This window comes from Esox lucius, chromosome 4 (genome assembly GCF_011004845.1).
Source record: "Esox lucius isolate fEsoLuc1 chromosome 4, fEsoLuc1.pri, whole genome shotgun sequence".
NCBI classification, from domain to species: domain Eukaryota; kingdom Metazoa; phylum Chordata; class Actinopteri; order Esociformes; family Esocidae; genus Esox; species Esox lucius.
In genome coordinates, this window is record NC_047572.1 from 22,498,075 (window position 1) to 22,567,981 (window position 69,907).

General features: G+C 42.6%; 4 protein-coding genes and 2 long non-coding RNA genes across 12 annotated transcripts in view; 4 read left to right on the top strand and 2 right to left on the bottom strand.

Annotated features, from left to right (window-relative positions):
• The first annotated feature begins 1,040 nt into the window (after positions 1–1,040).
• On the top strand, positions 1,041–5,103 carry LOC105025829 (ADP-ribosylation factor-like protein 3). Its single transcript, XM_010896814.3, has 6 exons — positions 1,041–1,362; positions 2,199–2,345; positions 3,645–3,761; positions 3,869–3,919; positions 4,186–4,371; positions 4,617–5,103. The coding sequence occupies exons 1-6, from the start codon at positions 1,345–1,347 to the stop codon at positions 4,662–4,664; spliced, it is 567 nt and encodes a 188-aa protein (XP_010895116.1). The 5' UTR covers positions 1,041–1,344; the 3' UTR covers positions 4,665–5,103.
• Positions 5,104–5,301: 198 nt separating this feature from the next.
• LOC105025830 (profilin-3) lies at positions 5,302–5,721 on the bottom strand. The gene has a single exon (XM_010896815.3). It carries the CDS (start codon positions 5,719–5,721, stop codon positions 5,302–5,304), a length of 420 nt encoding a protein of 139 aa, XP_010895117.2.
• A 1,516-nt stretch (positions 5,722–7,237) lies between these two features.
• On the top strand, positions 7,238–12,653 carry LOC109615733. Its single transcript, XR_002196713.2, has 4 exons — positions 7,238–7,341; positions 7,670–7,841; positions 12,085–12,205; positions 12,563–12,653. It is a non-coding gene; the product is annotated as an uncharacterized LOC109615733 (long non-coding RNA).
• A 4,103-nt stretch (positions 12,654–16,756) lies between these two features.
• Positions 16,757–24,472, top strand: LOC105025831 (myozenin-2-like). Of its 2 annotated transcripts, none has more exons than XM_010896818.3 (6): positions 16,757–17,240; positions 17,797–17,881; positions 20,498–20,655; positions 21,697–21,847; positions 22,110–22,281; positions 23,667–24,472. In XM_010896818.3, the coding sequence occupies exons 2-6, from the start codon at positions 17,803–17,805 to the stop codon at positions 23,851–23,853; spliced, it is 747 nt and encodes a 248-aa protein (XP_010895120.1). In that variant the 5' UTR covers positions 16,757–17,240; positions 17,797–17,802; the 3' UTR covers positions 23,854–24,472. The 2 variants fall into 2 exon arrangements, with proteins under 2 accessions (XP_010895120.1, XP_010895118.1); XM_010896816.3 differs by lacking the exon at positions 16,757–17,240 and adding an exon at positions 17,438–17,524.
• On the bottom strand, positions 24,387–32,417 carry rbm22 (RNA binding motif protein 22). The gene is made up of 11 exons (XM_010896819.2): positions 32,337–32,417; positions 29,100–29,153; positions 27,038–27,067; positions 26,805–26,937; positions 26,588–26,688; positions 26,332–26,504; positions 25,990–26,190; positions 25,682–25,846; positions 25,464–25,552; positions 25,244–25,372; positions 24,387–25,109 (listed from the first exon to the last, which is right to left on the bottom strand). The coding sequence occupies exons 1-11, from the start codon at positions 32,388–32,390 to the stop codon at positions 24,967–24,969; spliced, it is 1,272 nt and encodes a 423-aa protein (XP_010895121.1). The 5' UTR covers positions 32,391–32,417; the 3' UTR covers positions 24,387–24,966.
• A 2,483-nt stretch (positions 32,418–34,900) lies between these two features.
• LOC105025833 overlaps positions 34,901–69,907 on the top strand; it is a 38,393-nt gene continuing 3,386 nt past the window's right edge. The window contains exons 1-2 of one of the 6 annotated variants that reach the window (XR_004575706.1): positions 34,901–35,039; positions 52,692–52,814. This is a non-coding gene — a long non-coding RNA (uncharacterized LOC105025833). Of the gene's footprint in view, positions 35,040–35,759; positions 35,919–36,099; positions 36,153–48,967; positions 49,869–51,062; positions 51,197–52,377; positions 52,583–52,691; positions 52,815–69,907 lie in introns of those variants that run through there. The other 5 variants (XR_829158.5, XR_002196732.3, XR_829160.5 and 2 more) reach the window with 5 other exon arrangements.

Sequence of the window (69,907 nt, forward strand, 5' to 3'; positions counted from 1 at the left end):
GGCCCCTACGGGAGAGAGGCTAGAAAAAACTGCACATCATCCTGAGAACACCATCCCTACCATGAAGCATGGTGGTGGCAGCATCATGCTGTGGGGATGTCACTCAGTGACAAGGACTGGGTACTGGTCAGACTTGAGGGAAAGTTAAAGCAAAATACAGAGGTTCTTAAAGAAGTCTAGATTCAGAGCCCATAGGACCTCAGACTGGGGTGAAGATTGATCTTTCAGCACAACAACGACATTAAGAACACAGCTATTACACAACTACTGCTGGACACTGGTTTTGTACAAGTCTTTGAATGTCCTTGAGTGGACCAGTCAAAGCCCAAAACTCATTCCAACTGAGAAAATGTCAAAAGAATTGAACATTGCTGTTCCACAAACGACCCACTCCGCATGACAGTGAATTATCGGAAAAAACTGCTATGTCCAATTATGCAAAGCATGTAGAGAGATATTAGGTTTTCTTGTCCACACAATGATAGAAGCTTGTGTGTATGTGCTTCTGTAAATGTGTGACAGTGGAAGAACCTACTCTGGACAACTGGATGTAAACTGGTAATGGGCTCCTAGCACCCAGATTAACTACTACTGTGTTTTTGTTTAGTCAAGGAAAAGAACCAGGATATGCTGTAATCCACGTGTAGCTCTGGCCTGCATATTGTAACTCCACTGACTGCTCACTGGGACACACAGACGCAGCTCACCGCTAAATTCAGACTTCACTACTTTTACACACACTGATATATGAGTCACACCATCAAGTAATGCACAAGACCGCACCCCCTAAATTTCGGTTTGTGTTGTGTGTGTGTGTTAATGTATGAGAACCATTCTAAAAAAAAATATTTGGAGTACCATATGGTAATTGGAAGTGAGAGATTTTGATGTTGTTTGTGTGTGTGTGTGTGCGCATATGTTTGTTTTTAGATTGCCAACGGGGCTCTTTCTTGAGTTTCCTCACTAGCAGGTGGCTCAGAGATAATCCAGGTAAAGCTTCAAGTGGGGATGGACTAAGAGAGGGGGTTGGGGTGAGCACAGACAGAAGACATGGGCTAATTCTGGTTTCCTAATCCTAGTCGCAGCCCCCATCCCCCTCTTCCTCCTTTCCTCATCGCTATCCCAACAATGGAGTGCAAGTTAAGGTAGAGGAGCAGCTCGCTGACTGTCATATGTACACAGTGGTTTCGAAAAGGAAGAGAAGAGGTGGTGAAGGCAGGTGTCTTGTGTTTCACCCTGAGCAACAGGTGACATACTGGATAGTAGCTCGCCGTTGATTACCTGTTGGCTTTACCAGAGAATGTAGCTGCAGCCTTTCAGCTACGCCACACAACACACACCGCCATGGGAGAAGCTCAAAAGGTATGTGGCCTAATCTTGAGGCTTCTTCAGCTGGTTGTATATTCATGTGACTACAGTAATAAGGAAATTCTTGGTTTTCGTCTCTCACTGGTTGGGAGGGAGCTTCACCGCAGAGTTGTAAAGTAATCTTTTTTATTTATTTAAAGATGTATAGATAATCTCTTATCTGCCATTACAACTGAACAATGTGTGTTCTTTGTGTGTTCTTTGTTGTGTGTATGTGCCAAAAAAGATGAATATTACTATGAATTATTATCTCTCTATGTTTGAGTGGGTGTGTGTGCAGTATGTGTGTGTGTGTTGTGTGTGCGTTTGTGTGTGTGTCTTCTTTCCAGTAGTCAGCATGTTTGTTCAACACTGCTTTGATCTTATTAAATTAATCAGTAGGCCTTGGCATGAATGAGGCCAAAATAACAGCTTTTCCAGATGAAGTAGCTGATGAAAGTTTACTATGGTTCTGTATTGTATCTCACTGTGTTTTAATACAGATGGATGGACAAATACATGGATATATTTCATTCAGTACCTTGTAATTGCTATAGATATGCATTTACCATGCTTACAGCTTCACTAAGGTCAGCGGTTCACTTCTGAATCAACGAGTTAGCCAACCAACTTGACTGGATAACCTGGAATATAATTCTTCTGTTCATTTTACGGTTTATTGGATTGAGTTGTCCTACTTCTTTCCCTGGGTTCATTGTATTAAGTTGTACTATGTCTTCCTCAGGGTTTATTGTTCTGGGTTGTACTATGTCTTCCTCAGGGTTTATTGTTCTGGGTTGTACTATGTCTTCCTCAGGGTTTATTGTTCTGAGTTGTACTGTCTTCCTCAGGGCTTACTCTCGGTCCTCCAGAAATTGAAGGGGAGCAGTGGAATTGTTGAGTTAAGGATTGTACTACTGGGTCTGGATAATGCAGGCAAGACCACCCTACTGAAGAGCCTTGCCTCAGAAGACGTCAACACCATCACACCCACACAGGTCAGTGTCATCCTACAACCATCCAGACCTAACATCACATCACTGTCTGGGACAGGTTCATTAGCAGGGTTGACATCATTGAGAAAGTGAGATCATCTTGATTGGCTCAAAAAGTGTCAGGATTAAGCCAATCTAAACCATGTGTTCATGTTGTTACACAAGCTCTCATGGCTGAGTCAGAAAGAGGTGGTGTGAAAAATGATGTCCGAATAAACACCTTTTTTCAGACCACCCTGGTTGAGCAAAGATGTTGTTTTGGATGGATGTCCTTTGTTCATATGTCTAAATGGGTTGCCCCTCTGCAACCTGGTCATGTTGTTGCTAATGTTAATTCTACAGACATTGCAGCCATGTTAATGGTCAAAAGTTAACCTGCAGCTGATGAAAGTTTTACTGTCATGTCTAAATTACTGTAGAGGGTTTTGGAAATACAGTAACATTGCTTAACCTCCCAGATATTCTGTTGAAAACAATTTTGCCATTATCACTTAGTCATTACATTGATTTTAGACTGATGACTGACCAAGTTTTCATTTGGTAGCACAAATTTGGTGCAATTGCATCTGGTGGACTCCACAAACTTTAATTACAAAGTCTTGACCAGGACTAGACTACAACGCACATGTCAGACAGATCACATGAAACAATGATCGACCAAGACACAGGAAACCGGGGAAACTAAATAGGGAAGTGATGAGGGGCAAACAAGACACAAGTGGCGATACGGAACACAGCTGAAATCAATAAACATGAGAGCTTGGAGCAGAACATAGAGACACACTGACTAGACCTAAACTACACTGAACATAGAAATGTGACAGCTGGCACCGCGCAGGGTTGTGCATTGTTGTTACACTAGTTAATATTAATATGCATCTAAAATCAATCTAGTGACTTCAAACATACGAAAAGTGTTTGGCTTTTAGTTTCTTGCTTTCTTTAGTGGTGGTATACTTTTTTCAAGGCTCAGTAACGCACCTCAGAATCTTCCTCAGCGTCCATAGTGGACATAATGGGTTGAATACTCAGCTGTGCATCAGTCCTAATTTGAACGTACCAAAATATATTGTGACCAAACATCCGACCCACGGATGGGTTCTTATTCAAGTCTTTAGCATCGTTCCCTGTTGCTCCGACAGATTGTTCTGTTGAAGTCAGGGTGGTGAGTGGTGGGCTTCAATCCTTATATCTTCTATGTAGGTAGAAGGGCCTCAACAACATCTTCCTATTTAATATAAACAACAACAACAACCGACACACCGTATTAAATCTGTGGTTTGTGATTGTGTGTGACACCAGGGCTTTAACATAAAGAGCGTGGCCTCACATGGCATGAAGCTGAACGTATGGGACATTGGTGGACAAAGAAAGATCAGGCCCTTCTGGAAGAAATACCTTGAAAACACCGACCTGCTGGTAAGTCTCCGGTAGAGTTTCATGGGTTGAACAGTCTCAGCCTGGAGGACGATAACGCATAAATATGTATTTGCTAATTCCACTTTTTACTTTATTTCATCTTCCAGATATATGTCATAGACAGCGCAGACAAGAAGCGTTTTGAAGAGACGGGACTGGTAATATCTGAGATCTGCAATCAGTGTTTCTAATGGCTTATTACCAGATGTGCTTACCTTCACAGCCTTATTGATTGCAATAATACCCTCATCAAATTGTCTGGGTGATGTCTAATCACTGTCATTGTCTACTTTTGCTGATAGTTATCTGTGCGTCTCTCCTCCATTATTTTCTTGCTCTCTCATTCCTCAAGCCACTCATTTTGTCTGTCCTTTTCTCTCTCTCTCTCATTCTATTCTGACTTTTTTTTTTTTTTGCTGTATAGGAGCTGGAGGAGCTAATTGATGAAGAGAACCTGAAGGGTGTGCCAGTGCTCATCTTTGCCAATAAGCAGGACCTGGCCACAGCCTCGCCTGCCAGTGAGATTGCTGAGGGACTAAACCTGCACACGTACCGGGACCGCCAGTGGCAGATCCAGGCCTGCTCTGCTGTATCCGGGGAGGGAGTACAGGTCAGTTTTAGTCAAACCGTAAAAATGGAATCAGACCAACTGATTGAACGTTAGATTAAAGCACATTTAGGTACACAGCAAAAATAAGGACATGACTGGTTTAACACCAGGATGAGGACTATATAAGGTAGAATATCTCATATGCTTTTGATAATTTATCAAAACCTCCTGTTTGTTAAGATTTTAATAAGACTGCATTTCCTGTCTCTCTCTTTCTCCCTCACTCTTTCTTTGCATCAAAACAGGATGGCATGAATTGGATTTGCAACAACATTGTAAATAAGAAGATATGAACCACCAACACTACTGCACCAATCCTCCTTTTAACAATAGAGAAATACATCCATCTCTTTTATTTTTACAGAGGTTATTTTACTACTGCAAAGTGAATGTGATGTACCTTATTTATAACAATACTCAAGTTAAAGAAGAATATTGCCCCTATAAGTTTTACAAATTACTTTTTTATTATTTACAAAATATGTGAATATGCTTTCAAGAAGTTATCTCTTGACTTAAATTGGGTGTATTCTTTACATTTGACTTAAATGGGAATCATTGTTTTCCTATTTGTAATATAACACAATCAAAGCATATACATAGTCTTAGTGGTGGAGTCAGTCAGTCAGGTCCTTAAACACTAACCAAGGAACTGTACAGAACATATTTATAATTTGCGTTATGTAAAGTTAGACATTCTAGACATTAAAAGCACTAATTATTTGCTTCCCAGTCTGTTTGTTTTTTGGCCCTCTGTCCTACACCTGTGTGGAGTGGTTACAGTGTCAACATTATATAAAAATCACTCGTGCCACTGCTCAGCTTATGGAACACCTCAGACTTTTAATTGAGGATATTTTGAAAACATTTTGAAGAGTATCTGGTCCAATTCCCTGATATACTGGCCCAAAGTGTAATGGAAGGAGGTCCTCAAAGCCCCCTCTTGCGGAGATCCTTGGCCATATCACACACCTTCTTGTTGACTATCCCTCCATACACTCCTCGTTTTCCCATCACAAACACCAGAGCCTTGGTCGTCATGGCAGCCGTGACAGCTGAACTCTTGCTGCCTTTGGTCCTAAGATCGACAAATGGGATATCTGTCTCTGGGCCTGTCATGTGGTCTCGTATCACTGCAACCTTCCGGCCTCCAACGGTGATCCCCTCCAGCAGTAGGCTTCCTCTGTTTATGCCCACAAGAGCCTCCACTTCTGATGGGCAGATGGCTGCCAGGACACCCCCAGGCTTGGATGCCCACACAGCTTTGTTGTCGTAAAGGTCCACAATTGCTACGTCCTCCACAAATGTCTCCTTCAGGGTGGCTTTTATGTAGTCCCTCCACTCTTCCATTTTCCGTCAATATAGAAAGAAAGAAAGTCAGAAAGTCTTATAGTCTTATAGTATGTTGTTTTTTGACCAAGCTTTTGACTGCTTTTCTGTGATGTTGACAAGCTCCAAAGCATTTATTTTTCTTGCTAGCAAAATTCTAGCTCTGTGTAACCATAGCGATGTAATCTTTTGGTCAAGGAATTTCCATAGCAAAATGCATGCAACATGTATGCAAATTTGATTGGTTTATGGATTATAAAAGATGCCTTGTTATAACTATTCTTGCAGCATCATCATCCATGACTCCATGGAAAAGGAAACTGATGTTATATCCCTTTTAGATTACACAGATTAACGCCAATTGGAATTAATAATATTTCAGGCAATTTAAAAAAGTACAGCCCCAGATGCATCTCTACTGTCATAAAATGTTCAGCATTGTTTCCCTGACAACGTAAATGTTTCAGACTGATTTGTTATGCGTTGTTTTTACTCAATTGTTATGTGGAAGTGAAAATACTTTTTATTAGTCACTTTTTTAATGTGGTAATGTCTGTTTTTAGGAGTGAGTGCTCTGCACTCAGGCAGCAGACAGACAGATAGACATGCAGACAGACATGCAGTCTGGCAGAAAGCTGACAGATAGACAGGCAGACACACAGACAGGCAGGAAACTGACCGACAGACCAACAGACAGTTAGGCTGGCAGGAAACAGGCAGGCTGTGTGAATGCATCTTATGATTATTTGATTGACAGTTCTGGTTGACTAGTGATGGACGTTAATCCTTATTTAGCCACTGTATTTCTTTACAGACCAGGTAAATGCTTTTTAGTGGTAGTTCAAATCAATCAAGGTTTTATATCAAAATGTAAAAAGCTTTATTGTGACCTATCTAATAAAAAAATATACCTTTTTAAAGTGCTTTCGAGACTCCACAGATCACAAAATGATGTCATAATGAGGTTGAAGCTGACCTGTGTTGCCAACAGATGGCGGTATTGGACAGGCGAGTTAAACTATCACCACATGGGATTGGATTCTTGTGCAGCGAGACTGATGGGGACATCATCACAAGCTGAAACATCATGGTCACATCCTCTTTAATCACACAGGAGCCAAGGGTGACCTTGGTGGTGATGGCTGTGAGAGAGGAGTCAGGGCAATCAGAGAAAAACACCTGTTCTTACACAGTCCTCCTTAACCTAATCCCATATCTCCATTGAACAGCCCAATCAATACGCAAGTGGGTTTGATGAAATTGCAATAGAAATGGGTAGAACTTTCCTTTTAATCTGCCTTCTTATCTGGTTGCGTGCAGAAGCGAGACATCTGTCTTCCTTCTGTGATTCGAAGGCTTTAGCATACTGTTGCTGACTCTTGGCAATGGTCATCATGATTTTCTCCAACATGTGATTGAGTGGTGATGTCACACCTTTCAGAGAGAAAGGGTTGTCATGGTAACCTTTCCTTTCGCCCCCCCCCCCCCCCCCCCCCCCACTCCCACTCCTCCCCAACCACCACCGTCCTCTCATCTTCTATTTCGGTTATGCTCAACACATGAGCACAAAACAGTATTAGCCACCCATACAGAGACTGCAGTTCTCGACAGAAAGGCTTTTAAGTGAAGTGGACATTGCTGGTAAGAACAGAGGGAGTGAATGATAGTGAATGTGAGGGCGTTTGTGTATCTTTTTTGTTCTTTGTGAAAAGTTAATCCCTCTTAAAGGAGATGAACGGCATGATGGATTAGATATTTCAGAGATTCTTGTCAATTTCTACAATTCATCCAGATTTATTTAGCAGTAAAGCAGCATCATTTTCCAGTGTGATCTCTGTTGTTGATGGTGAATTGCATTTGAGACCTTCTTAAAATGGATAGCATGGATATTTATTCATTACAGTTATTAAAAGGCTGCGTGGCTCATCAGGCTGAAGGCAAGTAAAATGACAACCCCTCTCCCTCTCAGGTGACAGAAACATTTTCGTTGACACTGCAACTCTGAGAACCAACCATCAGCAATGACAACAGTCCACTACCTCACCTCCGGCGCTCCTCATTCACCTACTAAACTCATTTTAACCCAGGCCAGGCCCATGACCCAGACCCCTGACCCATGGTTGGAGGAGGAGAACATGCAGGTGCACACCATCCTCATCATCATCATCTTCTGCGTGGTCTGTTTCCTGCTTTTAGTGGCCTTCTTTTACGCTTTCTGCTTCCGCTGCAATCTGGAGCCTTCCCCCAAAGACTGCCGGTCCGACCGTGGCTGCAGTCTGGAGCGTGAGGATGCCACGTTCTGCCACAGCTCGTCCGACTGCCAGTCTGTTGGGAACGTGGTCTGACTGAAGGCGAGGACACGCCCACAGGACTCCCTAACATGACTAAATGAATATTTGTGCTACACATATTGCCTTCTTCCCCTAACTGTCCGTAAATTACAAATATATAATTCAAGTTTCATGTCATCTTCCAACATGTACTTTGGTGTTTTCTTTAAATTATTTACATTTTTCAACATGTATCTCGTCAACTGAAAGACAATTTGTGAGCAGGTTGGGTAAATGGGGCAATGCCACACGGGTGTCTTTGATTTTAAAAGGGGTTGATTGTGCTTGATACATACAGTTGGTTTATTATGCCAGTATTCTGCACTAGTTAGGAAATGCAGTCGTGTTAAGTTACATTATATGGTCAAAAGTATGCGGACACCCTACCATCACACCTATATGAGCTTGTTGGAGATCCCATTCCAAAACCATGGGCGTTGATATTGAGTTGGCCCCTCCCTTTGCAGCTATAACAGCTGGCACTCTTTTGGGAAGGCTTTCCACAAGATTTTCGAGTGTCTCTGTTTGAATTTGTGCCGATTTTGCCAAAAGAGCATTTGTGAGGTCAGGCACTGATGTTGGCCACTCAAGCAAACCTTATGGAACCATGTCCTTATGGACTCTGCTTTGTGCACAGGGACAGAGTCATGCTAGAACATGTAAGGGTCTTCTCCAAACTGTTGCCACAAAGTTGGAAGCACCCAATTGTCTCAAATGTCTTTGCCTCCTGACCCTTAGCTGGAACTAAGGGGCCTAGCCCAAACATAGAAAAACACCCCCAGACCATTATCCACCACATTTTCCAGTGGCTGCATGCTTTACGCCGCTCCTGCCGACTCTTGGCATTGCACATGTGAGGCTTGTGTACAGCTGCTCAGCAATGGAAACCCATTTTGTGAAACTCTCAACGCACAGTTCTGCTGATGTTGCTTCCAGAGGCTGTTTTGAACTCTGTGGTGAGTGATGCAACAGATGATAGCCGATTTTTACAAGCTACGCGTTTCAGCACTCGGGGGCCCCACTCTGTGAGTTGGCATGGTCTACCACTTCGTGGTTAGGCTGTTGTTGCTCCTAGAGGCTTCCACTTCACAACTGTAGCACTTACGGTTGAGCAGGGCAGCTTTAGTACAGCAGAAATTTCACAAACTGACTTGTGGCCAAGGTGGCATGCTATGACAATGCCACATTTAGAGTCCCTCAGCTCTTCAGTATGACCCATTGTACTGCCAATGTTTGTCTATCTATTTATGGCTATGTGCTGGATTTTATGCACCTGTGAACAATGGGTGTGGCTGAAATACCTGAACTTAATATTTAGTAGGGGTGACCACATACTTGTAGCCATATATTGCATGTCCAAATAATGTATTTTCTTCTCTAATGCTACCAAACATTTGTTGAACAGGGCCTTAACCTGTAGGACCACAAATTAATCTTGTCTGTGATTCTGCTGTAGTATTCACTGCTGTCAGCAATTCAATCAAACAGCTTAATTGAACAAGTTACATAACATTTTTATTAATACTGTTGTCTCCTATGAATAATCTGCCTACTGCACATTAGAAATTATTTCAGAACCCCAAAATTGGACTGGACCAGATCATAAATTTAACTAGAGTAGAAAGATCATTACCAATGATAATGTTTTTTTCTCCAAATATATTTTACATCATTTTCACCTGATCTTAAGAGATGCATTTCAGAAATGACTTCAGATCCTAATATGATTAAGTAAAATCTGTCTACATTTTCTTTTATGGATTGTCATAGCTCCAAAAAAATATATTTTCTGTTGAATACATCACCTCTTTAGCATTTTAGGGATACTGTATTTAGTATATACACACATATACAGAAACATATGTGTATTGTGGACCTCAAGTGACATCCCTGTTTGTGGTCTGTACTCTTAGTGACTGTGTTGTAACCCAAATGTTACTGTAGTATACAGTATGTGTCTGGGGTATGATAATGTAGCGTAAAGTATTTCTGGAGTATGTTAACGTAGTGGTCAGTATGCCTGGTGAATGAAAATGTAGTATTCAGTATGTCTGGAGTATGATAATGTAGTGTACAGCATGTTTGAAGTATGAAAATGTAGTGTACAGTTTGTTTCTGCAGTATATCATCAAAGCAAGTTGCTTTACTGTAGGACTGAAGGAAAATCATATGAAGTTTTTTATGGCCAGTCCTCACTTTAACAAGAAGCTTTAGAATCAGGCTTAGAAATATGGTTTTGTGTTGGCAATTAGGTTAAAGTTGGGCATAAATGTTGTGTTATTAAGGCTGTGGTTAGAGCTAGGATAGGGTTAGGGTTAAGGTTAGGGGTTAGGTGAAATAGTTATTTTTAAAGGTACAGAATTGCTGGTAAAGCCAACAGATGTGGGTACGCTTGTTAGTGCAGTGAACTCATGACTAATCTTTATATGGATACCAGTTAAACAAAAGCATGGCAAACTTTATTCATACAAATAATCATAACAGGAACATAAAGAAGGTAAAACAGTTTTCTGCAATAAAATAACTTTTAATGGTTAAATGCTTCACTGCTTTGAAACAAGTGGTACAAATCTATGAATAATAATTTTGAATAAAATTATTAAAGCATTCAAATTATAACTATCAGGTTCTTTCTAAGTGGCTATGGTTATAATTTTAGACCTATGCAGTTATAGGTCTAAAATTATCCATGATACGGAGCACATGTCATGAATTGTATTCTTCTGGACATTCTTCTCTGAGCAGTTGAAGTCACACACTTCCAACTCTGGAGAGTCCAGCTGTGACTGAGAGTCCTGTAGACCGTTGTCATGGCAAACGGATGAAAGAGAGAGAGTGAAGTAAGGGAAATGAAGACAAAAGAAGAGTGAGATGTGGGAGGTAGAGTGGAGGAGAGGAGAAAGAGAAAAACAGAGGGATGTAAAAAAGTGTGAGTGCCAAATTTTATGTCCATCCCGTATTCTAGATGAACCCCATAGGTATTGTAAATATCCACCGTCTCTTCACTCATTTCACCTTACACCTCTAGAGACCCAACTAGGAACTAATGAGATCTCCACCTGATTAAGTGAGAATACACTTCCCATCGTTTACATCCTCTCCTGCCAATGTCTGAAACACCTGTAACAAGGAGAGAGGGAGAGAAATGCCAGGTGAAAAGATAATTGATGTAGTTCTGGCAAGTAATTGAAGTAAAAGTTATGCTGAGCAATGTTCAGTTCAATTTCCAGTCCCGGAAAACTCTAGCCACAAAACTATTTTCTTACAGTTTTGATGAAGGCCTCGAAGGAAAATAGTATGATGTTGACTACCTGCAATTAAATGTTGTCATGTTTCATTAGATTTCTTAATAGCATAGCTGTTCCCATTTTAAATCCAGTTAATGCCCTGGTGGCATCTTCTTCCTCTGAGAAAGTATCATACCAGAGACAGGAGAGATCACCAGTCTGTACTGGTCTCCCTGAGCCAGGGGAGCTGAGATGGAGGCCTTTCTGATGGTCTGGATCTCAAACTGCAAGAGACAGAGAGAGAGCGAGAGAGACAGACAGGCAGAGACGATGAAGAGAGATGAATTACATTTACAAAGACAAGGACAAAAATAAAGGCATTCCTCATCTACTTGCATGTAGACACAAAGACACATGCACCCATAGACTGTACAGGTACTGATAGAAAAGTTTGGTTTTAATGTACAGCTGTGATATAGAACATTAACATTCTGGGAGCAGATGAGAGGTCGTCCTTTAACAAAGTACTCTTTGTGTTTTGATAAAAAAATATTTAATATTCATTGACTATAGCATTTCTTTTAATGTACATACCCAAATTCAGAACCAGGAATAACACGTGGACCTGCAAATTAACACAAAGATATGGCTTGTAAATAAATAAAAAATGTAAATGCGTGTGAAAAGTTGTTCTGTTATTCTCTGATTCTGACAGAATGCTTTGCAACTTACTGCAACTACAGCAGCATGGCGTATAATTATTGTGGTTACATGGACCGCAGTCAGGAAAATCCATGCTGACATCATGTATTCTTTGCTCACTGTAGTTACATGGTAATGTTGGTGACCCCTGACCTTGATGGTGCCTCTCCTTATGAAGATGAAATGGCTTCCCTTCAGGTCCTCATGGGTGGTGCTAATGAACTGAATGTGCATCTCCTGAACCAGGTGAGGCAACGAGAGAGAAACAGAGAGATCAGTAAGATTGGTAATATCACACACCTATCAGACTCAAACCCCTAACAGTTCATGACAGGTGCAACAGGATCAATAGGAGCTGTTATTAATGCATCTTTCTTTAATCTCCTCATCTCATCCTTCTTCCTTTTCCATCACTATGTTGTTTACTCTCTCCTATCTCTGTCTCCTCTGTCTCTATTATATTTTCAATTTATTTTCCGTTCAATGGGGCTTTTCAGAGGTGGGGAATATATAGTGTTTTGGACCAAACTTTATCTGTTTTCTCTATTTTCTCTCTGTTTTCAATCCTCCCTCTCTCTGTGTGCCTTGCCATTGTTCTCCAAGGCTGATACCGTGTGGACTGTGTCGCCATGGAGATCGTAGCATGGCATTCTGTGACCCACTAGCCCGACGACCATCACGCCTGTGGGCATCCCTGAATGACCCAGGTAACAGGTCAGACACACACACACACACACACACACACACACTGCCCTCCTCACTTACCCAGACTGACCTGTATGTCGTTTTCATTGGAAGTGTCTTTGAGGTGGTCTCTGAGAGCGTACCATATCCACAGCCATGCCAGAGAGACGGACGGAACGGGTGAGGTGATGGGAACCACCAGACAACACAGAACCACTACCGAAATACCCTGTATAGTGTAACAAAGTCATGATGTTATTAATGTAGCAGGGACACGTAGAAGTGCTGGTGGAACACACACTCCTTGCTCTTCACCTCATGGGTGTTCTCAGCAGACGTACTGCGTTGTCCACGGGCTCAGGGACCACCCTGGAGAGCAGATCATCCGTCTTCAACTCATAGTCCAGCATCTTCATACTTTCTTCTAGTTAACGAGACTTCTTCTGTTCCTGCACTTACCACAAGGTGGTTACCTAGATATGTTTCATCCCAAAGTGCATCCTATGACATCATATTCCCCACCACTACTAAACTAATCCACAGTATATGGAATAGTGTTACTACCTAGTTCACTATATTTTAGGGAATAGTGTGGACTATCTAGTCCACAATATAGGGAATAGAGTGGATTACTTATTCCAATAAATCTGCAATACGGTGTAACAGTCATCGGTCCACTCTATACATAACAGGGTTCCATTAGGCATGTATTCATACTTCAGGAACCTGTATGAGAGCTCTGTTGAGTTCTTCTGACTGCTTGGGTCCTGTCACTACCATGCCTCAGCTGGAGTCAGAAATACTAGCTTTACTAGCTTTAAACACGGCACTCAGACTCTCCGTCCTGTACAAATACACGCTAGAGCTAATACTTTGGCTTTACTTCTGTGTGATAACACTGTCTGGAGGAAAACATGACTCTTAATTTGTTCACCTGGTGGACACAGAAACACATTTGTAGAGTTTTGGCAGAGGAGATGCTCAGTCTGTTAAGGTCATTAGAGGAAGTAATGTTGTGACATGTAATCCACCATAGAAAAACACTAATTTGCCAATTAGTCTCAGTGAGCTGTACAAGGACCATATTAAAAGTGAATTAGCAGCTAAATATGTGCCTTTTGATGCGCTATCAGTGAAGTGCTAATTTTGAAGTTCTGCCAAGTTTGAAGTGCATCACAGCTATTTGATGTTATTTTTAAAATGGTATTGTGATTTTGTAATGCTATTCAAGAAAACAGGGCAAACCACGCATGAGATTATATTAGACTAAATGCACTATATCATTATATGTCTAATGTGTGTGTGTGTGTGTCTTACATCACTGTTCCCACTCAGGGAGGTAATTTTACCCGTTCCTTCAGCTTCAGACAGTGAAGCTGACCCCCAAATCTCCATGACATTAGCAATGTTACTATCTGAGAGGGAGGATGACAGCGTCAAACACATACACATCAAGCATTTAACACTTACACCCTGGCATGCACATACACAAAAACAGAGTAGTGGGGTCCATATTGGTGGAGCGTACACTATGAATCCCTGGAAACACTGTTCTGAACAACAGGGATGTTTGTAGTAATTCCTGATGATGAACTGGAAGGCCATGCGCACTGTGTCTATGTCAGTTGTATGGTTAGCATTCTCAGAGCCCAAATCTCAGGGAGACAGGGCCACATCATTGCTTTCCACCTTCTGAAAACCTAGCAGACGGTGAAGTTTCTGTTAGAAGGTTTAACAACAGTCATTCATTTCAAGTTGCCCCTTTAAATCATGTTTCTCTCTTCCCTGGCTCTTTGGACATGATCTCAAACTTGTGGTTGGGATGGGAGGTGATCGGAGTGTATTTGAAACAGACTCATGGAGCACAAAGAGAAAAATCTAATAAATATGGTACGTCTCTACATGCAGTAGATGCTCAAGGTCCCATCCATGGTCATTACTGTACTTCTCTACGAAGCCCAGGAGTTAAACCCAGCAGGAGTTAATAAGCCCATTGAATGGGGTTCCTGTCACTGTAGACCTGAAAACACATGGAGGCATTCATAGACAGAGGAACACTTCCACTTTAAATCATCAGACAGGAATACATACAGACATGGATTCCCCACTACAACAGGGGAGCTACAGAGGCTTTTCCTGTACACCTGCAGGGACACATGATGTCTTTGGAATCGAGATAAGAGCTGTAGACGGAGTGCTCCTCAACATTTCTAGATGGCTGATATGATAACCTACAGGAATATCAACAGTTATCGTTTAACTCATTCGATGCCAGCGTACAGGGGAGGAGCCAGGACTTTTTCACTGGGGTTGCTATGGCTTTACAAAATATGCCGGTGCTAGTAATTCTTCGTCTCAGGGGGTGGGGTTGTAGTTAGTCGCTGATTCTAGGCAGTTGCTTCGAAGATATTTTACTGCAATTAAAAAAGTCAATGAGCAGAAATGCCAATAAAAAAGAAAAACCAAAATGATGGTTATATTTTTCTTGGGTTGCTATGGGGTTGCTTGGCAAAGTTGCTTGCCTCCCCCCCCCCTGTCCTAGCAACACATCTGAACATTGCTGACTGTCATTTAAACAGTTCCATGCAAGCCGATCAAGCTCCCCTCTTCCCTCTGGAAAAAACGAATAAAATACGACAACCTCTTAAACCACAACACATTGAATGAGTATATTAATAACTGTTATTTTGTGAGTTGTTTTGTTTTTTGGGCAGGTGGGTGCCTCCATTGTAATAAATGAAGGCCTGGTGACACGAAACCCTGCTCTACTATTTTAATGATTCAGAGGTATACCCACAATAACCCCAGTTAATTATGTAATAGGTTATGTGTAATAACAAAATGGTAGATTGCTATGGTAGTGATTGGAAGGCACCGCTGGAAAGGCAAGAATCTCAGCTTTCAGCTGTTTACCCAGAGAGGGCCTACTGCTCACACATCAGACTGAATTGAATTAAGTAACAGATGCCCGCCAGATATGGGGTACTTACAAAAAGTCAGGTAATTTGGTTTATGTTCAATGATCCTATGAGACCATCCTACCAGCTTCATTCCTTTCTTCTCCCCGTAAAGCAACTGTTTCATCCGCAGAGCCTCTAGACAAGGAGGTTCAAAGGAACCTTCATTAGCCAAGCCTTGAGCTTCACTGGGCTGGTAATTTGAAGTTGTCACCTGTCACTACCCGGCGGCTCTGCAGCATGTTCCACGTGACAGCGACACACTGGAGAAGAGGGCCATTTCTCACTAGATGACACCAGTTAAAGAGTTGTATCCCTTTCCCCCTCACTGAGAAAAGAGTTTGCTAAGAAATCCCAGGCAGATTATATACATCTCCAGAAAAACATTTGGAAAGGAGAGAAAAAGGTGCAGTGGTCTCTTAATTCTTTCCAGAGCTGTATACTCAAAAATATACACTCAAATATTCTACATTTCCCAATGAGCAGGTACAGAGTAACTACTTCAATGTTGCACATTGTTATAAGCAGATGAAAACTCTAGATCATGTATGATTTATCAGAACATTTATCTTACATCTATAACTCAGATTGATTTGGCTGTTTTCTGGCAAGATAGAGGGACAATAGTACCTTTCTAACGGTGAGGAAATCAATAAGCAATCTCAGCTGTGATGGAAAAAATAATTCATATCAGAGAAGAATTCTGGCATTGATTTATGTTCAACATTAGCCTTTTGATTACAGAGATTAGAGCAAGAAGTAATGAGTAAAGAGGTTTACAATGACAACACATTTTATTGGCATCTAAAGTGGCGGTTACCAACTTGACTAGAGAAAATTACAAATGGTCGTGGCAAAACATTTGTAATTTTTTCTTAAAAGGATCAAAATAATACTTTAAAGTAAATCAATGTGAAAGCTCAATGTCTACAATGACTCATTGGTCTTCTATAATTGTGAAGTGAACCCAGGAAACAAAAGCAGGACTGAAAATGAGGTGTCAGGTAAAATCGAAGACATGTAAAAATAGATCTCTGACTGGCACTTTGACATTCAACCCCTGACCCTGCCCTTTACACCGAAATGACCTCATTACCTCGACTTTGGTCTATTATTGTGAAACACAGGCCCTCTTGCCGTCATCATGCATGTGTGTGTGTGTGTGTGTGTGTGTGTGTGTGTTGGAGGGGGTTCAGTGGGTCCTGTGCTCATCGGTTTGTCATGCCAAGGAGCTGCTGAATGTTTGGCCTCTGCTTCTGAGGCCTCAGTGCCAATGTCTGGACGGAGTAAACAGCTGTTCTCTCAGAACACACACACAGGGGATCAGATTTTTATTATCAGGGACACAGGAGGGCACGGACATAAACTCTTAGCCTTGTCCCCTCCTCCCTCCTCCCATTCAGCCACTCGCCTCACCCCCTAACCCTCTGGCTCTCCCCCCTTGCCTCTGCAAAAATAACCCGGTGAGGTAAGTGCCCAGAGCATCCAGGGATCACTGGTATACCAACGGTTTCCTCATAGATAATAAGCATCACAGAGGGATAGAGAAGCATCCACAGCTCCGAGAGCAGAAACCACACAGCGGGAAACACACATCACCTTCCCTGCTCAACCTGGAAGAGCACAGATAAACCAGACAGGTAAGTCTGACAAAGGATTAGCAGGATCTGGGGTTGAGCCATGAAACCATAAAAGGGGATTCTTCAGTTGAGCTGCTGACCAGCACAGTGCAGTGAGGAGATGACAGCCGACGATTGCGAAGATGGTCGAGTGTTAGTGGGGAGAATGGGGGTGTTTCTTTCTGTTGATTATCAATCTATATATCTACCCACCCATTAACTGAAGAGGGGCGGTCATTAAGTTGGGGTTCAGAGTACATTAAAAAATCTCAAAAGAATCTAATCACAGGGACTTTCTAATTAAGGTAGAGGGACTATATTAGACCTAAACACCATTTTGAGTTAAACTCCATTTACATGGAGATTATGTATTTTATGTACCTAAAAAAAATCGATGATGGATTCATTTGGATGTTATGCTGTTGTGTAAACTATAACTGTGCCTAATCTATGTTACCCAACTGTAATCTTCTAATATATATAATGTATATATAATATGTATTAATGTATCCAATTTCCAAAACTGTACTTAACTATATCTCTTAATCCATTCACTTCTCTAACTCTCTCCCACCAGAGGAAGATGATGCAATCAGGAAATGATGACCTGGCCAAGAAGAGGATACAACAGGCCAGAGCTCTGTGTACAGAGGCCCGGGGAGGTAGGACCACAGAGCTACCGTATTTTTCCTTACAACTCCATTTAATGCTATGACATTCAACTGACAATACTTCATTGATCAGCAGAATGTTAATATCTGTCTGATTATGCCTATGCTTGGTAGAGCCTTTTCAGATGTCGGGTTGATGGAAACTTTCCAGATAGAAAGGAGCCCCTCTGAAAAGGGACCCAAAAATTGGGGTTCCATTTTTAAAATGTTTCATAAACAAGTGTTGAGGTGGCAGCCAATCAAATTGGAGGTGTGCCTTATTGGAGGCGTGGCTTTCATACAATTATTTCTGGCACTCCATTAGAAGTCATTCTTATTTGTTATGTTAAGTTTGTACACTAAAAATGTAAATAGTCATTGAATATTTAGACAAAATTACATATTCTGTAATGTAATATTAATCACAAAATGTTTGTTTGATCTTGTTTGGTTACAGTATCATTTGAAACATTTATCATGTCATGTTGCTAACTAGCCCAAATTGAGATTGCAGCACTGGTAATCAATATAGCTGTACCACAAGTCTGTAATTAAAATAATATATATATTTACTGTTCTGATTGTGTTGATTACTTAGTTGGTTTATGGCCAATAGAACAGCTAAAGTGTGTATCCTGTGGTGTGTTGTGCTTGAAAACAGCCCTTAACCGTGATATATGGGCTATATAAGACTCTCCTCCTGCCGTGTTGCTTAATTATATGTTTATATATTCTGAACACTTATTTATAACAATATTCATTTATTACACAAAATAGCCACCTCCAAGTGTATTTGTTGGCACAGTACATCCAGCAGGGTTGGAACGTTTTATAAAACCAAGCAGTGTGTCAAAACTTCTTCATGCTGGTGATAGGCGCTCAATGTGTAGGAAATCCTGTCAGCTGCTGGTGAACTTTGTTTTAACATCAGCGATATCAGCTTCTCAGTGCCATTGCCCATTGTCAGTTTAGTGTGGATCCGAGACGGAGACCATCTGTCATGACTTCGTCTGTTCATAAACAGTCAGGCTCTTGTCAATAGTTTTTCATGGTACCAGATAGAGCAAGTGGTGAGATGTTTAGTCAGACCTCAGACAGATGAATCATGTAGCAGGCTGTGACAATGCACGCAATCTGTACCAGCCTCAAAAAGGTTGTCCACACAGCATCGACGAGAACATATCTCTCACTCACCAATAGCTTAGTGAAAGGAAGTGTCAGGCAGTTTGCAAATGGATGTTTGTTCTCAGTCAGCCTGGTAAAATACCTTGGCCGAATGAGTACAAACATCCATGGTAAAATAAAGGTGGAATAAAATGTTGAAAAGCACGTCAGCTTTTTCTCATAAATTTCTTCAAGATAACTGAATAATTTTCAGCTGACCATTTTATCTTGTGACATCTGCAGAAGACTCCCTTAAAGAATGTGCCTTGTAAATGTTGACTTGCAGTAGTGGGAAACAAAAGTGGAAACTGTTTTGCTAAAGTTATCTGCAGATTTAATCTTTAATTATGTGATATAATGGGTGTGTGAGCAAAGCATCTATCATGCTGTGGGAAGTCAGCTTCTTCAAGGTCACTGGAACTTGCTGGTTGCAGGAATGCCTGTCATTCACCATTTCAAGCATGTGTTTGAACACAGGTTATTACAAACTCATGTAAATGTGTAGTATAAGCTGTATTGGCTCCGTCATCACAGCTCCGGTCTTCATCCGTAATACAAGCATCAAAGCGTTCTGCTTGGCTAAGACCACATGAGGTCTAAACCCAAGAAGCTCTACAGTAGATCTCTCAGCAGGCATTTTGTGTGGTTCTGTTTGTTTTCCATTGGTCTCCACCAGCTACAGGCTTTGGCATCAGACCCATCAGACTCAGCATAATGCAAGCCGAACCACACCCCCACGCTGGTGGGTTTTATACCAGGAACGTCATAAGGCAACTCCAGACGATTCTCGCGACTGGGAAACATTTTGGAATTTACATACCTATTTTGTGATAGGGTGAGAGGAGAAGGGGGAAAAAGTGAGAGAAAGACAGACAGTTGGAATAAGAGCTACTTATTCCAAACATTCTATTTATGTACCCAGTTATCCACGGAACACCGCACCACAACACAAAATGGATACCCTTCTACTCTCAGGGCTATTCTAAAGCTGCAATAGATATAGTGGCACTGTAACACATTTGAGCCCATAGTAGTAAACTCAACACTAGGCTTTGTGGATTAGTTGAGTTTACGATTTCGGCTGGGTAAGTTGATTCTAAATCAATTATTTGGAGCTTGGAGAAACCAGAGACCTTAATCTCCCACATAAGTTCCAAAAAGGCACCCTTCAGGGAGAATGACTCATGAGGCAACCCCTGTTGCTGGGGGTTCTGTCTCTCTGCTAGAACATCCACTGGGTTTCTGACTGACAGGGGTCAGCAGGTAGAGGTGCTGTTACAAGTCTAAGATAAATCAGATTCTCTTCTCCGGTTCTTAGTATCACCTGTCTGTTTTTGTCGGTCAGTTCATGTCTTTCCATGCTTACCACTTCTGAAGTAAGTGACGTGCGTTACCCCCCTATAATAGAAAGCACTTTGAGAAAGCGCAATATAATCCTTTATTTGTTGTGTGTACGTGCGTAAGGAGGTCTTAACTTGGGGAAGAAGATCAGTGTGCCCAAGGATGTGATGATGGAGGAGTTGAACCTTCTGTCCAACCGCGGTTCCCGCATGTTCCAGGACAGACAGAAGAGGGTGGAGCGCTTCACCCTGGAGAATCAAGTCAGCGACTCATACAGCAATGTAGGAATGTGTGCGGAGACACATATACACCCACACCCACACGCGCAACACACACACACGCGCGCAACACACACACAAGTTTGTATAGCTATTCTCATGGGGACCAGAAAATAGAAATTGCATGCACCCTTGCCCTAATCTTAACCCTAAACCTAACCCTTACCCTTATCTAAACCTAACCCTACCCTTAACCTCAATAAAGTAAAATTTATGCCTAACCTTAACCCTAAACACCTGGACCTTAAAGAAACCGCAATTCTAATTCTAAAATGAATTGTATGTTTGACCCAAAACCTAAACCCTGAGCCGGAAATTTACTTTTGCATCTTGGGGACCAATTTTGAGTCCAATTTCTTCTGGTTTTACTAGACTTGGGGATATGTGGTCCAAAAACACACAGGTAACACTGCCTCATGATGTTACAGAGGCCATGAGTATAGTTAGATCTAAAACACACGCAGGTAACACTGACTCATGATGTTACAGAGGCCATGAGTATAGTTAGATCTAAAACACACACAGGTAACACTGACTCATGATGTTACAGAGGCCATGAGTATAGTTAGATCTAAAACACACACAGGTAACACTGACTCATAATGTCACAGAGGCCATGATATTTCTATTCAGAATACAATGTTCAATCAATGTTCTAAGAAAACCTCTTTCCAAGGCCTTACTGTATGTATATGTATCCACTGAGTTATCTACACTGTTGACCTACAGACCTGTATCCTCTCATGTGGGGTATTGCTCAAGCAGCTTGTTATCCTGTCTGATTTGCATTGTTTGAGCAGGCAGTGAAACCTTGGCTGTACTCTTGAGCACCAGAATTGGGAAAAGGCTTGTTAGAAGAAATTAGAGGACCACAGTTGTGTGTTGACATTGGTCAAATGGCCCATAGGCACAATGCATGCAGTGCATAATGGAGCACGTAGAATTGAGTGTCAACCCACATTATGTCATGTAAGAGCAAATATTAGACTAGAGATAAAGAGTTGACATTGATCTAACACAGAGCGTTACCGTGTCCCTTCTCAGGGCCTTACAGAGCCCATGTCTCACCAGGCCATTGAGGACTCCCAGTGGGGGAAGGAGAACCAGGCACACATGGTGTCTGGCAAACACAGCCTCATTACCAGTTTACAGAAGACTATCGCCAAGAAGGGCAGCCCTGACGTCATTGCCCCAGGTAACGGTATCCGGACACTCCGGAGGGGAGGGGCTGGCGTTGTAAACAGCCCTTGGTGTCCTGACCTGATGCTATATACTGTACTTTGAGATCTGAGTGACAAGCAGCTAACTAAGACTTGTTTATTGTTCTGGATTGACACCAAGTTTAGCACTTTGTTGTACGATGACCAACAAAAAATCTAACCGGCTTATCTTCTAAGCCCAAAGAGCGCACACTGCCTGATTTAGAGACCTATCTGCACTTTGACCTTTTACCTCAGGCTATGGAGGCCCCCTGAAGGAGATCCCCCGTGAAAAGTTTAACCTGACAACCAGGTCCTACTGTTCTCCCTGGAGGGAAGCCTTAGGAGACAGTGAAGAACCCACTTCCCTCCATTTCCAGCTCCCCCAACAGGCCACACTACAGCCCGCCAACTACAGATGTTTCAACAGGTGAGAGTTTACCTCACTCACTAACAGTGGGCCACAGCTAGCCTAGCCAACTACAGTGGTGACAATCTGATAACACATGCAACCTGGGCACATAGATGCCATTGCAATGCAAAATTCCCTGAAACATCACACGTGCAGCACTTTTGAGAATTGTACTTTCATTTTCATCCATCAGCTTCAAAAAGATGCACAACATTAAATGGCTCTGGCTTTACACGTATATAGCACAGGCTTGTTTAGCAACTGCCAATCCTCCCATCCTCAAATAGAACTACAGATGGCAAAAGGATGCTATCAAATTAATATCACAATTATCTCTTAAATTATCTTCTCTTGGCAACCATCCATGTTTCCACTCTGTTTGAAAAGTTACCCCACTTCTGGCACACACCTCCTCTCGATCAGCTATTTTAAGTCGGTCTTTGGAAAGATCCTCCAGGAGACTGCGTATCTTTCAGCCCCTTAAAGACTGATGGCGCACGAAGGGGCTCATCTTACCAAGTATGCCATCTCACAGATGAAGAAAGTCCCGGAACAAAGGCTTAACTTGGTCGGGGTGCTCTCCTGTCTACACAATTTAAATAGTCTACTGCCACCCGTGAGGTGCCCGCATTTATGGAGCACATATGCAGCTCCGGAAAAAACTAAGAAACCACTGCACCTTTGTCTTTCCTTTCCAAAAAAGTCAAAAAGGAAGGCTTTGAGTGAGAAACAGAAGCATTCAATTTGCAGTGGTCTCTTAATTTTAACCCTTCTGTTCCTCACTCAAAAGCTTCCTCTTCAACTTTTTTGGATAGGGAAGAAAAAGGTCCAGTGGTCTCTTAGCTGAGTATGCATTAGTTTGAAGGCAGATCTGCCCTAAAGGTTGATGTGAATGGAGGGGGCTGAGCTAACTGATATACCATTGATTCTTCAATGGTTAGTGTAGGAGTTAAGGCCAGGATTAGGTAAAGGCTCAGGTCAGCATTAGTTACGGGTTTAAGGTAGGGACAAACACTGACCTTGGTCAAATATCCACTTAGAAAATTGCATTTTAAAATAGCGGAGCACAAGCGCACTTAGGTGCTCTTGGAAATTCACCCTTGAAAGAACTGGAGAACACCAGCACATTTTGAACTACAGCCAGGGTCATCTGAGCATCACATAACATCTAAAAGCTCCTGCTTTTTTACCCCTTACAGTCATATGCAGTCAGAGTGGAACATACACTGCTGTGTGTTGAACAGATTGCATCCTATTTTTTTGTCAGGCCTCACTGTTGAGTGAGGAAGATCTGATACCTAGAGAATGTCTCTGAGGTTATGTAATCTAGGTTATACGGAGTCTTTCCCTTCCTCAAATGACATCAACTTGAAACACACTCTCTCTCTCTCTCTCTCTCTCAGAGCGGCCAGGCCTTTCGGAGGCCCGGGCCAACAAAGCAGAAGGGTGATCTCAGTGATAGGATTTGAGCAGTTGGACTCTCAGCACCTCCCTGGAACAACCCTGGATCGCATGTGCAAAAGGCCCAACTTCAACAGAGCCCCACGAGGATGGGCTCACAACTACTCCCCAGAATCGACAGAACTGTGATTGGCCCACTTTAAACTTCTGGTGACATCACAGGCTGAAAGACTGAAGCATTCATTTGCTCTTGCTACTCACCTCATGCCTCTAAATACTGATAGACATGGTAATGTATTTAACGGTTTAGACAATGTTATGATGTGTGGATAGAGGTAACTTCCCCCCTCAAGCAATCCATCTGTGGAGTCCCATAGAGAATATTTTACAATACAATGGTTTACTGATGAAAGCTCTGTGGCCAACTAAGGACTTCTGAATAATTCAACAGTTTCTTGTAGAAGCTGAGCCCTGGGGTGTATTCATACCACCAACAAACGTTTTCAGTTACAAAAAGGTACATATAGGACACATACAGGTAGGTCAATTTCCCCAAAATAATTCTCAGAATGAATACCTCCCAGGCCAATGAAGGCCAACTAAGGACAGATGTATTGCTTTTCCTCCTCTTTGGATCCCTCCATCACACTTCCCTCCCCATTTCTGGCTGCACCACTATTCATAAAGGATTGGTGTGATACTGATTGTAAATGTACTTTAAATGTAAATGCATCTTGTTTTAATGGCATAATTGGACAGAATTCACAAAACATTACAATAAACTGAGTTATTTTGTGGAAAATGAAAATTGTATCAAAACTCTAAACAATTACATAAGAATGAAAATCAACAGGTCTAAAAATGTCCTTTCAAGAGATTGACGACGCAGGCTTTGCACAGTTCAACAATTCCTCCACTCTGAAGTTGTAAGCATCACAGACCTATTATGCACCACCATACAAAATACAGAAGCCCTTACAACTCAAGAATCCTCCTACGACACTAAATTGAACTGACAGATATTATCTCAAATCTCAGTTGTATACCAATAACAAAGTTTCACTGCTGAAATATGATGGTTACACTGAGTGTGCAGGCATCCATTTTGTAGAACCATGGGACATAGTATGACATTGCCCTTGAAAGCCGATCTAGGGTCAGTTTTCAAAATGTCTCCCAATTGACTATAGCAATAATTTGGGGAGGTTAAGCTGATCCTAGATGTGTGCACGGACAACACCTGCACAGAGCAATTCTTTTTAGACCAGAGTTGCTTGGCATAACGAATAACCTCCACAGCATCTAGTCGCCATGACGCGCAGCATGGGCTCCCATACGCTGGGGGTCCTGGGAAGGGTAGTGGATGTGTCCTGGGGGTCTCATGCCCATTGGAGGGGGAGGAGGGGGACCCATCGAACCCATGTGGAACATAGGAGGACCAAAACCTAAAGAGAAGAACAAGCACAACAGACATGAAACCAGAAGTCAGCAGGGTCATCTAGCTCAGTGTTAAGACATTAAACCAGAACTCAGCAGGGTCAGCGTGATGCGACAGCTAACTCAGTGTCTGGACCGGTACCTGGAGGTAATGGGTTGATGCCAGGCGGAGGGGGTAGGGAGATGTTCATGACATTGGGAGAGGTGCCTGCCTCCAGGTTGAAGTAGTTAGCAGGAGTGTCCTCCTCCAAAGCAGGAGGTGGGGGGAGAGCTGGAGGAGAGGGATAAATAAAGTTACAACACACAGACAGACAGCCTCAAACCAACGCAGCTTCTAAAAAGCTCCCTGACATCAGACATACCTCCGGGCAGACCTGGTACGGGGTCCAGTCGGGTTCCCATCTCACTGACACCGTCCTTAATGGCCTCCTTCCCCCGGGCAGCCTGAGACCTGACCAGTCACCACACATCACAGATCAGCTTCATAAAGCATGTTCAGACAGCCCTTTTCTAAAGGGCAGTCCTCATCTGCCTAGACAATACCAAGTACTTCCTGTTCCTGTTCCCCACCACCTCTCACCTGCCCCACTTGACAGTGAGCCGGCGTCCGTTGATGATGAGCTTGTTGAAGGACTTCTCAGCAGCAAGCTCGGCAGCCTGTCGTGTGGCAAACTGGATGAAGGCACACTGCTGCCTCTGGACAATGGTGGTGGTACGGATCTCCCCAAACTGATAGAAGTGATTCCTGAAAAACAGACAAAAATAATACATCACAGACTTCCCAATTATGTGCTGATCTTCCAGAGCAACATCTTGAAGGGGCAACATTTTTTTTATTTACATGATCAATTTATCTAAACTCTTTCCCCTGTGATATAAGACCACTACCTGAGCTCTGCGTCTGAGATGGTATCTCCCAGCCCCCCTACGTAGAGAGTGGTGATGGTCTTGTCCTCAGGCGTGTCCAGTCTGGGCATGGTGGAGGCCCGTTTCAGCAGCTTGTCAGCCACTGGGTCATTGATACCATAGTAACGATCCTTAATGTTCTGGTCTGCCAAAGGATCGTCGGGGTCTGTGGGCTTCTCATGCCTGTGAGGAATAAAACAGTATAACTGGAGAGTCGTTGCCAGTCAATGACGGTTGACTTCTTGCTCAACAGCGCCCCCAAGTGTAATGTCTGATTCATTACATTCCCAAACCCAGTAGGCAGACGCACAGGGCTGTACTCACCTGTAGGGACACTCCTCTCCTCTCTTGCACTCTCCCTTCACCCAGAAGGAGCAGATATGAGGTCTGTTCCTCTTGTAGTAGGGCGTGGTGCGCGCCAGCTTCAGCAGCATTTCACTTGAGCTGGGAGCCTTACCCAGGATTCCCACTGGCCGCGTTCCGTCAGAGTTCCCGATCTGGGTACAGAGTCAGCGTGGATTAGGGGGCTGAATGACACGGGGCTGAATGACACGGTAGGTTTATACTCCTCCACACATACTTCTCTCTCCATGTTCTGTGTGTAATACTCCTTGTTCACGTCAGACTTGGGCACGTCATCCTTGATGTCCAGCCCGGTGTCTCTGACCTGGATTGGCAAACCTGGGGATCCCAGAAGAGTTCAAATCTAAAGGGCTTCTGGTTAAACGGCATCTCTGTTAAAGACAAGCAGGTGGTGGCTGTGTGGGCAAGGCATCTACAGCACAACCATGACATACCATACTCCAGGTCCAGCAGACAAGTCTGGCAGACGTTCTTCATTTTGCTGCAGGTCTGACACACCTCTGTCTTCTTGAAGCGCATCCTCGTTCCCGGACACCAACGGAACACAGTGAATGGACGAGCACAAATCTGAGGGATGACAGAAAGGCATTTTGATACAACAAAGACAGACGTCTTGGGAATGAGTCATTACACAGACAAGACAGACAGACTGATGGAAGTGTCTTACCTTGCATTCTTTGCCATACTTCTCTTTGGTCTGTCAAAGAAAACAGAAGCGTACATTAACATTTGGCTGACCCTCTTGTTCAAAGCAGTGCAAGCATAATGCACTACCAACTCAAACCACTTGAAACAGTCACTTGTTATAAAACCAAACAGTACCAGTAAAGTGAGGCACTTCTAACAGCTAATCAGGCTTAAGTAGCACATGCCAACTAGCACTGGCAGCAAAAATATATCAAACAAAGGTTACAGTGCCTCTCCGAAAGAATACAGACTGATATTTCATTTTTTATTTTTTTTTAAACAAATAGGCACAAATGTCTATAAAGGTTTTTCCCCCTTGTCATTATGGAGTAGTGTGTAGATGAATGGCAAAAAAAACATTACAATGAAGTGTGTAACAACACCATGTGGAGAACAGGAAGGGACTTGAATCCTATTCAAAGACACTGTGTACAGTATTTCACAAAAGTGAGTACACCCCTCACATTTTTGCTAATATTTGATTAAATATTTTCATGTGACAACACTGAAGAAATGACACTTTGCTACAATGTAAAGTAGTGAGTGTACAGCTTGTATAACAGTAAATTTGCTGTCCCCTCAAAATAACTCAACACAGCCATTAATGTCTAAACCGCTGGCAACAAAAGTGAGTACACCCCTAAGTGAAAATGTCCAAATTGGGCCCAGTTAGACATTTTCCCTCCCCGGAGTCATGTGACTTGTTATTGTTACAAGGTCTCAGGTGTAAATGGGGACCAGGTGTGTTAAATCTGATGTTATCGCTCTCACACTCCCTCATACTGGTCACTGGAAGTTCAACGTGGCACCACATGGCAAAGAACTCTCTGAGGATCTGACAAAAAGAATTGTTGCTCGACATAAAGATGGCCTAGGCTATAAGAAGATTGGCAAGACCATGAAACTGAGCTGCAGCACCGTGGCCAATAATATACAGCGGTTTAACAGGACAGGTTCCACTCAGAACAGGCCTTGCCATGGTCGACCAAAGAAGATAAGTGCACATGCCCAGCGTCATATCCAGAGGTTGTCTTTGGGAAATAGACGTATGAGTGCTGCCAGCATTGCTCCAGAGGTTGAAGGGGTGGGGAGGTCAGCCTGTCAGTGCTCAGACCATACGCTGCACACTATCAAATTGGTCTGCATGGCTGTCTTCCCAGAAGGAAGCCTCTTCTAAAGATGATGCACAAGAAAGCCCGCAAACAGGTTTACTGAAGACAAGCAGACTAAGGACATGGATTACTGGAACCATGTCCTGTGGTCTGATGAGACTTATTTGGTGTAAAGTGTGTGCGGCGGCAACCAGGTGCGGAGTATAAAGACAAGTGTCTTGCCTACAGTCAAGCATGGTGGTGGTAGTGTCATGGTCTGGGGCGGCATGAGGGCTGCCGGCTCTGGGGAGCTACAGTTCATTGAGGGAACCATGAATGCCAACATGTTACTGTGACATACTGAAGCAGAGCATGATCCCCTCCATTCAGAGACTGGGCCGCAGGGCAGTATTCCAACATGATAAAGACCCCAAACACACCTCCAAGACGACCACTGCCTTGCTAAAGAAGATGAGGGTAAAGGTGATGGACTGGCCAAGCATGTCTCCAGACCTAAACCCTATTGAGCATCTGTGGGGCATCCTCAAATGGAAGGTGGAAGAGTGCAAGGTCTCTAACATCTACAAGCTCCATGATGTCATCATGGAAGAGTGTAAAAGGACTCCAGTGGCAACCTGTGAAGCTCTGGTGAACTCCATGCCCAAGAGGGTTAAGGCAGTGCTGGAAAATAATGGTGGCCACACAAAATATTGACAATTTGGGCCCAATTTGGACATTTTCAATTAGGGGTGTACTCACTTTTGACATTTAGACATTAATGGCTGTGTGTTGTGTTATTGAGGGGACAGCAAATGTACACTGTTATACAAGCTGTACACTCAATCCTTTACATTGTAGCAACGTGTCATTTCTTCAGTGTTCACATGAAAAGATATACACAAATATTTACTAAAATGTGAGGGGCTGTTTATAAACGGTTTAACAACCTACCATGCGGATGTATGGGTTCTCTCCCAAACACGTCTGACACAGAATTGGGAAATCCTGGTGGAAGACAGACAGGTTGAATAATGCTATACTACACAACTTTTAAAATCATAACATCACTTAGCCTTGCAAATTAAACAGCCATTGGTTTGGTCTAGCCTCCATAGCAATGCACACTCTGGTCGTGAGGATTTACCACACAGCACTGCACTGCCTTGCAAAACCAATGCGATTATGGGGTTAATGAGCTGTGGCTCAAAGCAGCCTTAAACCTTTCAGTCAGACGTTCACACCACAGACATTCCGAATGGAGTAGCCCTGTCTCAGCGTTGTTACGGCAACACCACACCGGGGCTGCCGCCGAAGTGCATGATCATGGCACTGTCAACGTGGTTTCTGGGACGCTACACAGAAAACGGCTACAAATGCCAATTAAACAATAGCAGAGATTCTCGATTGTTTAACTTCTACAGAATTCACTTTTGTCACAAAAGCGATGAAGTAGGGCTGCCCCTAATTAAAGCTGTTAGGCAGTATACAATTTCAAATAACACAGTAACTACTCATTATGAGGCTTATCCAAAATAAATGTACTTAAGATATTTGTTAGGGGTATTGTAATAGCACAAGAAATCGCATACATAGTCTATATTATATTGCCTATATTAAAAAAGCCCTCATTCTGTAAATGCATGACAATATTCAGGTGAGCAAAGAAATGTTTTGTCTTCCAATATGTCTTCAATGAGTAATCATATTACAGCAACATATGCATTGACATTTCTCATCTTATGAGAAGCTTCACTCTGTGCAGGGTACATTTTAGAATTAGGTTTTATAATTAATGACAATGTTTATAATTTTATATTGGATTATAAATGATATTTTGGGGCATCTCATCTCAGCAATTCTGCCACGAGAAAGTTTGACTGAAGAATCAAATAAAACTGCTTCAAGGCAGCCTTACTTTGCAGACACTGTGCTTTTGCATGCCATATAACATGTCTTAACTGATCAAAGAGAGTTCTTAAACTCCAAATCATGTTTTTCATGTTAAGCCGTTACACTACAAGAGCATTGCAGAATATGCCGATAATCAAAAACTTTAGGAACAGACCTCAAATCTAGAACATTTTAGGATGTCTAAAAGTTGCAATCAGCTTAGATTAAACTATTGTCTCACACAAACTAGCTTTGACATCCAGGCATAAAACAAAACCAAAATTCTGAAATACGGGTGTCTCTATATTAACACACCGGTATTAATGATAACCGTGGTATTTCAAATATGAAATATTTATATCATGTTACTAATACACACGATAATATCGCATTCACTAGGCGAAACTGAAGTTGTATTTTCCCAATAACCCCTCTAGGTTTTTTCGATGCCTTATCTATGTCAGCTATAGACGCATGTGCTTAAACAGGGAGACTGGACCTATGCACTGGTGTTGTTCGCCCCACTAGAACCCCCAGGAGAGTCCCGCAAAGATGCTCAGTTTTGTAGCCAGTTCACATGGAAAAAAGGATGTTGAATTTTTCCCAAAACTCCTCTTAGTTTTTTCATGGACAAACAATGCATGTGCTTAAACTACGAGTCTGGATGTATACATTAGCGTTTGCATTAACGCCTTTTCGTAGCCTATTCAACTAGGTGAAAATGTTGTGTAACATTATATTTTAAGTCTAATGTCAACAGCAGACTCAGACTGTCTGATGGTGTTACAAACCGCAGCAGGATAATTTAACTAACATTTTTGTTGTTGATTCTTTTTCCATTCTCAATTCGACCAGACCTCTTATAAATGTCTCTGTCCAATAGCAGTTTATATTTATTGCTAAAAACAGCTGCAGTTGAAAACAGTCAAAAAGAAAATTAACTGTTGGTCAACTTGAGAACGGGGATAATATCAACTAAAAGGCTAATCAAAATACTTAGGTTTTGCTTTGCACTACAAAGCCATCCACAGCTGTCAGTCACCAGTACAACGGCATTATGGTCTGACCAGTCAATGCACACAGTTAGTGTGATGTATTCAGACAAGACTGGGCCATTACTGAAACTAAAGGCATGTTGAGAAAACGATGGAAAAAGAGGAACATCCTCATTAGGAAAATACTGTGTGCAACGTGACAATACTTCTCATCTTTAAGTGATTTAGCCCCTTTCATTCCGTCTCATTATTAGTTGTAAATTAACCCCTGAAAGACTGTACCTAACATCCTTCAACATCACACACTACCGTTTTGCATAGCCCACGCTATGTTTATAATATGGTTGTTGCCCACATGTACTGTAGTTATAACTTGTGTCCCATGTCTCTTTGTTAAAGGGGCACTGCGTAGAACCCTGCTTCGTTTATAAGACTGAATTGAAACAATAACACGAGTCAGGTCATGTCTCCCTACGCTCCCCATGTCGAACGAGATCGGAATAGCGTTAGCTTTTCAGGGTGGTTTAGAAAATATGCGAAACAAAATTTTAACATTAACGTCAGATCGCTACAATTTTGGTAATCTATTACCAGTAGTACAGAAAAAAAATCGAACTTACGGCACTTTAACGTGCCTGGCGGTGGGAACTGTTATATGTTTTATATGTACACTGACTAATGTATAGTACATAGAAGAATAGGGCTAAGATATTACAATGATGTGTCTTAATCAATAATAATTTGCAAAGTACATCCATCTTGAAAAGGAGTCTTTCATTTAAACGTGAAACGTGTGTAAAAACTAAAAGCTAAGTGGCAGCCATAAGCATTCTATAGTGCAAAGCCAGTTTGGCTAACAAGCTACAGACTTGCTAATCCAGCAGGCTAAACACAATAAGAGTAAACGTTAGTAATCTAGGTATATATATTATAATTGTTTTACTAAAAAGTAAAAACTATCAGTTAGTGACCAAAACTGTAACGTACTAGCTACTAATCTAATCACGGAGTAGGAGAATAATTAACACCACTGGGGTCACAACACGGTGTCACCACCATAAGCATAGCTAGCTAGCTAGCGTACTAGTGAGGAAGTAGCGACACAGCCAACGTACACCACGCTTGCGTTTGCTACTAGCAAATAGCTAAGTAGCAGCTAGTAGCTAGCAGTTGCTAACACATCTTCACATACATATCGATGTACTAGTTATACTGAAAATAATGACGCCATTTTGTATAGTTAATATTCTGTACTATTATTTTCTAGGTAACAACATATATTTAATTACGATTTAATACATACCGCGTCTTCCCAATTCTGTCGATTGTATGTGTTAGCGCCTAGAGACGTCGCCATTTTTTTCTTGAGTGCAAGTGGGGAAAAAAAGATAGTCCCATTGCGCATGCGCATAATTATAGAAAGGCGATTTCGTCGACATTTAAAGATGCAGTCCGGGATTTTTGCAATTAAAAACATTAGTTTTAACCTCCCATTTTGGGCTGGATGTGGAAAATTTGCGTAATCTGTCACAAAATTTCAGATTTGAAAGATCACATGGGGATAGTGGTTTCGATGACTTGGAACAATTTTCTGGGGAACATTTTTGCTTCAGCATCAGCACTTTTACAACCACTGCCCAAAAATCACGGAATACAACTAATTACTGAGCAAATCCTAACGATATCCTTAGTAGATTGACAAAAAGTCAATCTGCATTAGTTCTTCAGTAGTGTGTTATGTCCAGTGCTTGACTTGGTCACACCAACTTGTACCATCCGGCTTGTAAGCACTGTTCCAAAGCCAGCGTCCGTGATGGTCTGGGGGTGCCTCAGTGCACATGGCATGGGTGACATGCACATCTGTGAAGGCATCAGTAATGCTAAAAAGTATAGTTACATGTTTTGGAGCAGCATATGTTGCCATCCAGACAACATCTTTTTCAGGGAAGGCCTTGCTTATTTCAGCAAGACAATGCCATTCTGCACATATTACATCAGCATGGCTCCATAGTAAAAGGGTCCAGGTGCTAAACTGGCCTGCCTGCATTCCAGACCTGTCACCCATTGAAAAGATTTGTTGCATTATGAAACAAAACTTAAAAATATGACAAAGGAGATTCCAAACTGTTGAGCAGCTGAACACCTCTTAGCAAGAATGGGAAATACATTTAACTTTCCCAAATGCTTACAGAGTATTGTTAAACAAAGAGGTGATGCAACACAGTGGTAAACATGCCCCATTCCCATGGCATCAAATTCAAAATGGGCATGTATTTTTCCAAAAACAACACAATTTCTCTGTTTCAACACTTAATATGTTATCCTTGCACCATTTTTATTTAATTATAGGCATTAAATGATTTGCACATCATTGCATTCTGTTTTTGTTTGCATTTTACCCAGCTCCCCAACTTTTTGGGAAACAAGGGGGTATATTATATTGTGTTTTTGTAAATGTCACATAGTAAAACACTATCTGAGTTATATACTAAATGTACTAAAGTATCAAAAGTAAAAGTATAAATCATAACAAATTCCTAAAGCATACTGCACGGTTTTCTTTTTTATAGTCAGGGGCATACTCAGACATCATGACCAAGCATTTATGGTTAGTGGTTTGCTTCTAATAGCTGTGTGCATTTAATATTTTTTTCTTTTCTGCTAAGCATTTGCAATGGAACATTTAGGCTTACTTTTGGATATGTCCCTGAATGTAGTCAATTAAAAATAATGTGTGTCAAATAATGTGTAAATGTTAAGGTATAGTTCATACTATGCAAGTAGTACTTAAGTATATTCACTTAGTTACTTTGAACCACAGCTTGTGTGTGTTTATATACTCTATATATGTGTGTATTTAGTGCTCAGACCTCTTGCCTTACTAAGCATACCTGTGATGGTTAATTACTCTGCATGCTATTAGCAGCATACAAGGCCGTGTGTGCCTGGCTGTGGAAAACCCCAATTAGCACGTTGGAGGATGTTTCAGATTAGGGATCAACACTAATGGAGACATAAACCTGTAATGTTAATTTAAGGTCATGAAGGACGCTATTTTCTGAGAGAGCACAGACAGGGATTAGGATAGATCTAGAGGGCTTGAGGCTCGAGCTGTCCGCTTGGTAGTCCCACACTGATCTCCAGAGCACACACAGAGCAGGTTGGGTTGACACAAAGATGGGGGTCAAATTCATTTAAATCCCAGCCTGTCACTTCCGGAAATATGTTATTTGAAACTTGTGAAATGGTGGACTTCTGAATTCAGGATGCGTTAGGTTGAAGAACACCCGGTTCACCAAAACTCGGGATGTGATACAGACAATGCAGTCATTCACTCAGTGAATTTGCTCACCCAATACTGTTTTCACATGGCACAGGACTGTATCCCCATGTGAGTGAATAAATCTGTTCCTCCCCTCAGAACACATCAATATCCTTTTTAATTTTGTGTTCATCAGACTACACTAGTTTATTGATTGATTGATTAACCATATGGCGAGGCTGTGGCCAGGGCAGACGAGGTGAAATTCCTGATTATCCCTCATAGCTGCATTATATAGTTTTGACTGAGAACCGTGCCTGCTTCGTTTCGGCTTCTGGTCCGTTTTAACAAGGACAATAAAGTTAAGTCTCTGTGTTGGCTTTGTTTTAGAGTCTTGGACTCTACATGAAATGTGTGGTGTTCGTTAACTCCCCTGCCGCCTGTCATGTGATGTGAGACAGGCAAAGCTGTTTGAAGGACGGCTTTGTCCGGGGTTTAGCCCCTTCGTAATGAAATCACTGGTCGCTTGTGTGACAATGTCAAACGACAGACGTGTGTGGTGACATTATTCCTCTGACAATCGATCTTGGGTCAGTTTTGTAGTATTTGCTAACAGTGACCATCGTATGGACTAAGGAATTAAGAGCTTACACTCAATCGGTTGTTGAGGGGGAGAAAGTAAACAACGTTTGGAATAAGACATCATCTTCTGCCCCCTCTGCATTAAGAGAGGAAAAAAGAAAGGTGAAGCCATGGAAACAGACCGTGTTTTGAGCTATTTATTTGGGGAACCTTCAACTTTAAATCTCCAGTTGAAGTGGTCCACAGTAAATAGTGTATTCAAGCAATATGTTTGTTTTTGATCTACTTTTAATTGGCAAGCCAAGTCCACATAAAGCATGGATAAAATGTCAGTTTACTTATTTTTACAGATATTTTTACAGATACATGCCCTGCCATGATGAATGTAGTAGTGGAGTGACAGAGGTTTGAATTGTGTGTATGCTGTTTGAATGCATATACTAACTAGCAGGCAGACCTTGAATACATTTATCACACATTTGAACCTCTACATAAAAGTTATTTATGTACCTTAATTAAGCAATATGGCAAAAAGGGGTGTGGTATATGGCCTATATACTATACCACTAGGAGTTGTTCTTAGGCATGACACATAACGGACACATTGGATACCACACTACCTTGGAATATTGTCAATTTGCCACAGACCACCAATATAACTTGTTGCCATTATAAACCGGTAAACAACACTATTAGAACAATTTAAAAAAGGTTACGTGATATTATATTTCATATAACACAACGTTCAGCCAATCAGCATGTAATATTCGAACCACGACATAATTATTGTCAAAAACTAAAAATCCATGTAGGTAAGACCATATTGCCTCATGTAGGACAATTGATGCTGTGCTTACGCCCCCTATCGACCATTGTAAGGCAGTGCTTGGCTCTGCAGAAACAAGGACATTCTCACGTTTCTATTCGATCAGTCTGCAATAACCGGAGACCGGAGCCTCAGGAAAGCGAGTCGTAGGCACCGGGTTGCTTTGGTTGTATCCAAGCATTCATTATACCAGATACCGACTGCCTTGTGAGAAGGTGAGTGTGAAAGTAAATTTTTTTGGTGCAAATGTTTTAGTCAAAACGAGCTTGACGCTGCTCAATACCCTCGACTGGCTTGCGATCCACTTGCCTTGTCGCAGACCGAAAATGCAGCCACAGTTTTGGCCTGAATTTCCCTTGGATCGAAAACGAAGCCCGGGGAAAGATTTTCTAAGAACTGCTTTTGGCTACTCCATATTGATTGGAAGTAAGGCCATCAGGAATTCTTGTGTAAGTTTTTCGTATTTCTTCGGGTGTTGGATCTTTGCATCAAGCAAGTGAAACCCCGTGATACAACTTAGCACAGGCAAGAAAGTGACTTGTTATTGTAACTTTGTGGCCTGTCTTGGGCAGTTGATTGTTGTGGTGTTTTTGGTGTAGCACTGTACTACAAAATTTAACTGTTCAGTATTCATTGTTACAGTTATGTAGCGCGATGAATGTGCATAGAACAAGGGTTCCCAAACTTTTTTGGCCCAGGTAGCTATTTTGATTTCTTTCTCAGAAAAACCCACCGTGGGTACATTTCTCACAAAGTAATGTAGACAATTCAACGAGCCATGTTTACTTTCTTAATTGTAGCTATGACAGTCTGTCATTTTTCGTGCAGATTTGTTTCGATATTTCTACTTCAGTGTTAAGGTTTGAAATGCATGAAGAAAGATCATCATGCAATAGTTGAGTAGGGTCTTCTGTGTAGGAAATCTCAGTATTATTGATGATTTTTGTTCTACCCCGGTGTAATTTACTGCCTGGTTCTACCCACTATGGTTTAGGGTTCTTAGGAACAAGAGTCCTATCTATTAGGAATTAGGTCATTGTATTTTGTAGCCTAAATAGTTAAAAAGATAGAACCATATTCCAACCGCATTTTGTGCTTACCGGAGGTTTCTTAATCTGGGTCTATTTATTAATTTATTTTCAGTTTTTCTCGCAAACTCATTTTTAAAGCCAGGAGACCCCGAATGGAGGCACAACTCTGGAAAATACCAAATCCCATTCAGTTTTTTTTTCACCTAAACGTAGGTGAAACATTTGCTTGGGATTGATCTTCCTTGCTCTCAACAATAAACAAAGTTAAACATGAAAGGAAAGCAGTTCAATGTGTTCTTGCATAACAAACACCAAACTACATTTGTCTTTTATTAGCAGTACACCTTAACCCAAGTTACTTAACCTAGTTCCTATGTTGGTGTTGAGGAGGAAGATGGTGTTAATGGGTGGTGGTTATGCACATAAAGAAGAGCAAGGGGGCTCTCAACTAACTTTCTACGTCTTGTTTTTACACACATCGTATCAAGTCAAAGTCATACAGCTTTCACATTAGGTCTACTGTATATAAACATTTGACTCCTTGGTGGGAACTGGAGAAGTCTAGACCTGCCTGATATTTGTAGCCTAGGGGCTTCTTTTATTGTGTATGTAGGGAGAAAGCAAATGTGTCAGATGAAGAGAGAAACAGTGACACCATTCCTCTTCATTGACCCCCACAATGAAATTGGGGAGCTGATTTTGGATCTCTCTCTTCTTGTATGTCACACGCAATACATCAGACACCACTGCATAATTTCTGAGGGACAACATGTTTACTATTGCTTTGTTTAGCTGTGTCTTTGTATTTGGCAAGGAATCTATTCACCGAAATCTGTCTTGGCTTCACAGAAGAAGTACCAAAACTACTAATAACATGCTGTATGCTCAATTTCTGCTGTAGGACACTGCTTCACATTGTGAGGTTTTGGGAAGAAGATATTTTTTTCCTACTTTGTCTGTGTATTGGGAAACATCATGGCAATCTTCGATACAAATCACAGTATATGATTGTCAGAATTGCTATCATTTGATTTAATCCATGGTGGAATGTGAGGCTTGCTCTGTGTTCAGTCTGGCTATGCCAAGTGTTTGTCTGGTTATGCTGTGTGTTCCATCTGACTGTTCCATCTGATGGCCAAATGCTCTGTGATCTAGAGATGTGAATGTTGACAGCTTCTGCTGCACTGTGATCCAGTCTGTGCAGGAATCTACCCTTGTGAGAATTTTGTAACTGCTTCATAAGGCCATTGTAACTGTGTTATACACAAGCTGTATTTTTACATGGCAAGTTTAGGCTGATGGGAACCACAGTGCCCCAACAACATGCCAGTTCTTGTATTCTTCCATGTCAGTGCCCCTCAAAGCAATGCTGTGTGTGTGTGTGTGTGTGTGTGTGTGTGTGTGTGTGTGTGTGTGTGTGTGTGTGTGTGTGTGTGTGTGTGTGTGTGTGTGTGTGCGCGTGTGTGTGTGCGTATGGGGGGCCAATCCAGAAACAAGTCTATAGAATGAGCGAGGAACCAGGCAGTCTTCCAATACATTAGGGCCCCTAACCCTGGCCAGCCCTAGCACAGGACCCTACACCCAAAGACATAGACAAAATTGGCTGTTTCACAATTTCATCCTTTGCAATTCCCCTTCTTTTGGAGTTTGTCCTCTGCCTTCTCAATCCACAACTGAATGTAAGGAATGCAATCATTAGATGCTTATAGTATATTTATTCAGATTAGTTTAATCCTGGCTATGTCTATGTTGAAATTGGACTTCTTGAAAGAAACTTCTTCAAATATAGCTTTTCACAGCCTAAATACATTTTGAGTGGGATTGAAAAAGGGTTTCATTGAAGTAAACACATTGGATAGCACTTCTATAGCAGAAGCCAGCGTTAGTGAATTTCCAGATAGCATCATAAACCAAGAGGAAAACCTAGAAACCTATTTTGAAAGAAAACTCAATCAGATATTCTGATTGCTGGAGGTCTTTTGTGGGTGTGACCGCATCCCCCTGGTTTTACTATACATCTGGGGTCCAGAAGTGGTCACCAAAATAGTACAACTTGATAATTCAGTCCCCACACTGGGTTTTCACTGGACCTCACAAGGAAAATATATATGTCTTGTTGCTAGTGTTGGAATTGGGGTTTGATTTTGATGTAGGAATTTGGGTCAAGTTTAAGAATAAAGGTTTGATTATTGCGGTTTAGGTTTAGGGTGTGGTGTGCGCATTTTCTTGCTTAGTGAGATCAATATTGCAATAAATGATGCTGTAACAACAATGTTTCTTATTAATTGTCTTTTAAACTACTAGTGTGACAGTTGTAGCCATCAATTATCCCGGAATACATCTCTAGTATATGTTTTGGTTCTTTCAGTGGTTCTTAAATCTTTCCTACATCTATTAGATGTATTCTAATGCTAGCATAACCTAACTGGTCAGCCATTAATTTATGAATCCTTTTTTTAGTTGATTTGGCCAGTTCAAGGCTACAACATGAGCAATGTCTGCAGGGTCCCTGGGAGAGGTTTGAGAAGCACGGGTCTAAGCAAAACTTAATGAACAATATCAGCAAAATGCCGATGGTAACTGGTTGGTACGGTATCAGATGCAAACTTTCGCTTTATCATCCTTTCTCCTGTGTGTGTGTGTGTCCTTAACATTGTGGCAGCATGTGTGTCCATCTGCATGTGTGGTTATTTGTGTTTACAGTTGGTATAACTGAATGTGTGTGTTTGCGTGTGTGTGTGTTTGCGTGTGTGTGTGTGCGTGTGTGTGTGTGTCTGAACCCTCCAGTATGCAGTATGCTGTGGTGGTGGATCAGATTACTGAACGATTAACCACGGCCTCCTTCTCCCATCAGCCCATGCCCAGGGAAATGATTTTCCACTGCCATAATTCGCCGCCTGAATTATCCTGGCCTGTGACTCATACACACACCACAATGAATACCGGTTGAAAAAAAAAATAATATGACAAAAGAAAAATTCTCATGTAAGCTCTTTTTACCTTGATTAGTGATATTTCAGGTTTCATTTGGCAAGAATGTCATTCATGCATTTTAATTATGAATCTCATCATTTGTCCTGTTGAAATTTTTTTGTTAGAAATGATTTAATGATGTGCTATTATTAGCATTCATGTGTTCATAGATGTTCACAGATTGATCTCAACAAAATTGTCTTGCTAAGAAAAGTAACATTTCCTTATCATTAATGTCACACATTTTGGCTTTTCTAAACGTCATGCTGAACAGTGACAAGAGTCAGAATATTTCTAAAAACGCATTGTTTTAAAGGACTTAAGATGGTTGTCAGACTGACCGTAATTATGTAATATGACATAAAAACCCTGACTGTGGCATGGTCACAAAGACAGTGTGAGATTCCACGCTGGAAGATCATATAAGATTGCCTCAGCTTGAAGAGAGAACATCTGACCTTAAACCTAGCCGTTAGTTTGTGTTTTTAAGTTATCAGATTTAAAACGTGTCACTTTGTTACAAATCTTTGACTTGACTTGTACTGTAACTTAATTGGCTACACCTCACTTAATGTAGCTGATAGTAGTAGGTTTCATCCGAAGGTTAGTCTGAATTGCCGTCACAGATGGAGTGATTATTGTCACCCTGTAAACAAAGTAACCTTTTAGTTTCATTTTGGCCACCGCACCGTCCTTATCAGGGCACCTTCACTATAAGTTATCCACGTGTGGAATGTTTGCCAGCTATTATGATTAGCCACCTCAGCAAGCATTTCTGGTTCTTCTCACACTGCTTGATCAACCAGGAAGTATCTTCCCGGCACATCAGCACTGGGAGGAGAGTGCATTCCCCAGCCAAAGAACCCACAATTGTCTTCCTCCTAATCATCTCTACCAGGAAGTCAGTCAACAGACAACCTAAGGGAGTTTGTTGTGCAGTATAAGATGAGGAAACCCCTGTTTACAATGCTTGGCCATATATACCTCACCCCATGAAGCTAGCAGCGTCTTGTCGAACCCACCATAGATTGCAGCGCCACCTTTTTGTCCCCTTTTTGTTTTATTTAATTGAAACCAAGTATACCTTCCAGTCAAGTCGATGATTATTGTTTCTGTCCTGTTTAATGCAGTAGCCTCAGGACTTGTCAGACCGGATGGAAATTAAACATTACCAAGTACTGTGTATCAAGTTTGAGAGAAGCAAAACATTAAGCTGAAATGCATTTAATCGATTGATTTTAAGCATGGATACATTTGATCACATGAAAAACTTAAGGAAACCTCATTCTGTTATAAAACTTTTCATTTGCAATGGTTCTAAAGGAAATGTAATTAAGTAATATAGAGAGAGTTCAATAGAGAGAATTAGAAAGGCACTCACCTGCCTATATAAGGTCCCATATCTCACAGTGATTGGAGTCCACCTGTGGCAAATTCAATTGTTTAGACATCTATATCCACACCTCACAGTGCATGTCAGAGCAGAAACCAAGCCTTGAAGTCTGTAGACCTCAGAATTGTGTTGAGGCATATGTCTGGGGAAATTGTATATATAATTAAATAATTGTGTGAAATGCTATAAGTGTAGAACAACCAAGTTTCTTTGCCATCCATCAAAATGAAGGAGCCAGTCAAGATGGACTTTGGTCAGGGAGCCACTGGCCACTCTTACTGAACTCCAGAGTTCCCTACAGAGATGGGAGAATCTGCCCAAAGGACAACCTCCTGCAGCACTACATAAATCAGGCCTTATATTACAATGGCTAAACATGAGCCACTCCTGAGTAAAAGGGACATGACAAGCCACCTGGACTTTGAGAGCATGAGTAGAAAGATTATCTGATCAGATGAGACCAAAATTAAACTACTATGCCTGAATGCCAAGTGCTATGTCTGGTGAAAACAAGCTAACACTCATCATTTTACCATCCCTACTCTGAGGCATGGTGGTGGGAGCCTCATGTTATGGGGATGCTTCTCAGCAGCAGTGACTAAGAGACTAATTAGGATTGAGTGAAGAACTAATGGAGTATCACTATCCTTAGATATGACTCTCAATATATTATGGACAGAAATTGCTCCTGAATGTCTTTTATGCTGGATGATATTGAATGAAATCCCAATTTTCTATAGCAAGCATAGCTATGTAATGAAGTTCACAATCCTTACCATATGTTTTTTAATCAATCTAAACAAGCCCACACAACTATGGCCATAGGGTTAATGAAAACGTTTTAATGAGGATTTGGAACAAATGTACATTATGATCTTATGTAAATATTTACTTCAAATGTAATTTTGGCAATTCTTTGTATATACGCTTCAGACACAAATGGAAACATCAAGTCATTGACCCACAAGACTGCTGTGAGAGCGCGGTAGTGGTAACAACACTCACACAGGAGAAGATGGATGCATAGAGGTAATGTAGACCCCTGGTGAATTGAATCAATATTGGATGTGACCTATGCAAGTGAGGATGGAGAGAACTGGCTATTTTGTCTGAATTCCTCAATATGGCGTGAGTAAATAATTGTTTATCAACGATTAAAAGTTAGGGTTACTGTTACTGTATTGGTTTGTGTGTTGGAGAATAATGATAAGGTCAGCTTAGCTTTCATGATGATAAATTGAGATTCATGGTCAGTAAGTGCGGTGCTGTTTGTCATGGCCGGCTTGTAGACCATCCCCTGATGAGGTTGTGAGGCAGCAGGATGTTCCCTCAGGCTGAGGCTTATTTGGGGTGCAGAACACTCAGATTGGTAGTAAATGTGGCCGAAGTGAGGAGATGAGAAGTCCCAGAAGAAAAATAGCCCCGAAATCCAAACCGCTCCTGTGTGTCCACATCTCATCAGACAGACAGACATCACAATGCTGCCAGAAACACATGTCACAGCCAGGCAGTCGAGCCTCTGGAGGAATTCTGTTCGTCGGAAAAGTTAGAGAGGGGGTAGGAGGGCTAGGGCGGGCATGGGAGGGAAGGAGGGAGGGAGAGAGAGAGAAAGGGAGAGAGAGGCGGGAGGCGGGGGTACTTTTCCAAGGTGCTGCCCCTGGGCTGGAATCGGATACATTCCAGAGACTCCTCTAGCCAGGGATAATGGAGGCACGGGGTGTAGCATTACACGTGATTGGATGGTGAGGGCTGGGAAAGTGAGACAAGAGTCTCATCCTTATAAATCTAGGTAGCTCCGGTTTCCTATAAGAGACCTGCCAAATTGACACTAGACCTACTAGTTAATGTTATAGAAGATATGGCTTTCTCTTCAGGAGACTAGCTGGCCTGGGTTTTCTCATAGGTCATATATACTGTACATTGCATTGTGTTCCCCTGTTTACGGTTTGCGTGCTCTATACTTCACATGAAGTCTTCCCACTGTCATAGAGGCTAATTATATTGTATCACACGTATAACGGAAGTTTGATATAAAATGGTTGCCATTGAGATTTATATGTGACTGATGTCAACTGAAAAAAAATTATACAGGATTAAAATAATTACATATTTTTAACTGATGCCAACTGAAGTCCTGATTACATTTTCGGATGCCTAACTAAGTTAAGCCAGAGTCAAGGCTACACATTTCTGAAGCGTTCCGTGACAACGGCTGAGTATAACACATTAAACTTGTAAGAGCTGAATAATAGATAAATAAAAAAAGTGGAACATTCATATGAGAATTTCATTCAATCCACCAACGGCCAGCTGTTTTCTCCCATATCTTTCTCTCTTGCTCTGCTACAAAAGGTTATTTATAACGCAAGAACGTTGCCTGTTTTATTTAGTGTTTTAACCAAAAAGGATGTTAATGTAGTTCACCTCAGTGTTTGGCGTAGGCCCTTGGGGGCATGGTTACATTTGTACAGCATGGGAGCAGCACTCCATCGCTAGTGCTGGCAAGCTAGCTGTTAATGAAGGCGCTTCAAGGTGGGAAAGAGAGAGAGGCATAATAGCAATGAAGCACTTCGCTGCTGGATGCTACGGTTGTGTCCTCGTGATAAGTGCTATCGGTTACTGGAACTGATACGACACATGGTTTAATGAAGCCATTGTTATGGTGAATTTGTGTTGGGCGTGTCCCAACACCTAGGGTGAACATGGGGGCCAAATGGGTGAAGATTCCCGTAAGGATGGAAGGTATTAACACAGAATTTTGAAACAGTGACATGAATAACAATAACAAGGAAGAAAGGCAATATGCTATGAATAGCAGTAATCTGTCTATTTATAAAAATGTGGTTTATGTACATATAGGTAGGGGTATCAGCGGAAAGGTAACAAACATTACCAACAGCACTGTGTGTGTGTGTGTGTGTGTGTGTGTGCGCGCATATAGTCAATACTGAAGGGAAAGTTCAAAACAGGAGACATTTCATAATGATTGACATTTGATAGTCCTTTATTTGGCAGCTTGTTTGGTTCTGTTTGTGTGCATGTGTTGTTGATGGTGCTCAATTGAGTCCGAGTTTTTCATGGATGGAACTAGGTGTGCACTGGCCAGCAATTAGTATCGGACGATTCTAGGCAAAAGAATTGAAGAATTGATATCGTCTGATTGATTCAGAATCAAACCTCACGCTCATACCTCACACCTCATACCTCACGCTCATACCTCACACCTCATACCTCACACTCATACCTCATACTCGCACCTCACACTCATACCTCACACTCATACCTCACACTCATACCTCACACTCATACCTCACACCTCACATTCATACCTCACACTCATACCTCACACTCATACCTCACACCTCACACTCATACCTTCCACTCCCTTAAACTCACACCCAGCTTGGCCTCATGTTCAGAATAGCAAACCACCGTGGCCTTAAAATCTTTCCTATCAGTTCTCTGCTTTAGTTCACATTTCCTCCTCTCTCTCTCCCTTTCTCTATCTCTTTCTCCCTCCCTCTCTCTTTTTCTTCATCTCTCTGGCTCCCCCTGTGTGTGTCTCTCTCTTTTTGTCTGTGCTTTAACTGGGGTCAGAGAAACTGCTGGTCTCCTGAGTGTATCTCTGCTCTGTGTTTACCGGGATGCCAGGTGATGGAGGAATTGCTGGCCGCATTGGGAGCCTGTCAGCCAGACCACAGTCATAACCCAGTTACAACCTAATCACAACATGACACCAGAATCAGCATCTGCTCACCAAAAGCTTACGCCCCCTCTCCCCATGTGTGAGAGAGACCACCCTATCATCACCCAGCAATGGGGCCATCAGCTGGGCATCTGGCATTCAAGCGGCCCCATCTGCAAGGGCTTGTGGGCCCCCTGTAAACAACCCAGAGTTGCGTGTGCGTAACTATGCTAACGCTAACGACCCACATCTTCACAGGCCGGCCTGGTAGTCAGTGGAAAGAGAGTGCGCTTCTTATGGCTAGTTCCTCTCCGTTTTCAGTTCAGGAGTTGTGTATGGCCCTTCAGAGAATGCTGTGGCTCTCTCTCTCTCTCTGTGTTTGAATGGCTCCATTGGCCCTAAGCTCCTCTTCCAGCTTGGAATGTGCTCCTCCACCGATCCGAGACAGTGCCCCGTCTCCCAGCCTGCAGTCAGTGTGTCAGCCCATCCTGGGTGGTACAAGACGGCCCGATGTGCTTCTGGGGGACAGGTGTTGTCGTGCAGGAGGTCAGTTCCCAACCACACACAGCTGTGGCAATTGGAAAAACTGTAGCTGGCTGCAAACAACAGGGCGATGGATGTTTTTTTTGTTTTTTTGGGGGGGGGGGGGGGGTAATTCATGGGGTCTAGATTAGAACAGGGTTTGAAAACGCATCAACCAACTGAAGCATTTTCTCCCATGCAATGTATCCTATATACAATACAAGCCCTATGTTACATGACGCAGCTTAGATTGATTTGTTTGTGGGGGCAAAAAAAATGCATAAACCAATTACAATTATTTGGAGTCGATCAAACACTTTCTCATCAAAGCAAAGCTTTTCTTAACAGCAGAAAGCAGTTAGTCCACAGGGACGGCGAGTTGCCGCTGGAAAGCCTTGAATGTTCGAGACACCCGGGAACTTGGTGGGGGTGGGGGATAGCTTAGATTGGGAAAATTCATTCAATTCTTATCGGAAACTTTGGCAAATTTCTAGAGCCCTGGCATGGAGATATCTGAAGTCACCATGATTTCACCATGTTTTTGACCAAGGTACCATTTTTTTTTTAATTAAGCACCTTTATGTGCTGCCAGCCACCAAGTCTTCCCCCATTGACAAATGCCTGCCTCTGCTGGAGCTATGTTGAGGCCTTTTGACCATGGAGAGAGAAACTGATTAACTGTCTCTCCATTTAAACGTCCAACTTTCAATGCTGATCATTGTACAGACCTATACTGTCCGTAATGCTAATTACTGTAAATATTTAATAATGATTATGTTTTTTCTTTTAGGTTCTTTAAGAGAAAAGGTGTTGTGTAGAAGCTGAATTCATCACCTATCAATATTATTCTTATTATTCAAAGTCAAATAGGGCATGCTGATGGAAGTATGGAACCCATGGCCAATAATCCTGTCTGCTGGTTGAGTGCTGCGTGACACATGGCAGCTAAAGCAACGCTGTCCAAAGACTGCTATTTCTTTTACAAGATGTGACATGTTTTTGACTTGGCTTTCATGTGTTATGATGTAGCTAATACTCTTAATATTTGCACCGTGACTGACCAAGGCAAGAGGAACGAAACAACCTACAGATGAACCATTCTAATAAACCCTTCTGTCGGCCACATTTCGTTTTTATTTATTAACTGGAGATAAAAATCCGAGATATGATTTGAGACGTCCAGAGGAGTAACCTCAGCCGCATGTTTTAGCTTTTGGAAGCACCTGAAATGTAACGTTGACCATGTGAAATGACGTTGATGACCAATCTAGATCAGAAGGTTTTGCCGATGTTCGTAAATAGACCAAGCGGAGGTTTTTGGGTGGCTGTGTTAAAACTCCAGTTGCCCGTGGCCGTTGGACATTTGGAGAGGCTTCAGAGGTTGTCTGGGTGTTGAGACAGACTGAATGAATGGGGTCCGGTCTAGTCCACGCAAACATAAACAGACCTCTTCCTTTTGCCCCTCTGGAGTGTTAGATGGATGTTTCACCCTGAGTACGACACAGGTGGTGTGTGTGTGTGTTTAGGTGGGTGGGTGTGCCTGTGTTAAGGACACCTGTTTGTCTTTGTGTGTTCTATGTGCTGTGCCGAGTGTGTAGACTTGTTTGCTGGAGCTGTGTGTTTGTGTTTCGTTGTTAATGACCCGTAGATGCCGGCTCAGTGCCTCTCCATCCTGGCCTAGCCTACTGCGTGAGGGGTGCAGAATGGCCAACGAGAAGATATGGTTGGTTTTCACCACAGACTTACCTAACACAAGGCTCTGAATCCCGCCCCCAGGTCCTATGAGGTTTTGTAGTCATTATTTTCTATATTTTTCTCACTCTCTCTATCCCTCTCTCTCTGTCTTTCTCTTTTCTCTCCCTGTCTCTCTTTTTTACCCCCCCCCCCAGTGCCCTCCACCTTCTCCATTCTTCTGAGGCCCTGCACTGTTGTGTTTGAAGCGGAGCTTTTCAGAAATGTGTTGTGACCCGCCTGAAGCCATTCAGACATTCCAGCACTGAGATTTTCTTTTGACTTACCCATAGACCACAGACCATATTTCTCGCCACAGGCCAGACTTATGACCGAAGAGGGGCCAGAAGGTCTTGTGTGATGGGAAGAGCGGGGCTGTTGCAACGCGACTCCCTTTTCCGCCCCCTCCCCCACCTCCCCCAATGCCGTAGGGACCAGGGGTTACCTCGTCTGTGTGGTCATGTCACCTCCCTAAGTGCCCCCTCCCTTTGGTGCTGAGTTACAACAAGTAGTTGTGCTCTGGGGTCACACTTGCTCACAATACACATGCATAGTATATACGCGCACACACACACACACACACACACACACCCTGAAATCTCATCAGGTTAGGGTGAGGTCATGGATTGTTGACTTCCTGTTATCCTTCTGTGTTCGGGTGCCCCTGTAAGTGGTAGCTACTATCTCCCTATCAGATTTCATCTTGTCTGTGTAACCCCTTTGAACTCTACATATGGTGAAGCTCCTGGCATGTACATAGAATCTCCTGTGTCATTCCCCTTCTTCGGTCTCCCTCCCAACCGTCTCCTCCCCTTCTCCTTCTTTCTCCCAACCTACTCTTCTTCATCCCGGCACGGCTCTCATTTCTCCGTACCTACCCCTGTGCTTTTGTCTCTCTCTCTCCTTTTTATTTCTTTATTTAATTTGAATTCCAGAATCCATTTATTCTGCCCCCGGGCTCTCTCCGGTGATGGCTGGACGGTGTGGCAAATTAAATTCCCTCTCTTTCTCCCTCCCCGGACCTGAGAGAATATCCTAAGGGCTTTTAATGGAGTAACTCCCTCTTCCCTCCATTTCTCTTCCCTGCTGTTCCTACTCTCACTGGGCTGGTCCATCCTATAGGAACTAGGCTAACTACGACCATGAATACCACTAACCACTAACGATGACCACTAACGATGACCATAACTACGACTAATACTACTACTACTACTGCTACAACTACTTCTAGTAATTATACTAATACTACTACTTCTATTACTGCTACAACTACTTCTAGTAATTCTACTAATACTACTACTTATATTACTGCTACAACTACTTCTAGTAATTCTACTACTACAAGCAGTGCCGGCTCTAGTATCTGGGGGCCCTAAGCAAAATTTTATTTGGGGCCCCCTCTCTCCTAGCAGTTGGGGGCCCTAAGTGACCGCTTATGTCGCTTATGCCTGGAGCCGGCCCTGTCTACAAGGCCTCCGAACCACAGTTCACTCAGGGACTCGTTGCCACTGTTTAATCATTGATATGGGCGACATCTAGTCGGCTGTACTCCTCGTGACATTTGTTGTCAGTTTCTGTCTGTCCCGCTGTACATCAGTAGCCTCTCTAATACGTCAGGCAAAGCTTGTCTTGCTCCGCACGTTTATATTTATCAGGAGAAGCCCCCCAGCCCCACGCTGCTAAAGGCCTATACATTTAATAGGTGTGTCTGGCACTGTAATATGTCATTGTGTCAGAGTATAATGCACAGTCTGAGTGCCCTGAATGCAAATGAGTCTTGCGGAATGGCAGGAGCTGAATGGCTGCGGGTTAGGGACAGGGAGGGCATAGAGGGGCAGTGGCCATGGGGGGCTGGGGGGGTTGGGAAGATGTGGGTCGTAGTCATCGCCTGGGCCCATTCATTATGCAGTGCCTGCTGGGATGCACGGGGGTCAGCCACGCACAATCACAGACTGTTCTGCTCGGCTCTGTTCTCGGGGTGTGCGCCCTGTTATCATCTGGACTTCTGCTGTTACTGGTGCTGACAGGCTTGTGCGTCTCGGAGCGATCCGTTCCATCCCGAGTGGAGCCCCAGCAGCTGAGCCCCGCCACGGAAACGGGCGTCGCAGGCAAACTGAACCAGCTCTCAACGGATTGACAAGCCAGGGAGGCGGGGGAGAGCAGCAGTAAACAATTTTTGTTACGGGTTGTAAAACCATAATTGGATTGTTTGTTTATCCATGTTGTAATGATAAACACACACGAGTGGTGGGCCGGACGCGTTGTTACGTTCGGAGAGGAAAATACCCTTTCTGTCTCTGGTTGGGTCTGTCCGGGTCTGCTGGTTGCCCGCCGGACATTGTGCCGGCGTGTTCACCGCCCCAGCGGCAGCGTCACGTAGGCCCACTCGTGTACGAAGCCGGCGTCGTAGCCTGCAGGAGAGGCATGAGCCGGTCCTCTGCTGAGTTTCCTAATGAAGTGGGGGAGATGTGATGACATGTCACGCATCTAATTTCCCTCTTAATTGTGTTGACGTTGAGGCTGATGCGCCGGTCGGCTTCTGCCGGTGTTTCTGTGGTTAATCTCCCACTGCGCCGGGGAAACTGCGGCGTCGCCAGGGATATGGCATGGCTAATTAGATTTGTCGAAGCGTCACTGTGTGAGCAGGAGACGCGGGAAGGGAAGGCAGGGCTGTTTTTGAGGTTGTTCGTTTTTATCGCCATCCAGATAAGTTTGTGGTAATGGACATGGTGTTCTGTTCCTTCCTCCTCCGCGGCCTGGCCTCCACACCGCGCGTCGCATCATGTGAGGGGTCCTCTCTCAAATGTGTTCGCCGCCCGAAAGCTGTCTGGTAAGTGGCACAAGCTTGGACGCTCAAGGCTGAGGGGGGGGGGGGGGGGTGTATGTTTTATCTCCATGCGCTTCAAATGAAGCATACTAAAATGTCTTTCATAAACCTAAAAACAGTAATTATTCCTGCACAGCACAACAACATTTGGGAATGAATTTCTGGTGGGGTTTAGGTCTGTTTAAAGCTCACTAACGGGGACCATATCCATTAATATATCAATAATAAGTACCAGTGTTGATCTAGGATAAGTTTTGGCCTTAAAAGGTGAAGTTCAAAAATGTCTGTGGTCTCATTTTCTTTGTGCTTGGAGTTGATCACCTGAACTTCATGTGTGTGTTCAGAGAGGGCTGAACTCTGGTATTTTTTTCTCAAGTATTTTTGACACCATTGGCTTGGAAGCTTCTGCAAATGTGTTGATCACAATCTGTACTTGTTTGTTTTGTATAGCTATATGTTCCTCTTTCCTTACACATCTTCTTTTGAAACTTCATTTTCACTTTAGTGTAGCCTACTCAGTGTTGCATTGATGCCAGGAGCAGGGAGCCATCTACACACCTTGCTAGTTACAATTTGACCACCTGTTTTTGCTACATTTGTGATGTTGTAGCTTGAGTTGCTGACAAAGAACACTACTATGACAGATTTAAAATGAAAAAGAAATGAACATCAAACATTTCGCTGATCATAAACCCAGCTACTGAAAATCTCAACATTCTTTGCTTTGGGTCTGAATACTGGCGTTTTACTGATGCTACCAAATGAAAAAAGAACATTTAAATCGCCTGTTTCTGTCTTCTTGCTTGTGTTTGATGCTGCCTAAATAGACTGCCTGTGTGTCTTGTCTTGGGTCTTACTGTTTGATGTTAGTTCCATGAATCCATATTTGCATTTTGTTGTTATAGTAAAATCACCATTCAAAAATTGATTTATGGCAAGGTAGGCTTTTAACATGATAGTGGACGTGACCCACATTTCTTCAGGGCTGAGACAACCCGTTTTAAAATATTTTGTGTGATTCTACATATTTTGCGATTACTTATGCTGTGTTCTTATGCTGTTTAAATGTTTGATTTTATACCAACAACCACAGAAAGAGAGAACAGTATGTGTCAAGACATCTTACATAAAATATGTCCATGTTCTTATCTCAAATATTATACATAGAAGTGTGAACGTATAAATGGTTCCTAACAAAATGAAAGTCATAGAACAGTTATCACAAAAATACTGTTAACAGCTCTTGGTCATCATAAAAACTAACCAATACCTAACCCAAATATGGACTTCCTTTGCTGGAGCTATACGCAGCAGGAGCAGATGGGGGAGGGGTGAGTATGTGTGCTTTTGACAAATGAGGGGAACAGGAGAGCAATTGCAATCAAGCCCATTCATGGCCTGATAAAAACAAACGTATCGCTTCTAATTTATCTCTTCTGATTACATGGTAGTGGTCTTGACTGCATCAAACTGAGAGAAGGTAATTAAGCTAGCTAGGCTAATTGAGGATACAAAACCTTTAAATGCGCTTTTTCTAACCTCCTAAGTGAATTCGGGTTAACTTGGAGGTTCGAGCATGAATTCACTCTAGTGCTGGTTTGAGGACACTGGTTGGACGAAAACAAGCTACACAAAGCAGCTGCAGACGTTAAGTGTCAATTACATCAATAATATAATAATCAATGAGGCCTTTTGACATTTGTGTCAGTAGAGGGCAGTCCTCCCTCTGGTGAATACTGCTGTATACTGCTTTTTACTGTTCACTGCTTTTTTGGCTTGAGAAAAGTTGCATTGCAAACTTACTTGAGAACAATTCAACCTAAGACTGGCGCAGTTGTTTACCTCAAAGAACCTGTGTATGTTGTCTTCCTGGAGAGAGTGTTCATTTTGCAATGGGTTTTCAACTGCGCTGATACTTCTATTTACCTATATGTACTGATCATTTTTGTAGAAAAATGCAATCAATCCACATTCATTTCCTGCGTGAAGATAGCGAAACTGTGTTTGAAGTGTTTTTCGACTTGGGATCTGAGACAGAAGAATGACTTATTGTGAAATATGACTTGCTGGGACTTCAGACACAAACTAAGGGAATTTCACCCTAGATGTTATTTTCGGTAGAACTGTCCCTTTAAGCCAGATGTCCAATCCAGTCCTCACACCATCATGGCTACCTAATCATCCCCAGCTTCTAATTGGCTCATTTAACCCCCCTCCCCCCAGTAACTATTCCCCAGGAAATTCCTTTGAATGACAAATTGTAAGTGCAATAATGCACTAACAATAGTAAAATCCCCTGAAGTACTTTGTCTGCTGTAAGTCACTGTCATCCCAGAGCTCTGGTCTCCACCCATTCACATGATCCACAGCCTCTCGGGACACATCCCCACGGGCTTCCTCTCAACCATCTCTTCTCCCATCCTTCCTTCCTTCCTCTCGTCGGTTGCTCAGGCTAATTAAATGAGGGTGATTTCAATAAAGCTACCATTATCTACCTCACTCCGTTAGTTCTATCAACACTCCATGGGTCCTGGTTCCTATATGACCCGGAGTCATCGTCCATCTCTCCTCTCCTCCTCCTGGTCTCACTAGATGAGGGCCCGTGGTTCAGTCATTGAAAGAACCTTGTAACCTAGTTACTGGCGCTCAGCGGGGGAGAGACAATCAATTAATGAACAAAGAAAGAGGCTCACTGGGACATTGCCTGCTGGTAGACTGTGAGGCTGTTACAAAACACAGGATCCCCACACAAAATGTTTTCACTCATTTCATTTTTTTTTTATCTGATGGATGTCTTCTCTCTGCTTGTTTTTTCTCCTTCTCAAGACGAAGTGCTCACAGTGAAGCCAGAGGAAAGCCAGAAGATGGTTACAGAAGGAAAGTAGTTTGCAAGCTGGTCTGCTACTGTTGGCGAGCCACTGGAGGATACTTGGTGACCAACTTGTTTTGGTAAGACCTCTGCCTATTTAATGGGATCGTTCAGTATTTTGGCAGGGAGGCCCTGTATCTACTGCCTAAAAGTAAGATTAACATTTTTAATGCCTTGAAGTACAGTTTGAAGGAAGTAACTAATTCCAAAATTAGGCCTTCCAAGTCAAGAAATTAGAAAAACATGGTTCTGCTTTATTTTACCTGGAGTAGGCATATCTTAAAAAAGAAATCCCTTTTTGAGGATTGACCACTACACCACTGTGCATTCCTTAACTAGCTTTAGAAAAATGACGAGACATCTGTGGGATTCTTTAGAATTGAATTATTTATAAAAAAAAATAGCTAATTTGCATTGCCACTCAACTCTGACATTATCTAACTTCATTCTGGAAGCAGATACAAATGGTATGCACATTTATCTAACTCAGTAAAACTAGATAAAGGGGCCTTGTTGACAAAAAGTTTAGAACAATCTCTTTTAGCATAGATGTACTGATATCTTACCCCAAGACAATCCATAACTGTACATGGGTAAATGCCATACTGACCTTGGATCAGTTTCAAGAGTCTGACTTTTTTCTCCCAAGAGGCCCAAGTTTGTCATTGTTTTGACATCTGTCGGAATGGGTAGAATAGAATTATGTCATTCTGAGGACTAATGCATTATATATGTGGTCCGAGGTTAAGCATCCATACACTACTGATCTGACACCTAACTTTGGACCAACAGAATGAGGTCATTCTGAGGACTAATGCATTATATATGGGGTCCGAGGTTAAGTGTCCATACACTACTGGTCTGACACCAAACTTTGGACCGATAGTTGTGGTTTACCTCATCATCCAGCAGCTCTCCACACTCGCCTTCCTCTCTCTCCTGTCATCGCTCCCTCTGATTTCAGCTTTTTGCATCAGTTACTCAAAGCCCTCTTTTTAATTATAATTATCCAGCTCTCGCCTCCTATCGTCCTTCCTTCACACTCCTGATGCGTACACATCCATTTTGCATCATCTAGATCATCCTGGGCTCTCATCCCTCTCTCTATCTGCCCATCCATTCCTCCCCGTGCCCCTGCCTGACTCTCTGTCTCTATCTCTCTATCACCCCCTGCCGTAACAGCCTGCTGAATAATGAAAGCAGGGCGCGATCACAGGCCAGTTAACCCCTTGATATCGGATCACAGAGTGAACCATGACACGTCACGAACGACAGCTAAATATTGTGAAACCAGGCGCAGGAGCGTCTTGTTTCAGTCTGCACCTTCCTGGCTGTACCCACGCAACACCACCTCTTTCTCCGATGGGGTTCGAACCAGCAGGAAGGTGCTCCAGCAGCCAAGCCTTTGTTATCTGAATGTTGATGTATTATTGAAGCTTTTGAAAAAGCCAGCGTTGAATTATTGATGTGGGTGCAAGACATGTCATGGCATCCCGAACCTCAATTCTTTTCTGTTTTGGTTCGGGCGGGATTCCATTTGTGGCAGTTGTTGTTTTGCGCTCCTCTGACCCTGTGTACATGATTTGCCTTGATGTCTTATTACGAAAGGCGAAGTCCACTGGGCATGTTAACGTGCACCATTTCATTCATGTAGTATTCAGCAAAATGAAGGTTCAGTCATTTTTGTACTGATATTAGATATAATCTGCAATCCATACAGTTATGTTTGTGTTTAATTCTGACCCCCATGTATCAGTGAATCAGTCTTGTAATAATTCATAACCCAATTACCCACTGTTAGGCGCACTACACCGTCTTATTAACCCTTCCTAATCAATATCCACTCCCTTTATTCTTAAGTGCTAGTCTTTAGCTTTAGTGACCTAGCTTTGCAGGCCCTGAGGCCAGATGTATTGATCTGCTGTTCTGATTGGAAGTTTCCCATCAGGAGTTTGGGGAGGAGTGGGGGAGTTGGTAGCCAAGAGCCAGGGTCACAGACTCTTCAGTATAAATCCTCCCTCTCTCCTTCTGGCTCCTTCTCTCCTCACATTCTGTGGTCACCACAGCTGTCCCTGGCAGCAGGTAGGTAAACAAGCTGACGCGTCTGTCTGTCTGTGTGGTAGCCGTGAGGCAGAACAAATTGGAAAATTTGTTAAATTGGTGTCAGGGTGACCATTTGAAATGTGTTACGTTGGGGTCAGGGTGACCATTTGGAATGTTTTACGTTGGGGTCAGGGTGACCCTTTGAAATGTGTTACGTTGGGGTCAGGGTGACCATGTGAAATGTGTTACGTTGGGGTCAGGGTGACCATTTGGAATGTGCTACGTTGGGGTCAGGGTGACCTTTTGAAATGTGTTACGTTGGGGTCAGGATGACCCTTTGAAATGTGTTACGTTGGGGTCAGGATGACCCTTTGAAATGTGTTACGTTGGGGTCAGGGTGACCTTTTGAAATGTGTTACGTTGGGGTCAGGATGACCCTTTGAAATGTGTTACGTTGGGGTCAGGGTGACCATGTGAAATGTGTTACGTTGGGGTCAGGGTGACCATTTGGAATGTGCTACGTTGGGGTCAGGGTGACCTTTTGAAATGTGTTACGTTGGGGTCAGGATGACCCTTTGAAATGTGTTACGTTGGGGTCAGGGTGACCATGTGAAATGTGTTACGTTGGGGTCAGGGTGACCATGTGAAATGTGTTACGTTGGGGTCAGGATGACCATTTGTAGCTTAAGTGATGATGGCAGCTGGGGGCAGGTCACGTGTGTAATGCCAGAGACGGGTTTCACATGTCGTGTGCGTGCGAGCGGGCATGCGTGCATGTGCGGTTTGAAGCCCATAACTCCCCTTCCTACACTTACACCCTTCCACGCACCATTAAACTGTCAAACGGTGTGTATACACTGCTGCACACTGGCATTTAATCCATAAGAGTGACAGTCAGGCTTCCCCAGAACTGACACACACACACACACGCGCGCACTGCACTGAGCAACACATACCCACCCACCCACCCAAAGACAGGCCGATGTAGTTTGAATTTCAAAAGCCTTCTGTTCCAGTCACATACACACGAGGCAGACATCCACGTAGCCCGGCTCTGACTGCCTGCCTTCCTAAGCTCCCCGACTGCGTGCAGTCATGCTTCGGGGCGAGTGGGTGTGTGCAGCGTTGTCACGCTCAGAACTCGGCAGCTGTAGAGACGAGGGAGACGGGGAAAGAGCAGCGGAGGGTTGAAATGGAGGGAGGAAGGGTAACAGACAGCCCAGATAGACCTGTCATCTCCCTGAGATCCCTGCATCTCTCACCTGCTGGGGGGCTGGCTCGGCATCCATAGGGGGCGGGGCGGTGGGCGTGGCTGGGACTGAAGCCGGAGAGTGAAGGGGGATTGGGCAGGAGCAAGGCGGGCTAGGAGCGGGGCATTTGGGCTATAAAACGGACACACCGATGGCCACGCTGGTTAGGTAGGTTTAAGTGATGAGAACCGTCATTCACAGTCCTGAGCGCAGCGTTCTGTTTTGTTGGTTCCTGTAAACCGTGACTAATGTCTATAGATTGTTTTCTATCCAGCAGGGTTTCTCGGCTGTGGTTGATTAAATTCTAAAAGCACTCTGATGAGGATTCTGAAGGCATCCGCACCTGCTTGTGAAACCATCATGTCCGTTTTGATCCGGCAGATCCAAGCTATGGCCAGTGAAGAAGAACATAAGGTCTCCCTCTATTGTGTTGACTCTTCTTCCTTACTGCTGTAGTCCCATGGGAACCCCTGCTGCCGGAATCACAGGCAAATCTGTACAGGCTGGGGCTGCTCTGCTTTTCACATATCTGTAGTGGACAGGACAAAAAGGAGAGAGGGAAGATAAAGGAGAGAAAGAGAGAGAGAGAGAGAGAGAGAGAGAGAGAGTGTGTGTGTGTGTGAGGAGATTTGGGGGCAAAGCGTTTCCTGAGGGTGATGGCGCTGTGGTATGTGACACCCAGCCAGGCAGGCTCTTAAATTGAGCTCATCATCATTTCATGAGCAGGTATTGTACTGCTGCATATCAGTGTCTGAGATCAGCCGTCAGAGCCATTGTTTTCCCACACATTGATTGGGCCAGGGTGGGGGGGGGGGCTCCATGCTGGCTGTTTGTGTCGCTGATCAGGGGCCTGTGTTAAAAAGTATTTGTTTTGGTACAGCCCCTATGCGGTTTGTATTGTGTTTCACGGAGGATGGCAGGTGTGTCGTCTGTTGTGCTTCATCGTTGATAAGAGTCGACCTTGAATCATGTCTGTGCATAGTAGTGTCATGCTGTTGTGGATCTAAATGACCTGTAATCCATATGAGAGATTAATCTCTTTGTCTAGTTCAGCAAATCCATTAAATATTTTCAGCGAAAGCGTAGCTACACATCAAACAATAGTCTTCCAGTCTGATCTCCATGGGAGGTATCCACAACAAGAGGAAGTTGTGGATTTCACATGGCAATGGAAAGGGAGCGTGTGTTCTGCGACGTCAGACGTTTGGACGTTACCAAAGCAGCACCACATCTGAACCCCTTTCGCGTTTACGTTTCCACATGTGCGGAATCAACTTCCCGGTGTGTCGGGTTACAGTCAGATATAACAAGTTACATGTAATACATCTGCCGGTATTTCATCTTTCCTCTCAATCTTTTTTCATGAACAGGACCTGTTTGAGTTTATGTAAGATGTGTTAGAGGTTCAGAAGTCATTACAGGATTAGTAAGGCTTCAGCAATATGATAAGAGAACACCCTACAGCATGTTCCAACTGTGTGTGTGTGTGTGTGTGTGTGTGTGTATGTGTGTGTGTGTGTGTGTGTGTGCGCGCGTGTGTGTTTATGTGTCATACTGTTTTTTGACCTATCAACAATTTGACAGAGATATCTGCTGTATTTCAAACACAAGGAAAATATGTTCAGATGGCTTTTTCATTCTTGTCCCGATGGAGAGTCATTGTTCCATTGCTACTGACCACCGTGTCCTTCAGTGTTGTGCTGAGATGTTGATGGATAAAACTGCCTGAAGAAATACTCAGCCCACTCAAATCCGTCACTTCTTTCCCTATGCCGTCTCATTCTCTATCTCTGTCTCGCTCTCATTTTCTGTCTCCCTCTCATTTTCCGTCTACATCTAATTCTCTCCATCTCAATTTCTGTCTCCCTCTCAATTTCTGTCTCTATCTCACTCTCTGTTTCCCACCTCCCTCTTGATTTATCTTTGTCTCTCTGGTTCTCTCTCTCTCCTCAAAGCTTGACTCACCATCACATTGATTCCACCTGCACTTTATTTATATGAAAGCCTGCCTTCACCCCCCCCCCTCTCCCTCCAACGCTGCCAAAATGATAAATGACCACCATTGCTTCAACAGCCCTTCTTGTGCTTTGCATTAGTTGTCTTAGAGACTGGCACTAACAACTCATTTCTCTCTTTATAAAATCCAAGTTAACCGCCAATTCTCTACGTAAGCACATGGACACGTGTGTGTGTGTGTGTGTGTGTGTTGCATGTTTATTCATTGCCCCAGGCCTCCCTCATTTCACAGAAACCTGTCTATCATCTTATTCCATCGCTGTGGGACATCCATATGAATGACATCATAAATGAATAAATATACAGATTGAATGTATATGTGTGAGAGTTTATCCTCTGTAGGTTGCAGTCTGTTGTGGCTCCCACCTAATGGTCTCCACTGTCACTCACAGCTAACGGAGAATACGGCTGGAAGTATGGGAAATCATTCAGCGCGGTAAATTATATTATAACTCAATATCCAACTGGAATTACTTTGAAATTAGAGTTGACGGTGAGTTAGGAGGGTGTGATTGGCCATAAAGAAGCTCAAGGCTTTCCAGAAGATTCCCAGGCTACCAGATTAAATGTGTCGAAGTTGTAGAAATGCATCAAAATCTTGGGCCTTTTTGGGCTGAATGCATGGAGGGCGGGATTCAGGCACGAGGTTGATGTTGTTTTAGGATGACAGTTACCGTTGGGATTATGTTTAAAATCCCACAGGTTTATGGCACAACTCCTAGTTGTGGTAGCTAATGACCAAGTTTCAGTCCTTCATCAGAAGTGGTGATGTTTACATGGTTTCACACAGTATTTACCCCCTTATGCCACGTTGTCATCCCTAAGCCCTAAACCTAGTATATGTGGTCTTTGGTCTGTTCTATCACTAACCGATAAGCTCTGGAGACCCACTTCTGCTTCCTGCTATACTATCAACGTGTACTGTTTGCATGTGTCATTTGGTCTGCTTGATTTTCCAATGGCATTGCTATGATAAATCTCATTCTGACTGCGTTCCCCATGAGCGGGGTAATTCATTTCATACATTTCCCATCCCTTCAGACCCCCTGTACTGTCAGAGAGGTGTGGCTTTATCCGACATCCCACATTCTCAGTGTTGAGAAGGTTTTTAAGGCAGCTAAGTGGAGAAGACCCATACATATTTAATCTTCTCTTTTCCACCATGTTTTTATTTATCTAAGCCCCTAATCAGCTCTCCACACTCCAAATGTATAATCATGCTCTTGTACTGTCCCTTTTGCTGTTAACTTGAGGCTGCCATCTCGCAGCCAGATACCATCATACACAATCACGTTAGATTAGTTGTGGTTACATTATCAGGGCTAAAAACTGTCTCTATCTACCACTGAATGTGCAGGTGCAGAAATAGCCTCAGACTGAGTTATTATCTTCCTGAAAATTGCTTTTTGGGTCATTCTACCGAACTGGTAGGATTTGCACTTTAACATTTGAGGAATTTTTTTTACACCCCACGACATGAAAGACCTATTAACCTCCAATAAATGTCATTTTTCATCTCAGGCATCAAATACAAATTATGAATCATTTTTAATATGGACACTAATTCTCTTTAAATGTTTGGTAATCTCACACTTCAGCTGCACCGAAACCTCAAATGGACACACTCAGCAGTCTAACAATTTGGAGAATTTCTAATGAAATCAATATCATGATGATTGTAGTAAACATCTAAGACTGAGCTCAACAAGCATTCAAATTTCTTTCAAATCGCTATTGAGACTAGGGTAACAGTATCAATAACAGAAAAAAACTAAAAGTAACAGCATTAATCAGAATTGCACTGTCAGGCATTTGAAGGCTCCTAACTACTGTTACTACAGCACTGTCATTACAACTATCCTCTACACCAGAGCTTACTAACCTTATTCCCTTAGGCCCCCCTTTTCCCATTTCTGTCACAGCTTCGTCTCTCCCCATTTCAACATAGTTTCACAGTCTATGAACACTACGAGCTGTTTTTGATGAAGAGCATAATATAAAATACATTTACTGTAAAAACGAATTTACGTCATTGGCAAATGTATGGATTATTTGCTAAATGTTTTGGTGATGTCAAAGGTACAGTTCAGTAAATGGAACGGAGGACATGACTGAGGTGCTTGGTGTCTGTTAAAAACAAGATATGTTCTGATATTAAGGATGAACTTAATGTAATATTAACTGCACTTTTCAATGGGTGATTCAGCAACTTCAAACACATGGGCCCTGAAAACATTTATAAATTAAAATCTATTGAAACTCTACTCTACCAGTATTAGAATAGTCTTTGATTTGTCAAGAAACAATGGCTGTCATCATGGTATTAAGGAATGTGCATATATACATTAATAGATTTTATTTATTTGACTCTTTCTCTAATATTTAACATTAAATAATGTTTAATTGTTTGTCCATGTGTGCTTTTCTTTATTAAATACATAGATGTTGAGAAGTGTGGCATTGGGCAGAACAGTGAATTTGAGGTGTAAAATATGTAAGTAATGCAAACACCTGGAGAGTCTTTGATTATTGCAGAGTGAATTTTACATATAAAGAATTAACAATTAACGAAAAAAAAGGTTTCCCCAAAAATGTAGACTGGACATTAAAATGCTTTTTTAATATTATACTTAAAATATACTTACAATGTACTTTAAAAGGTTGCTACCCATCATACTGGTTTTGTTGAATTAATCTTTCACTGTTATTACTCATTATTGCTCTTAGGTACGAGGCTGTGTGTGTGTTTTCTGGGCTCCAGAGAGTATATACTTCCAGATCAGACCATTTCACTCAGTCAATTAGTGCATTTCTGAATAACAATGCAATCATAATTGCAAGTTATAATTTGAGGGCCTAAGAACATTTGAGGAAAAACATTTAGAGACTAAATTATGGTAGAGACTGAGGCAAATTATCTGAAAGTCCATTTCCCTCAGAATTTCAGCGATGAAAGGTAAATTAATTTGATTCACTTTTTGAAAGCATCTTTTAAAATATATATATACGTTGCTCAAAAAAATTAAGGGAACAAGTAATCATCACAGTATAATACCAAGTCAGTTAAACATCAGGGATATCAATCTGTCCAGTTAAGAAGCATAAGCGATTGTGAGTCAATCTCACCTGTTTTGGTGCAAATGAAGGTGACAACAAGCACACTAGAGAGGCAACAGCAAGACAACCCCCCCAAAAGGGAATGTTTTTGCAGGTGGTGGCCGCAGACAATTGCTCTCTCCTTATCCTTCCTGAATGATTCTTCTCTAGTTTTGGCTATTGCTAGTGTCCTAGTCACTACTGGTAGCATGAGGCGGTACCTGCAACCCATTCAGGTTGCACAGGTAGTCCAGCTCCTTCAGGATGGCACATCCATACGTACTGTCACGAAGGTTTGCTGGGTTTCCCAGTACAGTCTCAAGAGCATGGAGGAGAGACCAGGAGACAGGCCATTGGACACAAGGAGTGCTGGACAGGGCCATAAAACGGCATCAGCCCAGCAGCATGACAGGTATCTGGTCCTTTGTGTGAGGAGGAGGAGCACTTCCAGACTGTCAGAAACAGACTCCATGAGGGTGGCATGAGGGCCTTACGTCTTCTGGTGGGACCTGTGCACACAGCCCAGCACCATGCAGCTCGATTGGCATTTGCCAGAGAACACCAGATTTGGCAGGTCCGCCATTGGCGCCCTGTTCTCTTCACATATGGCAGGTTCACACTGAGCACATGTAACAGATGTGAAAGAGTCTGCTGATGCCGTGGTGAACCTTATGCTGCCTTCAACAAGATCCAGCATGACCGGTTTGGTGGTGGGTCAGTGATGGTCTGGGGAGGCATATCCTTGGAGGGTCGCACAGACCTCTGCATGCTAGCCAACGGCACCCTGACTACTGTGGCCCTGATCCAGATCTGGGAAGAGATCCCTCAGGACACAATCTGCTGTCTCATCAGGAGCATGCTCAGACATTGTCGGGTGTGCATACAGGCACTTGGGGGCCATACACACTACTGAGTCACATAATGGGTTGCCGTGATGAAATTCACGCAAGTTGGAACAGCCTGTGATTTCAAGTGTTTACTTAGATTTTCGGTGTGAGTTTGAATCCTGCCCTGAATCGGTTGGTGATTTTGGTTTGCACTGACTGTTACATCATCATATTCTCAACAAATTACACAATATACTGTAAAGATTTTGATCTTTAATATATTTCGTTCATCAAGACCTGATGTGTGACACCTGAAGGTTTTGTGGCAAAATTGCCTTGTATTTGGAACTGTTCATAATTCCCTCCAACCTGACTAAGGCCCCGGTTCCAGCTGAAGGAAAACAGCCCCAAAGCATGATGCTGCCCCCCCCATGCTTCACTGTGGGTATGGTGTTCTTTGGGTGATGTGCAGTGTTGTTTTTGCGCCAAACATACCTTTTGGAATTATGGCCAAAAGGTTCAACCTTGGTTTCATCAGACATTAACACATTTTCCCACATGCTTTTGGGGGACTTGATGTTTGTTTTTGCAAACTTCACCTGGGCTTGGATGTTTTTCTTTGTAAGAAAAGGCTTCCAGCTTGTCACCCTACCCCATAGCCCATTCATATGAAGAATACAAGAGATTGTTATCACATGTAGCACACAGCCAGTACTTGCCAGAAATTCCAGCAGTTCCTTTAATGTTAATGTATGCCTCTTGGAAGCCTCCCTGACCAGTTTTCTTCTAGTCTTTTCATACATTTTGGAGGCACATCCAGTTCTTGGTAATGTCTCTGTTTTGTAATATTTTCTCCACTTGATGATGACTGTCTTCATTGTGTTCTATGGTATATCTAATGCTTTGGAAATTCTTTTTTACCCTTCTCCTGACTGATATCTTTCAACAATAAGATTCCTCTGATGCTTTGGAAGCTTTCTGCAGACCGTGGCTTTTGCTCTGAGATGCAACTAAGAAAATGTCATGAAAATGCTACTAGAACAGCTGAACTTTATTTGTGATAAATCAGAACCACTTTAAATGATGGCAGGTGTGTAATGACTTCTATTTAACATGAGTTTGAATGTGATTGGTAAATTCTGAACACAGCCACATCCCCAGTTATAAGAGGTTGCGCACACTAATGCAACCCGGTTATTGTAAAGTTTTTCTTCTTCATTCTTTCCCCCTCAAAGATTTCAGTTTGTTTTTCAATTGAATTATTCACATTATAGGTCACATTAAGAGTGGAAAAAGTTCTGACATGATTTATCTTTGTCTCATTCTTTTTACATCACAAAAACCTGGCATTTTAACAGGGGTGTGTAGACCTTTTTTATATCCACTGTATATATATGCTGATATTAAATTCTAATACATGGTAGTATATTATTTGATTGAAAAATAAAAAAGATGAGGGTTTCATTGTACTGTATGTGTACATGTTCAATGACAAAGTTGAATCTAATCCAATCTAATCAACCAGCTGTAAATACTCATGAATTCCCTAAAAATATACCAGTGTCCACAAAATTGAATTGACTTGATAGGCATGTGTATCTTCTTGCATATTCTGTGGTGCTTGGTCTGGTATAATATTCTTGAAATGTAGTACTAATGCTGTCTTCTGCTGACCTCTAAAGAAATGAAACATGCGTTTATTATATATGCTTAGCAAAAGACCTTTTATGTTTTATGGTTTATTTCAGACTGTGCAACATCTGGGCCAGCCATTACAGTAAATTGTCCTCTCAAAAGCGATAATGGAAAATTATAAAACATTTTCAAAATTACACTTTACTGGGTAATAAGTTGGAAATAGCGGTCCATTTCCATGTGTTTAACTAAGACTCAAATAATGTTACTAATGGGTTTATGCTCCCCAAAGTTTCCCATTTCATGAAACATCCATATCGCTTCTAAATAGCTTAATTTCTCTAACATGCCCACATTTTGAAGTTTGCAAAAGAGGTACCATAGACATATTGAATACTTATTTTATATTTTGCTTGTCCATTATGTGAGACATCAGAGTTCAGATTTTGCTTGCAAACATAATGTCTATAAGGCTGGAGTTGCCTGGATGATTTAAAACCACAGATATTCCTATTTAATTCAACACCCTGTAATATGTTGACCTCCCACTACCTTTGTGACACCAGTGTCTATTTTATTCTAATTTTAGTATTTTTATTAACCAAAACATTAAACTAACCCTGTAGTTGCTACTCATCCAATGGTAAGAAAATCACACAAAACATTGGCATTTATTGCCACTGTTAAAAAAGTTAAAAAACCTAGATTGCATTCCGTTCCAAAAAGTCCCTTTCTGAGCACTTCTACAATGGGCTGATATGTATGGAAGGTTTTGTTTTAAACAAAAGGGGTTGCTGTCAGAGTGGGTTGAATAGAAATGGATTTAACCTGATACAAAAGTAGTTTGTTTCCTTTCTGGCTTTGATACCTCTGTCCTTCACAGGTGTGAAGGACGTTGATGAGAAAGTCTCAACATCTGTGGTGTGTGGCTATAAGTGATGCTGCCTGCTCACTTGTGCGTTCAGATGGTCTTAGAAATGGAGAAGGGGAAGAGCAGGATTGAGAGAAACTGTCACTGTGCTGCTTCTTCACGCTTTTTATGCAGCCTAAGCCTTTAATCAGGACAGCCACAATTGATGCATGAAATGGAATTAGAATTTCAGATTGATTGATTCTGTATTGACGGTTGTTGAGGGGGGTGCTTAGCCCCAACAGAGTGGACTGTTGCTTTCTTTGAAATACAACCCGTCCTAAGAAAATTAGTTTGTTTGCCTTTCCATGTGCGCATGTTTTTTGTAGCTTTAAACACAGCATAGTAAAATGGAATATCCATTTTCTTTTGATGTCCCTAATCTCCAAAAGGATAGAATTGACAGGATGAATGCAAATGCTGAGATTTAAGTTCAGTTGTAAGAACTTAAACAACTTCCTTTCAAATAACTGCCCAATATTTACAGATTTTAAATAAAATGAAACTTACAATTCATAGACTGTGAATAAAAAAAGGGTTATGGTGTGTGTACACATTGTAAACCTTTGATTGGTGTTATCTCATCCACCTTTAGCATTACATAATACATCGTATTCTCTTGCCCAAATGCATTTAAACTAAAACAAAAGCAAGCCATTGTTTAGATTTGTCCCGCAGTGTCTACTTTGTCAACATCCGTTTTAGCTGGTCTGTGTTCAAACACGGTTTTTGCAGATGCCATTGCCACATGACATGGCAACAAAGCATATGTGTGTGTGTGCCAAAGAAAGTCCCTTGTGGCAGCATACTGGATTATGGCCTCATATTTGTCCTGCATATGCAGACGGAATTACCTTTTCTTTGGAATAATTATTGTTGCCCTATGTGTGACAGCAAAGGGCATATGAACGGCGCTTCAGGTCTTTGGTCCTTGTGCTGCTGGCAGCAGTCACAGACAGCCGGCCATGCTTCGTATACAAAACGTTCCTGTTTCCTCAACATAAACAAGCCAAGACATCTTTGTACATGGTCAAATGTTTCAAGCACCTAACACTGAGGAGGCTTAGCTGCATGCATCTTTTCCATCAAGCACTCAGATGTTCCAGCATGTTCCAGCATCCATTTTCAATATTTGAAAGAGAAAAATATTTCATTGACCATCCATAAGCAAGTGAAGTTAGTTTCCAAAGTGTTGGGTACAGGCAGTGTTCCTTAAGACATACTTGTTCTCCTCAGGCTCCGAGAAGTAATCTGCACTTGAACTGTGCAGGTCAGGATTGCAGGGTTGCTGGTTAATTTGCTGGTCCATCTGTTTCACATCAGTCAAAAAAAATGAGCTGGCCTTCATGGAAAGGGTTTTTAGTGGGCCAGTGCGAGTCATTAACATGCTGCTGTCCTAAGATCGGCAGTATCCAGATGCAGTAGATGACCTGGCCCCGACCCCGGACCTGACCTGGCCCCGACCCTGACCTGTCCAGCTGTATGTATACTGTCCTGCTGTTAGCCCACTTGACCTATGAGTTAATCAGGTTGAGAGCTTTACAGTACAGTGAGTCATTACTGGGCCATTGTGCTGCAGTCCTTAAACCATTAAAGTATGGTTTTAACCTAGTTAAAACGGTTTGTAACGGTTAAATACGTTAAAGAATGGAGCTGATTGCAATATGGTACCTGTGGGTTTTTAGGATGTGGCTGATATAACGTGGCAGTATACAAGGAGTAGCCCTTAACTACTTTTATTGTTACATTAGCCATGTTCTATTAGCAACCCCCAGTTTAATTTCTGGGGTTTGAAGCTTTTTTTTAAGTCTTTCTGTCCTGATTACAATGTTTCTCAACCACAGTCTCTGTCTGCTGGATGGTGCTCAAATAGCCGATGGCTCGGATGGGTGATGTCAGTTACCATCTTTGTGGCCTTACTTCACTGTGTGCCAATTCTTATTGTTGCTTGCTCTTTGGGATTTCAGGCTGGGTTTCTGTAAAAGCACTTTGTGACAAATGCTGATGTAAAAAGGGCTTTATAAAAGAAATCGGATTGATTGGTTGATTTACACATGGACAATGGCGTGTGCCGTTGCCAAGGCACTTGGGAAGGGAAAACACAGTCTCACTATCAACTCGCATGTAAACATACAAGAAGGAATGTTATGGATTTTGCACGTTTTGTGCGTTTTCGTGAGTCCCGGTTTTGTGATTCGAGCAATGGGTGGAACAATGTAATATCAGAACAATTTCTTTGCTTTCCACACAATGACTTTCTATAAACCTGTGTAACCATAACAAAATGCAAGAACCATGTCCAGTGTCATAGCCTTCAAGTAAATACACCACAGCAGATGAAGAGTATGTGACTAAATAACACCTGTATCAGGTAAACGCACAAAAACACACAATATCCATGACATCACTTTTTGTGCGTGCATGTGAATATTCGCTGTGACACTGTGTCAAAAAGAAACACAGAGGGTCATTATTTATTTACGTCACCTTTCCCCCGCGTGGGTGAAGCGGGTAAGGAGGGGGACGTAGGGGAGGAATTTAGGTCCAGAGGAGTTGAGAGGAGAGGACCACTTTCTCCCCACTAGAAGTGTATTTGTGAAAAGGTGCCCCTCTGGCTAGTTCAGCCCCATGCTGTTCCAGGCAATGTACCGCACAGGTGACACTTTACCCCAGAGAGAGAGGGAGGGAGGGAGGGAGAGTGGTCAGGCTGCAGGCAGTCCTTTAGAGAGAGAGGGAGGGAGGGAGGGAGGGAGGAGGTGTGAGGCTGCATATTGCTGACCTGTGTGTTGCTGATCCAAGTAGTCGTTGCAGCTGAGATCCAGATCAGGATTCACACACTGCTAGCAGCACCTCCCGTTCTCCCCGTATCACCTTCTGTCTCACTCCAGCCCATCGTCATTAATCCAACAGCAGCAGCGTGTTCTGTGATAGCGGCCCTTGGCCGCGTAGAATGGTGGTTTGGTAGAATTGGACGTATGTTAGGACTGACTGACCACCCAGTCAGTCTAAACACTTTTTATCACACTCAGCCTAAAACCTTTATTTGTCACCTGCTGTTGTGGATATAAATACACCTACTTTATTCTGCCCCGGCCATTAATCCTAAAATAAACGGGGGGGGGGAAATATGTTAATTGCTGTTTTGAACACTTGGTAAACCTGAGATTGATTGCTGCGTCGTGCGATTTTGTTGCACATTTTTCTTGCTCTGTCTCTCTTCCGATTTGTTTCCCTTTCTTTTGCGGTCTCTTTCCCTCCGTCCCTTTCCCCATCTGTCTGTGTCTGTTACCTCGTTTAGTAACTCCCTCCATCCGCACAGGCAATTACAGCCCTCATATTCACTTCCCGTCAGAGAGCCTGGAAAGGTTACCTATCAAATACACATTAGTCTCAGTCTGTCTACTTCTCTAACTCTTCTCTGTGCATGAGTAAAGAGTGAAGTACTAATTCGTCCTGTGTTCTGAGAGGGAGATATATACTGTTTCTCCCCGATCCCTCCACTGCGCTCCACCTCTCTGAGACATTCGGACTCGAATCCCATCCGGTTACTCAGGACATCAAATATTCATGCTTCTTCTCTGTTCTTTTTTTTCCCCCTGCTGCTATTTTACATTTATTTTATTATTTGTTGTCATGGGGGGGAAGGGTTTCTAGGGCTGAATGAGAAGTTGGATGTGCTGTTAGTGGAGATGAAGAGGGCTCGATCTGAGCATCCATTAGCCTGTGTTTTTCCACTCAGTGTAAATGTAGCTCCAGTGTACCTGGCTACCTATCTATTCCCACTACATTAGAGTCCTCACTCCCCTGGCACACCTGACCTCTTACCCATATCATCTAGTCTCTCTCTCTGTCGCTCGCTCGCTCCCCACCCCCTCCCATTCTCTTGCTCTCATTTTCTCTCCCTCTGTCTCGCTTTCTTCCTCCCTTCTTCTCTCTCCCCATCCTTTTCACAATCACTCTGCCCCCCCCCCACCCCCTCCTCCCCATCTAGTATCAAGGTCGTCCTTAGTGGTCAAGGCTGGAGGTCGAGATTTGTTGAGCGCTCATCTTCACTCTGAGTTGGCGAAGACGGTCTGTAGATATGTCAGCTCTCTGGCCTGTTGGTCTTATCCTGTTGTGAAACTGTCACATCTAATCTCACTCACCCACAACTAAAGTATTTCTGAATTGGTCAGCTGCTTGAGTTCTGTGCCAGTAAGTGTTGATGCTGCAATCTGTATCTGTGAAACTGAGTTTGAGATGTGACAACAACAAAGATGTTACTTTAAAGGGACATTGGTGCATTTACGGGCAAAAAAGAAATGTGGAGACATTTCTCAAAACAGTAACACATCCACCTGGATCTTAGTTTTAAGAGAAGATTTGAAGACGTGCTAGAAAGAGATGCGGACCGGAACGTGGCGCTCCACCAGCGCTCAGTGTTCAGAGACAAGAAAGTTACAGGTATAATTTGTAATTTGTACAAATAACAGCACAGAAACTGTCCTGCTTTTCCCACACAGCCCATATGTTCCTAACAGTTACTACAGCAGCAGACATGTTTACTGTCCACGACAGAATATGTCAGCCCCTTTGTATCCCCACAGACCTCTACCTTTAAATATTCATATGCCATTAGCGGGATAAATTATCAGCAATAAACAGATTTTTGCTTATTCGACTCAGTCATCTCTGGTGAGTCATATCTGGTATCTTCTATCCAAGCAGCTTAACCACCTAACCACCTACCTGAGAGAACATTACCGCCAGCGATAAATGTTTTTCTATCTCCAGAAGTAACTCGTTCCCTGCCCTGCACACTTACTTGGCCCCTGTGCTGTGTCATAGCCGCTAATCTTGTTTTCACATGCCATGGCACGGACCTGGCTCCTCACAGAAGGACAGGAGATCTTCAGTGTGACAGGGCTGTGTGTTTTAGACTGCAAGAGAAATACTTTCTCAGTACACCCGCCTCACCTCCGCAGCCTCTTTGTACATTTTAAACTCTGTTCCTTGGAAGGGATATTTGGAAGAGGCTCAGTGGAAGTGTGACATATCCTCCACAGCAGCAGTCCAGCTTAGCGGGGAGATTTGAGCATCTTTCAGGAATGTGACTGACGAAGAAAGACCAGTGGGACTTGACTGCATCAGAGTGTAGCCTGCAGGTCCTGCTTATACAGTTGATTGTTTTGTAGGGAGAGATGTGTAGGCTTTTCTGTGTGTAACGTCATGTAGGGAATGACCTTGAGCTCTCCCACATCTGTGGAACACCACGAGGAGTCCTTCCTGGAATCTTGGAATGAAGTATACCATTTTCGGAAATCAATAAGTCATTAAAAGCTGGCAGTGCCACGTGTCAATTATCATGTACTGTAAAGTGTCAGGCTTAGATGCAGAGATCACTCTATTCATGTGCT

Bases quoted from the DNA above. Each gene is read 5' to 3' on its own strand.
- LOC105025829 (XM_010896814.3), top strand. The intron at 3,762-3,868 runs GTAAGTCTCCGG...TTCATCTTCCAG, and splicing joins TTGAAAACACCGACCTGCTG to ATATATGTCATAGACAGCGC. The intron at 4,372-4,616 runs GTCAGTTTTAGT...GCATCAAAACAG, and splicing joins TATCCGGGGAGGGAGTACAG to GATGGCATGAATTGGATTTG.
- LOC105025830 (XM_010896815.3), bottom strand. From the start codon at position 5,721: ATGGAAGAGTGGAGGGACTACATAAAAGCCACCCTGAAGGAGACATTT.
- LOC105025831 (XM_010896818.3), top strand. From the start codon at position 17,803: ATGATGCAATCAGGAAATGATGACCTGGCCAAGAAGAGGATACAACAG. The intron at 17,882-20,497 runs GTAGGACCACAG...TACGTGCGTAAG, and splicing joins GTGTACAGAGGCCCGGGGAG to GAGGTCTTAACTTGGGGAAG. The intron at 21,848-22,109 runs GTAACGGTATCC...CTTTTACCTCAG, and splicing joins CCCTGACGTCATTGCCCCAG to GCTATGGAGGCCCCCTGAAG.
- rbm22 (XM_010896819.2), bottom strand. From the start codon at position 32,390: ATGGCGACGTCTCTAGGCGCTAACACATACAATCGACAGAATTGGGAA. The intron at 26,689-26,804 runs GTATGTCATGGT...TGGGATCCCCAG, and splicing joins TCTGCTGGACCTGGAGTATG to GTTTGCCAATCCAGGTCAGA. The intron at 26,505-26,587 runs GTATGTGTGGAG...CTCTGTACCCAG, and splicing joins CACAGAACATGGAGAGAGAA to ATCGGGAACTCTGACGGAAC.